Raw genomic sequence first — 72,089 nt, 5'->3', positions numbered from 1 at the left:
AAACATTTTGCTATTTTTTTTACCCAACTTATTGACACTTAGTGGATTACATAAGCACTGTGATTCATAAAAAAAAATCTGTAGTGAGTGATCTTGGTCAGGGGTGAGTTTCCTAAAATGTTTATAACTTCATAGCCTCGTACATTCTTATATTTATGAGTGTTTCCCAGAACTCTTGGTAACTAACATCGTACTTAAACTTGTAACCTAAGCACTGTAAAAAAATCTTTGTTTGCTTATGTTCTGTGAATATAAAAATTTATGTGGGCAAAGCATGAAACATAAAAATAGTTACTCCAAAAACAAAAAACGAGTTGTGCCATCAGCTGCTGCATTTTTACCATTCAACTTAATATTTTGTGTTCAGTGAATGAGCATTATGGTTCTCAGTCAACATGCCAAGTCCAAAGTAAAAAACTGTGTTGGGCGAGCAATAGTGGTAGTGGTGAAACTAATGCGCATGCTCAAGAGAGACAATTTTCTTGGCGCCTTCTGCACCAAAACTAAAATGAAGACCCAGCATTTCACCATTTATCTAGAGGACTTCAAACGTTCACTGAGTGAAGTTAATGTGGATCTTTACTAAGCTAACACAGCTAACTTGGTGGTGTTTGTTGAGTTTGAATTTTGAACTAGGTCGTATTTCAACATATTTTCCAAACGTATAGTTATCAAAACTAGAGCTAAGCCAACAAGTTGTTTTTCAGTGTTTCAGTTTGCTATGAGTTTAGTAATGTTAGTGTTAATACTGTTGTGGTTGGCAAGGACAAGCTACCGATTAACGGTTAATTAACCGTCACGCGTTAACTGTCCGTTTGGAATTTAACTACCTCGCGTCGGCAAACTGTTAGCATGTGGACTAACGTTAGCTACCTAGCTAGCTAGAACTGCGTAGTAATTAAGCATTTGCTGAAGCCCAATCGATTTCTAATTAAGTACTTTTTTTGATACTTTTTCCAACCACATACAGCTCCGCAGTCAGTTCTCCCGTTTCCCTGGATGTGTGTCGTATGCGTGTTAATGTCCCCCCTCCCTTAGAATCAGTGTGTTTTTGCCGTTAGCGTATTGCTAATAAATTAGCATTGAGCTAACGTTGGTGTCATGGCTCATTCTTGTCCTCCTGACTCGACGGCGTTTCATTTTTTATTACATTTATAAAGCAGCTCTCATATGCCTGTTTGGTAATATTTTATGTTTACTTTTTGACATGCAAATAAAATGCACAATTAATTATATTCTGTATATTTTGAATTTACTTCATAAAGCATAAAATGTATAGTTCAGACAACTTGGATACTAATGAATAATTACCTAAACTAAACAATTGTAGCTGGAACAACATAAAACATTTTGTTGGACTCACTAGGTGTATTTGGTTAATATATAACATTTTGTTGGCTCAACTTATTTTCTTTAATTAGACTGAATTCTGTAGTTGTCAGCAGAACTTAAAATTTGCAATTTGCAGAGCTTAAATTAGACCAACTAAAAAAATTAGGTACAACGGGTCACTAAGATTTTTTTAGTTGGTGAGACTTGAATTTTTTTACAGTGAGAGTACTATGACCCATTCAGTACTTAATTCGAAGCTCACATGCAATTCTACCTCAAATAGGGTAGAAGCCACAAATTTTCCTTTAAAAAACTTGAACATTTGCTAATATGAAATCATGGAAATTAATATTAAAATTAATATTTATTTTTAAAAACGTACGGGCATCTCTAACAGTACACTGTAAAAAATTTCTCACCAACTAAAAAAATCTTAGTGACCCATTGCACCTAATTTTTTTAGTTGGTCTAATTTAAGCTCTGCAAATTGCAAATTTTAAGTTCTGCTGACAACTACAGAATTCAGTCTAATTAAAGAAAATAAGTTGAGCCAACAAAATGTTATATATTAACCAAATACACCTAGTGAGTCCAACAAAATGTTTTATATTAACCAAATACACCTAGTGAGTCCAACAAAATGTTTTATGTTGTTCCAGCTACAATTGTTTAGTTCAGGTAATTATTCATTAGTATCCAAGTTGCCTGAACTATACATTTTATGCTTTATGAAGTAAATTAAAAATATACAGAATATAATTAAGTAATTGTGCATTTTATGTCAAAAAGTAAACATAAAATATTACCAAACAGGCATATGAGAGCTGCTTTATAAATGTAATAAAAATTGAAACGTCGTCGAGTCAGGAGAACAAGAATGAGCCATGACACCAACGTTAGCTCAATGCTATTTTATTAACGGCAAAGCACACTGGTTCTAAGGGAGGGGGGACACTAACACGCATACAACACACATCCAGGGAAACGGGAGAACTGACCGCGGAGCTGTAAGTGGTTGGAAAAAGTATCTAAAAAAGTACTTAATTGGAAATCGATTGGGCTTCAGCAAATGCTTAATTACTACGCAGATATAGCTAGCTAGGTAGCTAACGTTAGTCCGCATGCTAACAGTTTGCCGACGTGAGGTAGTTAAATTCCAAACGGACAGTTAACGCGTGACGGTTAATTAACCGTTAATCGGTAGCTTGTCCTTGCCAACCACAACAGTATTAACACTAACATTGTTGGGGGGGGGGGGGGGGGGGGGGGGGGGGAGACACGTTCAAAAATAACTGCCACTTTGTCTGCTTCTTCTGAGTGGAAAAACCTTGTTTTAGTGTGATTTGCACCCTCCGAACAAACGGTCGTAGTTCAGGACGCATTTAACTTATCGCTTCAGCAAAGAGATCATGTGAGAGAGGACCCCTTGCTGATGATTTTGATGTATTTTTGTGTGGTATGACACAAAAATGACTGATTTATGACAAGTTAAAAACACACAAAAATCTCAACAAAGCTGATTCTGATACATTTATATGGGGGCCAATGGGGCAGTTTTCTGTGTCTAGTGCCAAACAAATGCTCATAACTCTAAAAGTAATTGATCAAATGATTAGATATCTCGGCGAGCCAGAAAGGACAAGTTTCTCTCCCATTTAAAATTTTAATGGAGCTTCTAGGTCAAGGTGTAAGGATTTTACAGCAGTTTATCCACAAGAGTTTTGATAATTTTTCTTGCCAGCACACACTCTAACTGGCTGTTAAGATTTGAATTTCTGAACATTCCACCATTCATTTTAACAATGATCTATATTACTGGATTGGACATCACGTGACTTAGCATGCGCCGCACAGGCACCATTGCTATGCATTGAGGAACATCAATGGATGGACATAAAAATGAGATCTAGCAGACAGTTACGTAAGGAAAACCAAAGAGGGACTCAATGTTTTGCAATAAATTGTCAAAACTACGACAACAATATCAAAAGATCAAAGGGTATAACATTTCACAGGTCAGTAAAACAATTTTTATAAATAAAAAAAATAGCGGAGATGAGGGATGTTGACTGTCCATGCTAGCTTGATTTTGATAAAGCTATGTCGAGTAAACCCACTTAATAACAAATTATAATGTATTGTTATTAATATTGTTATGTTAGGATAATGTTGTAAATACGATGTTCATTAAAATTATCTCTAAATCTGTATTACTGGGACCGATGTTCAGTCCAGTTGGCATTATGTCCCATAGATACTCTCTCACACAACCTGAATAAATAATGAAACCAAATGAAAATTTAAGTCAATTGAATTTGTCATAATTATTTTTTAAATCAACAGGGGCGAGTTTCCCAAAACGTTTGTACGTAAGAATGAGGTTACGAAGTACTTAGCGCTAAGAACGTTTTTGGAAACTCACCCCAGGTTAATACAGGTTTTTTTTTTTAAATAAATGCCATTTTTCTACACAGATTTCCCAACAAACAAAGAAAATATGAGCTGTATTGTGGGTCAGAAAGTGTGGACGTCTGAGAGGACCGTCATCTACAGCAGGGATAGTGCTCACTGCCCACTGATATCAACCGTACACTGAAGAGGGCACATGTTAGAGAAGGAGCAGTGCCACAGATTTTTAACCTTCCAGACCATATTAATAATAATAAATATTTTATTAAAGTTGATGAAATTCTGTAGCCAATGAGAAGTGGCTGCAATAAATGATTTTGAAAATTGTATATTTTGTGTCATGTCAATTTATCTATGTATTTGTGGGAAACGGAATTGTGTAAGCTCTTTTCTGCTACTTGAAGGTAAAAAAAAATCTGACAAATTTTGTCATAAATTTCAGATTCAAACTCATTATTTTCTCTATGTCACAGTCACAGCTCCGGACCATTCCCTGTGGGCGTGCCGCTACGTTGTCTGCGTGTCGTTATGTCCATGTATGTACTTCCGTGGGTGTGGGTTGTTTGTGAGCGTGTTCGTAGTTGCACCTGTGCCTTGTCTCGAGATCACGAGGGTCTGTGTTAATCACCTATTTAATGTGCGTTCGCGCAGTGTCTTGTGCTCGTCTATGTTTAAAGTTTCGTGCCTGTGTGAGAAGTGTTGTCTGTTTGCACTCCGCACGGAGCTTCACGTGTGTGTTTGATCATAATAAACGTTGTTGTCTGCACTACTTGACGCTCGTCGTGCCTTCTCCGTCCAGCGTTACACTCTATCATAATTTCATAATTAATTTCACCCACATTTAGCCATGTAGTGCTCAAAGATGCTCCTCCACACTGATGCCATCTCATATTATACTTGAACATATATAAGAGGTATTGCACTTAAAGAATTTATGAAAACTACAGCTGTAACGGGTTTACAAATAAAGAGATAAACTCATAAATTTGATTTTCAATACCAGAATTGTGATCATAATTAAAATTAATCAAAATTATTTATTTACAACTTTTTACCATAATTATGATTGAATATCAAAAACATGACATACATGTGTTATTTAGTTTTAGCCAGGTGAAAGAAAAGGGCTTTATGCAGGGTTTTGTTAAAATTTTACCTAAATTGAAAACTTCCCAGACTGCTTATAAATTTATCTCTTGGGATAATACAAAGTTTTATCGGCAATATTCTCACCTTTAATTTAAGCCATATTTTATCAAAATCGGATAAGAAATAAGGGAGCTAGGACTGTTTTTGTGACAGATGGATGCACATCCCACATAGGAACTACACTGCTTTGCTGACATGACTCAACGCATAGTAATGGCGCCGAGGGCAGCGCATCGCTAGCTATAGCGGCAACAGGCGATGTCCAATCCAGTAATATAGATCAATGCATTTTAATAGGGATTTTTTCATTTTTATTATAGGGCTTGAAAAGCCCTATATTGTTATATCTTATATCATTCATTATTGGGAAACGCACCCCAGCAGAATAAAAGAATACATGTGTTTACAAAAAAAAACACATGTAAAAACAATATATTGTCCAGCCCTGATGAGAAGTGTCAGCAGCTCAGTAGACCTGCATACTTGAAGACCAACAGGAAGCGTCTGCAAACACTAGACTGCAAGACTCCACCACCATCACTACATTTTACAACTGAATGCTACAGATTACTTAATGCTAAATATCTAGACATAAATTAATTTGTGAGGTTTCGAACATTCATATTACATACCTACATGCATTTTACACTGCAAGCAAATTAAATAAATTAACAATATATTCAAAATTTAAGCAGTAAAGAATAAATTCTGCAGTCATCAACCTAGAAAATGTATCAGATGGTATGGTATTGAATAACAGTTACAGAAGAAAATTGTTTCTGAGATATACTTTATTAATTACAAAAGGCTCCCTGCTTGGTAAGGCAGACACTGTGTTGACAGGCACTACGCTCAGGACAGAGACCTCTGACTTTAAAATGAGAAACAATTATCATCTAAAGCAACGTTCTAACCCACTAAATATGAAGTGTGCCTCTTCTGATAAAATAAAGATGGGCACCTTCCGCTTCGCAGTGAGCTGCTTTTGGTAATGGTCTGAGGAGTCACCAGGTATCTCGCTCGCCCACAAGGTGCGTCCCACCACCAGATACGCCCAGCCCATGACCAGCAGAGGCAGGAAGTAGATAAGCACCACCACGCAGACATAGTACCTGTGTTACAACAGGTCAGAAAGGAGAGACAGGAGAGTGAGAGGAATATAACTAATCGCAGAGAGGAAGACTAATCACTAATCTGGTGTTCACATCTGGAGACTACATACCCATAACCCTTTGGCAGACAGAAGTGTATGTTCCTCATAAGAATATTCTTGAAAACGAGCCGTTGACCCTTCTCATTCATGAACTGTGTGCATGGAGGATTCATATACACTAGGGATGCACCGAAATGAAAATTCCTAGCCGAAACCGAAAATGAGGAAGCCAAGGCCGAAAGCCGAAACACCGAAATACATTATGCCAATTATTAGTAACATTGGATTTATGGCTAACCTCACTAAAATCAAGGCATTGCTATTCAAAGAATAAATCAACTACAAAATTTGATTTGAAAATATTTATTTAGCACTGACATTACAGTAATGCATATTATAAAATAAAATTAGTGGTGGGCCGTTAACGGCGATACCGCTGACAACGGCCGACCACTAATTAAATTAAACTCGCTTGCAGACCGTTTTTATCTGAGAGGATAAATATATGTATTTTATACGAGTTAAATTTAATTATAACTGACTGGCCTGAAAGATAAATATAAATTCTCTCATAAAAACGTGACGTGAGTTGCAACAACATTAAACAGCTCAGGTAAACACACTTCTGAGAAATGTCGTCTGCTCGGCAAAACATAACGGGGCTCAATGTGCTCTATTAGCCTACGAAATCCCTACGACAGAGAACGGCTGATCGTCTAAGGCAACGAGTTCCATAATTTTTGGTGTAATGTCCTTTGCCTTGGCGCCATCACTGGAAAACTTTTTTGCTAGCTTTATCCAAATAAACACGTGCAGGCGATTTTTGCTTGCGTCATCACAGCACATTGATTCGGCCGTGTTGTTTCGGTGATTAAAGTATTTCGGCCGAAAACCGAAAATGCAAATTTAAGCCATTTCGGTCGAAAATTTTCGGTGGCCGAATTTTCGGTGCATCCCTAATATACACCCAGTGGGTCTCTCTCCACTTGAAGATATCTTTCAGCATGTTAACTGAAGTGAAACAGTATTATCTGCATACACACTTGTTTATGAAGAAGATGAAGGCTCTCAGAATGGTGTCTTCATGACACTCAAGATTATCTCAAGTTGAAATTTTCAGTTTAATTTCAGTTTGAGTTTCAGCTCAAATTAATGAGAAGATGATATGAGTACTTTGCTCATTCATTTATGCTAAGACAAAGCTCAGAGGTCAACACCCTAAGTTATACAAATATAAGTTCAGTTTTACCATTTTACATCCATTCTATCTCATTGGTTCAGTTCACAATGATACATACATTCTCTCATGCTTATGCATATATGCATAGAGGTAGTGTGTTTATTAATCATGACTCCTTATCTCTCATACCAGAGCTTTACCCAGAACACTGCCCCATAGATTAGCATTATTTCAAACTAAACTTATAGAAGAAGGCAACTCACAGATGACTCCCTCAAGAGTGGGCCCGACAGTAACGGCCAGATGGACTGAGTAATGTAAGCTATTTCATGGAAAGAGACACATTACGGAAGGAGTGACAGACCACGCCAGAAAGAAGATCGATTGCATTAGATGGAAAATGGCTCAACTGTTTATGAAAATAACTTCTCTGTCCACAGACACCTTGCTCCAACACTGCCAAAGCACAGGCTGGACCAAGACAGCAAAGTGAATAAACTGAGGAAGGGCTCCAATAAAAGACAATGACATGAACTAACTCATGGTGTCTACATGAAGACCACCGGGCAGAGGAAATATTGCAGCCTAAGTGTTTCTTCAGTGACATGAACCTGTTCAACACCAGTTGAAGTCTTACTTTATGCAACAGTAGGAAAATCTTACCGTTTTAAAATATCCAGACATTTTAAAAAATGCAATTAGTTTTATTTTTGTCTCATGTCACAAAGACCATATATAAAAATTATTTGTTTGTTAAAAAATTCAAACTCAAGACCAACACTAATCATTAAACCTTTTTGGTGTCATTGAGCTGTATATTCTCTGTGTACCTTGACATAGAAAAAAGGTGACCGACATTCCTCAGTCTGACACATATCATTTTATATATGCTATGTTATGATGTATATTATATGAAGGATGTATAGCATACAACACAAAAATATATATATAATGACAAGTTAAAACTTTCATCTCCAGTGTCCCCAGTTCTGAACATAACACCTTTGTGTATCTGCCAGTCTTTAGACTGAAGACTGATTTGAGAGGATTCCTTCAACCAAAAACAACATGGCTGAGACGCACAAAGCTGCAGCCGTGTGCATGCTTACATCTTTTGGAAGTGCCAGACTCTGTAATTGGGCCAGTTGATGAAGCAGACATCACGTCCAGGAAGTTGTACCGTGCTGGAGTAGTAGTACTGAGGGAAGGCAAGGAGGAGAGCCAGCAGCCACACCACTGCGACCACCACCTTAGTCTCAGCCGAGCTCAGCCGCTGCTGCAGGGGGTGGACGATGGCCACATATCTGCAGCACAAGGCAGAGGCTTTTACCAACGCCCGAACAGTATTATCACAGCGTTTGGGCAGATGAACCCACTGTGAAGATGAAAAGGCAGGTCGGCTACATGCTCAACACACTATCAGCCCTGCATTGGCTCCCAGTTAAATTCCGTATTGACTTTAAAATTCTTTTATTAACTTATAAAGCATTGCACGGGCTTGCTCCTGAGTACCTTCAGGAACTTATTTCCTATTACGAACCCCCACGCCCACTAAGATCACAGGGTGCTGGTCTTTTATTAGTTCCAAAAATTAATAAGGTAACAGCAGGGGGAAGAGCCTTTTCTTGTAAGGCCCCCCAGCTTTGGAATAATCTTCCTAAATGCGTCCGGGACTCCGACACAGTCACAATCTTTAAGTCTAGGTTGAAAACCCACTTATTTAGTTTAGCGTTTGATAATTAATATCCCCCTTAGATAAAAGTACAGATCCAGGGGTTCATAGACAAAGGGTTTTATGGTAGACTGGGGCGCTGGTGCTGTCGTCCTGTCACTGCTCGTGGTCACTCAAGTTTGTTGACAGTGCAGTGGACGGATGCCATTGTCTCAGAATGCCCCCAAGCCTATGTTACCTTCTGGTTCTGCCTTTTTAGCTAGGCTGTAATAATTTAACTAAATGCCGGAGTTGCTGCCACACTCCGGAAATGTTTATAATTTTACCTGTCCTGTATACGTCCTCATACAGAGCTAATTTTCCCTGTTTCATTTCTCCACATGGCTGCCCGCCTGTTTGAGGAATAATGAGATGAGGAGACCAGCGATCCATCCTGAGCCAGCCACCTCCTGCCTAACCGGATGCATACATCATGATGGACATTACATATTTTTCATTTTCTTTCTCTTCTTTCTGTCTAAATTGTTGTTGTTGTTGTCATGGTGACCGGTGTCGGCCAGAGGAGGATGGGTTCCCCCCCTGAGTCTTGGTTCCTCTCAAGGTTTCTTCCTCATGCAAAAAACTAGGGAGTTTTTCCTTGCCACTGTCGCCTTTGGCTTGCTCACTGGGGGCTAGGACTCGGCACTTGTAAAGCTGCTTTGTGACAACAACTGTTGTAAAAAGCGCTATATAAATAAAATTTGATTGATTGATTGATTGATGTTTGCGATCCCATGTCTTGACCTGGAGGTAATCCATAGTGAGCATTACTTTTAAATGATGCCATGCTAAGATGTATTACAGATTGCCGGCTTCACACAGAAACCAGTAGGTAACAGTTTTTTCTTTGCAATTAAAGGTTAATAACACAGTGGATAATAAAACAGAGCATTGTCTCATCCTGTGGAAGATGTCCTACTGAGGTTCTGCCTGGTTTAAGACCATCTTAAACTGTGTTCCTGTCCACTATTTTTACTAAAACAAACAATTACGTTGTTTAGCCATTAGCTGTTTTTACACCAGTCTTCCAAAGCAAACTCATTCAAGCACAATTATTATTCAAACCAAACTAATTAAATCTACATAAGATTTCAAAATGTAATCAATACACGTCATATCTTCACAGATAGACTTACCTGTCCATGGCTATAGCCGTCATCGAATAAATGCTTGCAAAAACGGCGGCAATTGGAAAGAAGTTGTGAAAGCGGCAATACTCGAGTCCGAAATACCATTCGTTATGTACGGCGTACACAAAATTTATAGCGGTATTGAAAGCTGACATTGACGCCTCCGCGAAAGCAAGGTTGACCAGAAAATAGTTGGTCACAGTTCGCATTCGTTTGTGCGCCAAAATAATCCAAATCACAGTAATGTTTCCAACCACAGATACGATGACTATAGTGCTGTACGCGACCGCCCATAATACAATCTGCCACACAGGCTGAACAAACTGGTTTAAAAAAACATTTGTTTCGTTTGGAAAAGAGCTGTTAGTCCAGTTGCTGCTCACGTTATCCGTTGTCATGTAAAGAGGATCCATAGTTTAAGTTTTGTGTACGTAAAATGTTTTTAAAATTAGAAAACCTATCGGTTTATATTTGGTTATATCTAAAAACTCTGGAAAAAGTCCGTTAGGGTTTCTGTGCAGTCAGTTTGTAAGGCTGCTTACTCGCTCTGACGACTCCTTACTCGAGCGCGTGTAGGATACTGCACACACGTCATTTCACAAAATGGTTCTTTTCACCACCGGCGGGCTGTTGCAGCCTATCCTATAACAAAAACAATGAAACAGTCTGAGAACTGACACACTCAAAATGTTTGTCTTGTCTTACATATATTATCCTAAATAATCCGATAGGGTTCAATATGATGTTGGTCCACCCTTTGCAGCTAGAACAGCTTAAACTCTTCTGGGAAGGCTGTTCACAAGGATTAGGAGTGTGTTTTGGGGCATTTTTACCATTGTTCCAGAAGCGCATTTCTGAGGTCACATCTGCTCCGCAGCCCCGGTTCTGGAATGCTTTGCTTTGGGGGGGGGGGGGATAAAACATAATGAGGGGGCATGTTGATAGTCATGTTTTTGAAGCCAGAAATATATTCAATGCTTGATTTGTGCATGAATGATGACAGCCAAATTATTGATACTGGCTTAAAATTATGTATTAGATAAAGAGATAAAAATGCATGTTTTCGAACTTAAACTTAAAACCCAATGATAAAAAAAATACATGTTGATTATGTAAATGGAGAAAAAAGATTATCTAATTGCATTTCATTTCAATACACCCCCGTAATTAAATTGCCATTACTAATAGAACTCTATTTCTTGGAAAGGCTTTAATACAAATTTAAGTCAAAGCTGACAAATGTACCTACACACAGACTGAGAATATTCAAACGTGGAAATAGGAATGAGTGAGAATATTTATATTATTTGAAAATAATATAACACCTGCCATTTTAGTGTGGGAGGTTTCATGGCCAAGTTGGACCAGCCTGGTGGCCAATCTTCATTAATTGCACCAGTAAGAGCAGTGTGTGAAAGTTCAATTAGCAGGGTAAGAGCACAATGTTGCTCAAAATATTGCAATGAACACACCGATATGGGTGACATATCAAGAGTTCAAAACAGGACAAATTTTAGGTGCACGTCTTCATGACGCATCTGTAACCAAGGTAGCAAGTCTTTGTGATATATCAAGAGCCATGGTATCCAGGGTAATGTCAGCATACCACCAAGAAGGACAAACCACATCCAACAGGATTAACTGTGGACGCGAGAGGAAGCTGTCTGAAAGGGATGTTCGGGTCCTAACCCGGATTGTATCCAAAAAACATAAAACCACGGCTGCCCAAATCACGGCAGAATTAAATGTGCACCTCAACTCTCCTGTTTCCACCAAAACTGTCTGGTGGGAGCTCCACAGAGTAAATATACATAGCTAGGCTGCTATAGCCAAACCTTTGGTCACTCATGCCAATGCCAAACGTCGGTTTAAATGGTGCAAGGAGCACAAATCTTCAGCTGTGGGCAATGTGAAACATGTATTGCTCTCTGATGAGTCCACATGAGTTCTGTTTTCCCCACATGCGGGAGAGTTACGTGTGCAGAAGCCTCAAAGAAGCGTACCACCCAGACTGTTGCACAGAGTGAATCATGGGGGTGGATCAGTGATGGTTTGGGCTGCCATATCATGACATTCCCTTGGTCCAATACTTGTGCTAGATGGTAAGGTCACAGCCAAGGACAACCAAACCAATCTGGAGGACCATGTGCATCCAATAGGTTCAAACATTGAAACCTGAATGTTTCTCAGGATGACAGTGCACCAGGTGCTGTGCTCAGGTGCTGTTTATCAGGATGACAATGCACCAATACACACAGCAAAACTGGTGAAAGATTAGATTGATGAACATGAAAGTGAAGTTAAACATCTCCCATGGCCTGCACAGTCACCAGTGCCACTTTGGGGTGTTTTGGAGGAATGAGTCAGGAAACGTTTTCCTCCACCAGCATCACGTAGTGACCTGACCACTATCCTGTAAGAAGAATGTCTTAAAATCTCTCTGACCACTGTGCAGGACTTTTATATGTCATTCTCAAGACGAACTGATGCTGTATTGGCCGCAAAAGGAGGCCCTACACCATACTAATAAATTATTGTGGTCTAAAACCAGGTGTTTCAATTTTCATTGTCCAACCCCTGTACATTTACTGATATTGATATTGATACATTTGATTTATTCACCTTAGCTATACAAGTGACATGAGGTATGTTGTGTAGGCCTATTTATAATTGTCTGTTGTAACATGATTTAGGTGCTGTTTTCTTTCTTGCATCAACTTATTCACCCTCCTTTTTCCATCTCTGTCTGATCCTATTTGTTTGTAGGTGTCCAGCCAAATGAGTTATCAGAATTGACAGAGAGAAATGGAGATTCAATTTAACATGTCACCTGCTCCTCCCTAAAGTGGAATACAATTCCATGAAGGGAAGGGGGGAGCCCTCGAGTTACCCAAACTTATGAGGGGCTAATCTGATAATGGCAATGTATTTATGCCATGTTGATTTTACACAAAAATAGTCAGAAGTACAATTTTGCCTGACAATGCAAGAATAAATATTGAAGATCAAATGAATGAGTAAGTCCACAGACCTGCAGAGATCCCTCATGGTCACTGATGGGTAATTGAATTTCAAAGAAGGTGGAGTGGAGAGAAAGCTACGTTGCTGTGGAAGGCACGAGTGGAATTAGAAAAGAGATTTGCCCTCTCCCTGTGTGCAGGATGAAGTGGATAATTACCAGCTGACAGGCATGGAAGTAAAATCCTCTCCTTTGGACCTTATTGTCTTTGTGGGGTTTTATACGAATTCATTCACAAAGGTCGACAAACTCATGGATCTATTCTCTTATTACAACATGGAAAAACATAAATGATTAAATGTGCCAGCATAAATTAATAGGGCAGGCTGGCAGACAAACATACATGTCGTCTGTGGTGCTTTATTGCAAAGTGCATGAACATTATTTATAATCTTATGGTTACATGCATTTCATCCAAAGCTTAACTCAGATTGCAGAAATTCAATATGGAAGTGCAAAGCATGTTTTTTTTATCCCTGTAAACCCAAACCTGCCAAATATATTCCCCTAATTTTCCTGATATTCTAGTTTTTGACATTGTGGCCATTTTCCAGATTGGTAACCTTCATAGTCTAAATAAGACTCAGTTGTCAAATAAAAGTTGTCTCTGTGCATGACACTGACATGCATTAGTATGGCTTTGACATGTGAAGCTTCAATCATTGAGTGTTTCTCTTGAGACATTCTTGTCACTGCAATTCAGCTTTATTTAGTGCACCAAAGGTGGCGTTTTCATTTGGAACAGTTAGATAATCTGTAAGGTCTAAATGATTTTGTTTGTATATCTTTAATTTAGATTAGATTGTAATAGAAGATGGCGCCAGTGAGGTCGGCTGCCGTCACGACTGCTCCGCCAACTTTTTACTTATTTCTATTTATTTAGTTCTTTATTGTTTTTAATCTCTTCCTCTTCTCGCCATGGTTTGTATCAGATATGATAGAAGTACTCTTATTTCTATTAGTCTACAATCCACCCACCACATCAAGCTCCCCTGCCTAGCATCCTGCTAGCCAACGTCCAGTCTCTGGACAACAAGCTTGACGACCTCCGGGCAAGAAGCAAATTCCAGAGAGACATTCGAGACTGCAATCTCCTCTGCTTTACCGAGACATGGCTGAACCCAGCGGTACCGGATCATGCCATCGAGCCGGCCGAGTGCTTCTCGGTACACCGCACGGACAGAATGATGGAGTCGGGAAAAACAAGAGGAGGTGTGTGCATGATGGTTAACAGTAAGTGGTGTGATATCACTAATATTGTCCCTCTCGCACGCTCCTGCACACATAACATGGAACTTCTGGCACTCAAGGTTCGTCCTTTCTACCTCCCTCGCGAATTTACTTCAGTTATTGTGAGCACCGTTTATATTCCTCCTTGGGCGAATATGGGTCTTGGACACCGGACTGTCTGAACTCCACGATACACTCACACAATTCCAGAGTAAGCACCGGGACGCTGCGCTTATTGTGGTGGGGGATTTCAATAATGGTAACCTCAAGCGCGCAATACCAAACTTTTACCAGCATATTACCTGTCCCACCAGAGGAAAACGGACACTGGACCACTGTTACACTTTATTTAAGGACAGTTATAAGGCGAAATTACATCCACCACTGTGAAAGTCTGATCATGCCGCCATCTTCCTCCTGCCTAAATATAAACAGAGGCTGAAACAGGAACAACCAGTTCAGAGGGAGGTGACGCTCTGGACAGACCAATCAGTGGCTGCCTTCCAGGACGCTCTGTACAACGCAGACTGGGATATGTTCCGAGAGAGCACTGCTGATGACGTCAGCGAGTTTACGGAAGCGGTCGTGGGATTTTTTGGGAAACTGGTGGACGATACGGTGGAGAAAACCGTTGTGAAAACTTTTCCCAATCAGAAGCCCTGGGTAAATAAAACCATCTGCAACGCTTTGAACTCTCGCACCGCTGCTTATAACGCGGGACTCATCAGCGGTAACATGGAGGAATATAAAGCTGCGTCTTACGGAGTACGCCGAGCGGTGAAAGAAGCGAAGCGATGCTACGGGGAGAAAATAAAGACTCAATTCCAGCAGAGTGACTCTAGGACCCTGTGGCAGGGACTACGTATCATAACGGACTACAGAAGCCCCCCCTCCAGACTGGTTAGTGCGGACGCGACATTGGCAACCGTGCTGAATACTTTCTATGCACGCTTTGATGCTGCAGCCGGTAGCGCTGATAGCGCTTCCACCAGTGCTGCCAGTGTGACCAGCATGCCCACAACGCTCGTTGGAACGCAGACACCACCACTCATCATCAGAGAGAGTGATGTACGGAGAACCTTCAGGAAGGTGAACACCAGTAAAGCGGCAGAACCGGATGGGATCGCCGGGCGTGTCATTAAAATCTGCGCCGATCAGCTAGCACCAGTGTTCACTTCAATTTTTAATCTATCCCTGGCTCAGTGCATCGTACCTGCGTGCTTCAAACAGTCCATCATTGTTCCGGTCCCAAAGAACAACCAGCCAGCCTGCCTCAATGACTGTCGCCCAGTGGCCCTCACATCAGTCGTGATGAAGTGCTTTGAAAGGATCATCAGAGGCCTCATCTCCTCATCACTTCCGGACTCTATGGATCCATTACAGTTTGCTTACCGTCAGAACCGCTCTATAGACGACGCCATTGCATACCTCCTCCACACTGCACTTTCACACCTGGACGCCGGGAGGGGTAATTATGTTAAAATGCTATTTGTTGACTACAGCTCAGCATTTAACACGATTATCCCCTCCAAACTCATCATCAAGCTGGAGAACCTGGGACTTCATCCATCCTTGTGTCGTTGGATCTATAGCTTCTTCACAGACAGAACACAAGCGGTGCAGGTAGGTCATCACACCTCACCTACACTCACCCTTAGCACTGGCGCCCCTCAGGGCTGTGTCCTGAGCCCCCTGCTGTACTCACTGTACACATATGACTGTGTGGCCACTTCAAGCTCTACCACAATTGTCAAGTTTGCTGACGATACTGTCGTTGTGGGCCTGATCTCCAACAACGATGAGAGGGCCTACCTCGAGGAGATTAACCATCTGGAGGTCTGGTGCAAGGACAACAATCTCTTCCTCAACGTCAGCAAGACAAAGGAGCTGATAGTGGACTACAGCATAAAACAGGTGAGGAACTATCACCCCGTTATGATCGGTGGCACCGCAGTGGAAAGAGTAGGCAATTTCAAGTACCTCGGAGTTCACATCACTGAGGACCTGTCATGGTCTTGTCACACCAACATGCTGGCAAAGAAGGCCCGTCAGCGTCTCTACCATCTCAGACGATTACAGGACTTCAAACTACCAACCAAGGTGCTACGAAACTTCTACACCTGCACCATTGAATCAATCATAATGGGAAACATCACAACCTGGTTTGGAAACTGCACCAAGCAGGATAGGCAGGCTCTTCAGAGGGTGGTGCGTTCTGCTGAGCGCACAATCCGGACTGAGCTTCCTGACCTGCAGTCCATATACAAGAGACGGTGCTGGACAAGACCCAGGAAGATAGTAAAGGACCCTAGTCACCCCAGTAATGGACTGTTTTCCCTGTTACATTCCGGGAAGCGCTTTCGTGCCCCAAAAGTCAGGACAGAGAGGATGAGAAGAAGCTTTTTCCCACAAGCCATTCGAATCCTCAACGAACATGGTTTTTAATGCAACTGCACAAAAACAGTCACTTCACACACCTCGTCACCTTAAACTCGCCACTTTAAACCTTGAAACCTCGTCACTTTAAGTAATTTCACCTAAATGGCTCTTTTTTAACTGTATTATTATTATGACTTTTGTTTTTTTTTAATATTTCTAAATTCTATTTTTTGTCCATTTATCATAGTTTAATTTAAGGTGGAGCAGTCACCAAAGCATTTCACTGCCTGTCGTACTGTGTATGACCATGTATGTGACAAATAAACCTTTATTTGATTTGATATGTACATATTATCTACATTACCATGTAGACAAGTCCCAAATATGTAACTGCCACTGGGGTCATCTTGTAGCAATACAAAGTAATGAGGAGCAGGTGGCCTCTGATTGGTTCTTAATGTCCTTCTGGGCTTTGCTTCCTGTCACTAATTCTAACTAATTCTGGAGCCTATCCTATATTCAGTCCACTATAGCTCTCTGAGGGCCACCAGTTGTACAAACCTAGTGGCTAGCAAAATGTAATTTTATTGTTTTTAAATAAGAAATCAATATTGATAAAGAACCCAAAAGCAGGTATAGAATGTTTATAAAGTTATAAAGATCCTGAACACTGGTGGTTGTGCTCACTCGAAAAACATCTGCCAAAATCTCATAGAACTGATACCACAGTACATAAAGAATTCATCTATGATCTATTGTATCATCTACAATCATTGGTGACATTTTGACTTTCGGACATGCATCGCATGGAGCGGCAGAGTGGCCCACCTCACAGAGAGAATCCTGACTGATATTCCTGAGACTCATTCCTCTAACTCTATTAGCTCAGTTAGTGGAGACTCCAGAAATGTGTGAATGCTGCAGGGTCTCCAGCCACATAGCTGATGCCGGGGTTGGATGAGCCGTTGCCATGAGGGGTCGTGCTGATGCTGGCCCACCTGAGGCCCACCGCCTGCACCGAGGAGACTGAGGCTGCTTGGCCGGGGAACAGGAGCCTGGACTGTTGCTGTAGAACTTTGAAACCACCCTGCGACCACGGACTTGTGTTAACGGGCCACCCAATGGAGGATGGGTTCCCTTTTGAGTCTTGGTCCTCCCAAGGTTTCTTCCTAATCCCCACCCTATAGGGAGTTTTTCCTTGCCACTGTGGCCTTTGGCTTGCTCATTAGGAATCTGGACCCATACGATTGTAAAGCTGCTTTGTGACAACGTGTGTTGTGAAAAGCGCTATATAAATAAATTTGACTTGACTTGACTTGACATAGCTCAAGAGATGAGTTGGTCAAGGGTTAGATGTCAAGGTGTTCAGCAAGGCTTTGAAGAAGAATTGATCAATGCCTGATTTTCCATCCTGATGTCAGAAGTCTACTCAATCACAGTATTGTTTTCTTGTTTTAACCCAGTCTCTCTACCCTTCAGTGGATGATCAAGTACTCACCAGAAAAATAAACAGAAACAGCCGTCTTATTGTCAGTACTCACCCGGTGCGGAGATATGCATCCATGGAGGAGGTGAGGTGGTCCAGAGCTGTTCCCTCAGCTGTTCTGCAGTGTCCATTATTTAGGAAGACTTCTCTAATATCTCAGAGACACTGGTGAGCACTTAAGCAGCACACTTTAATAAACTGGGAAAAGACATAATAAAAAGAATTAATGTGTTCATGAAGTGATGAAAATGACAGCACAACACCACAAAGGGAACTGCAAGGCTTCCAAACAATGAAACAAAGATTTTAACGATGGAATAACACGGCACAGGTGCTGGCTGAGTGCCGGAGGCACACACACTGTGGACCTATAACAAACTCAGTAATTTATTGCTCTGTACATACTTCTTGATTTAACAAACAGATTAGAGGCCTCTTAAAGATTTTCTATTCTGCATACAGTTTGGAAAATAAGTATATGAACATCCTGCGACTTTGCAAGTTCCTCCACTTCGAAATCATGGAGCAGTCTTAAATTTTCATCTTGGGTGCATGTCCACTGTGAGAGAAATAATCTTTTTGCTTAAAAATCCAGAAATCACAATGTATGATTTTTTATCATTTGTTTGTTACTATGTCACGTATGGAGCCACTCCTTCTGTTAGTCCTGTCCATGTCTTCTGTTTAGGCATGTCTAGATCCGTTCCTCAGTCACTCCTGTCCATGTCTTACGTTCTTCCTCATGTTCTTGTCATGTCGGCCCCTCCCCTCTTGCTTTGCTCTCAGGTGTTTCTGGTTTAGGTTTGATCAGATTGATACTTATACTCCCTCTGTTTCAGTCCCTCTTTGTAAATCATTATATTAGTAATACCTGGTTTATAAGTTGTTGCTGTGTTTCCATGCCTGTTATCTCTCCCTCGTTCTTAGTTCTTGTATTTGTTATATTCTATGTCTTTTGTTTTCTGAGTTATCCTGTCTGGTTATTGGTTTGTTGTTTTGTTGTATCTTTGTTGGAGTGGCTGGAACAAGGCTGAATAGGGCATCTAGAGACCTGGCAGAAGAGGCGGAAAGAGCCAGCTTTTGGTTGTGGTTACAAAGGAAGGACAGGTCATGGGGGAAAGAGGGGTTCTAGGGGTGGCTGCAGGGGGCAGCAGGGAGACGTTACTGCCGTTGCTCCACCACCGTGAGATGTTCCGGGATTAATGGCCAGAGGAGGATGGGTTCCCCCCCTGAGTCTTGGTTCCTCTCAAGGTTTCTTCCTCATGCAAAAAAACTAGGGAGTTTTTCCTAGCCACTGTCGCCCTTGGCTTGCTCACTGGGGGCTAGGACTCGACACTTGTAAAGCTGCTTTGTGACAACAACTGTTGTAAAAAGCGCTATATAAATAAAATTTGATTTGATTTGAATGGGGCGAAACATCAATGAAGGGTGGCTCCCGGCTAATGACCCTGCAGTTACCCCGTTGGCACCATCGGAGGTGCGTCAGGCGGAAAAGCCATGCAGGTAGACCTTACCTGTGCTTCCAACTATGCCTCGTCGTTCTCGTACCCACCATGTCAGCACCCCAGTTAATAAACCCTGCTCTCGTCAGCACTTCTGTCCGCCTCTTAGCTCACCAACGTTAGATACTGCTGCAAAAATGTATTTGAACACCTGCCAATCAGCAAAAACTCTGGTCCACAAAGACCTGTTAGTGCGCCTCTAAAAAGTCCACCTCCACTCAATGTATTATTCTAAAATTGTAGACCTCCACAAGGCTGGAAAGGGCTACGGGGCAATTGCCAAGCAGCATGGTTAAAAAAGATCAACTGTTGGAGCAATTATTAGAAAATGGAAGAAGCTAAACATAACTGTCAATCTCCCTCAGAGTAGGGCTCCATGCAAGATCTCACCTCGTGGAGTAGCAATGATCCTAAGAAAGGTGAGGAATCAGCCCAGAACTACACGGGAGGAGCTGGTCAATGACCTGAAGAGAGCTGGCACCACTGTTTCCAAGGTTACTGTGGGTAATACGCTAAGACGTCATAGTTTAATGTCATGCATGGCACGGAAGGTTCCCCTGCTTAAATCAGCACACAAGTTTGGCCATGACCATTTGGATGATCCAGAGGAGTCATGGGAGAAAGTTGAGATGAGACCAAAATAGAACTTTTTGGTCTTAAATCCACTCCCATACCAAAAACACAATCCCTACTGTGAAAGCATGGGGATGGAGGCATCATGCTTTGGGGGTGTTTTTCTGCACATGGGACAGGATGACTGCACTGTATTAAGGAGAGGATGACCGGGGACATGCATTGCAAGATTTTGGGGAACAACCTCCTTCCCTCAGTTAGAGCATTGAAGATGGGTCGTGGCTGGGTCTTTCAACATGACAATGACCCAAAGCACACATCCAGGATAACCAAGAAGTGGCTTCGTAAAAAGCACATCAAGGTTCTGGAGTGGCCTAGCCAGTCTCCAGACCAAAACCCTATAGAAAATCTTTGGAGGGAGCTCAAACTCCTTGTTTCTCAGCGACAGCCCAGAAACCTGGCTGACCTGCAGAAGATTTGTGTAGAGCAGGGGTCTCCAACCTTTTTGAAACTGGGAGCTACTTCTTGGATACCAATTTTTGCGGAGGGCTACCCGAAAAGTTGTTGTTGGGGGGGGGGGGGGCTAGCAACCGCGGACAATCTATAATAGTGGCAAAAACATGACGTGGCGACTCATGACGTTTATTCAATATTGACGGCAGCCTAACTTTTTGATTGACAGTTAATTGAGCAATAGAGAGGCGGGCCAACAAACGAGAGGGAGTGTGTTATCGTGAATAGATGTGCCGTTACTTGACAACGCGTCCGCGGAGTGATACAGAGAATGAGAATACCGTGCTGTTATCACACATATCTGCAGGGTTAGAACACTTCTCAACCAGTCGGATTGTGAACTAACTGTTGTATAATTGGCGAATAATCATTTAGTGTTAGAAGGGGAGGGACAACTGTGAATTTTGATTGGACATAAATTTAAGTAGATTTCTCGATGGGACTAATTAGGTTTACAAATTTATATGTAATTCATTGGCCCTTTGGCGAGCTACTCAGAAAGGGGTGGCGAGCTACTGGTAGCTCGCGAGCGACGTGTTGAAGACCCCTGGTGTAGAGGAATGGGCCAAAATCCCTGCTGCAGTGTGCACACCCGGTGAAAATCTATAGGAACATTTGACCTCTGTAATTGCAAACAAAGGCTACTGTACCAAATAATATTGATTTTCACAGATGTTCAAATACTTATTTCTGCAGTAACACAAACAAATTATTTTAAAAGTCATACATTGTAATTTCTGGATTTTTTTTTTTTTGATTATGTCTCTCACAGTTGACGTGCACCTAAGATGAAAATTTCAGACCCCTCCATGAAGTGGGAGAACTTCAAATACTTTTTTTACCCTACTATATGTACATGGTACATGCCTCTTTTAGCAACACACAACGAACATCACAATGCTTTATGTAACAAATATCCCAGGATCATAGAGGGGGGAAAATGTAAAGGTATCAAAAAATGGAAACAAAAATAAAACTAATTTGGAACAGCCCAATCCTCTAAGTTCTCCTAGCTGTCACGTCCAGCTCCACCCTCCTCCCTGGTCCCGCCTAGTTTTCCCCGTTCCCTTGGTTTCCCCCCTGTCTGCCATGCCCCTGTCCTCAATATTCCCACCTGCGTCTTGTTTCACCTCCATGTTTTCTGTGTATTTAAATCCCTCCGTTCTATCCCTTGTCGTCGGTCATTGTACATGTGTCCTTCTTTGCTTTCCTGTTCGCTATAGATTCCAAGTTTTCCTTACGCCTGTTCATGTTCTTGGTTTCGTTTCTAGTCACCGTTGTTAGTTTATGTTTCTCTCCCCTTGGCACTTTCCTCCACTCCACTTAGTACTTGTGTATTCTTTATGTATGTTAGTTTCCCTATCGTTCATGGTTATCGGTTGTTTATTCTCTTGTTATCCGTTTAGGTATTTGTTCATGGCTTGGTGTTTGTGCCCCGCTGCCCCTTTAGTCGTTTCTCCCTTTGTGTTATGATTCTCCCCTTTAGATTTATGTGACTTGTTTAGTTGGAATGTTCTCATGTGTTATCTTTTCCTAGTCATCTTGCTTACCCATCTGACTGTATCTTCCCCTCTGTGTTTAGCGTAGTCCCTTTCTGCTTTCTGTGTTGTAGTTTAGTGTTTTGTTACTCCCTTTTTAATAAATATTCATCTATGTGCATTTGCTTCCCTCCTGCTGTTGAGAATCGTTACACTAGCTAGTCAAAGAGTGACCAATTAAAACATGTCTGAGCACATCATGTCTTTCCACCCATGTTTTTTTTCTATCTGAAGAAAGTTTTTAAAAAAAAACAAAGACTTGCAGTTGCAGACATAGATAGGTACTAGGCACTCTGTAAAAGAACCTTCAACAGAGACACACTTTAAACAAGCCAGGGAGGCTCTAGCAGCCTGAATCACCTGAGTCTATGAGAAAGAACACTGCAAAAGCAAAAAGAGAAGATGACCTCAAAGATGGATTGGTGTACACAGATACCAAAGATACCTCCTAATAGCCTAACAGGACTCCAGAACTTAATGCTAAAGCACAACCAGTTTAATCCAGCATATAACCACACACATGGATTAGATTAAAGTAAGTAAGTAAGTTTATTTATAAAGCACATTTTATATGACTGAGTGCTGTACAGAGGCTAAAAAAGTACAATATATGCCCAACTCATATAAAAAAAAATAAATAAATAAAGGCATATACTGCCATTATAAAATAAATCAGTATATAGATGGCATATACTGATTTATTACTGTGTGTGTGTTATGGACATCTAAGAAGTATCAATCCTAAACATCACAAATGAATTTAAAAAGGCTTACACAGCAGTAAACGGACTGTTAAAAGGGTACATCACCCAAAAATGTTAATATGGACACTACATAATGAAATCTTGCAGGGGCTCATTAGTATAACCCCATTCAAATAAAGTTAATTAGTCCCTGCTGAAATTAACTCATTATTAGTAACATTGTTATTGCTCAGTGAAGTATATTTTTTATACTCCTTCATACATTGTTGGAGGCCTAATGATTATATTTAAGACTTTCACGTTATATTTTGGTCCTTAATTAGACCCTTCAGAAAGTCGCGATGTTGCGATTTGCAACTTCAACGCAATTTCAAGCAAACCCCGCGAATTCAGGGCGGTTTTGCAACTTCAGCCAATCACCGCAACTTTCCTGCAAATTTGACCAATCACTGATGTCGTCTTGATGTGACGTCGACAAACTCCCGCCTTACTTCCGTATATACGTTCAAGAGGACCAGACTGAAAGCAGCATGAGCGACCAAAATAACGGCAAAAAGATCTGGAAAAGCAGTATCCCGGTACACTACATGAAAGCGGGGATAAACAGTTTTTTTTGTTTTCAGTGTTTTGTTGTTTCACAACGATGGGTTCATACATGTATTTCCAACAAGTTTAACATTTCTAGCACCAGCCCACCCACTCCAAGTGATTTTTCATAGTCTTTTAAGAGACGGAAAGTCCATTTCTGCCACCGAGCTGTTGCACTTCGAGGGATCATTTCAAGAAAGTGAGAGGGATCATTGTGCATTCTCTGTCCCAACACCTGTGTTTCAAGGGGCGGGGCATACAAAATCTTGAGAGGAACATAGAGCACATATGTCAAAGTTAAGGCCTGCGGGCCAGATCCGGCCCGCGAATTTATTATCTATGGCCCCCTGGATGATATTTAATTACTATTAGAACCGGCCTGCAGGCTACAGCTGCCCGATGGTGTTTTGCACGCACAAACACTACATTCCCCACAATGCAACGGTAGCCCACGAAGTCACTGTAGCGCACGCAAGCCGCGAGGGTCTGAGATAAAGTTTATAAGTTTAAACTTTAAACTGAGATAAAGTTTAAAGTCAGAGATAAAGTTTATTTATCTCTGATCCATATCTATGAGTTACTAGTTCGCTCTGGCGTCAACCACTGGCGATCGATCTTGATATAATACTTAATTTGTGTCCATTTTACAGGCCGCCTGGTAACAACTTACGTTCGCTAACACCGCCCTCCCCGTCAACAATTAATGTTCGCCACCCCCTCCAGGTTCAAATCTCACTCCAAGCGATCTTGAAAAGTTGGCAACCCTGAATAAATAGGTAAATAGATCATTAAAATGGACTACTAAATAGAGGAAACCATACAACATTTACTCCCTATTGCAATGTACTCACAAAAAAGCAAAAACACACCGCAACTTCCATCGCAATTTTTTTTAAAAACACCCGCAACATCAAACATTTTAGCCCGCAACAATCACAAAAAAAGCCCGCGAAATCCTGGTGGGACTGCTTAATGAGGTGCAAATGAACACAATGTATATGGGTAGTATTTCTGTTCTCAAACGACAATGCTAAAGACCTGGGACTGAATAATAAAATGATGGATAAGGTGTTGTTAATTGTACATAATTTTGTTGACTATTGTTCAGATAGCTAAAGGTGGGCCCTGGGAATCGGTCAATGGGCATCACTAAAAAGATACTGAGATAGTATAACATGGCAGATAATGGTATAACCCAGTGGTTCCCAAAGTGGGGGGCGCGCCCCACCTAGGAGCTATTGCAGGGGGGGCGCAGAGCTTGGAAGTAAAGCCTGGTTTAATTATACTTTCGCGAGTGACTGTAGCGCGTGACTCCGCCCACCTCGTGCGACCCTGCACGAACGGTGGAGGCGTCACTGCAGTGTTCTCCGAAACAATAGGTGCCAGTGGAGAATAAAAAACCCCTGCAAAACCGGTGAAAGAACATTTTTACCTGACGCTACACCAGGCATCAAAATAATATATATATATATATATACACACACACTATATATATATATATATATATATATATATATATATATATATATATATATATATATATATACATACATAGATCTATATAGATAGAAATATACATCTATGAATCTGCGCGAATGATGGAGGCATTTATACTAGCCGCGTCACATTCTTTGTAGTGTTCTCCAAAACGATATGTGGTAGTATAAAGAAACACCCCTCAAAAACAGGGGCAGGAACATTTACCTGAAGAATTTTAATGTTGCTTTGTGTTTCAGGTTTGAAAAGTGCTGGAATTTAGGCTAAAGTACTTTAAAAAGCTTGAAATTGTAACTACTTCGTTTCACAACAAATAGCTGTCTGACTGAACAGTTCTCTTGTATTACGTTAACAAATACGAGCCTCTTGTAATTCCAGGATGAAACATGAGAGAACGTGAAGAGGTTAAGATTGGGCATTTTGAAAATAAACCACCATTAAATAATGTGATAAAAAGTGAATTATTTCGAATCATTTCGAGTATATGAATAAATATTTAACTTAATTAAGTTTAACGTGCTGGGAAATATTGAAATGGACCTTGAAAGTGACGTAAAAGTGCTTGAATTCCACCTTATAAAGGTGTATGAACCCAGCAAACGTGACTTTGTTCATTGCGCTGAGGCGCGGCGCGCGCGAAGTTACAAAATTCGAGAGGTGCCCGACCTCGCGAATCGACAGCGCGCGAGGCCTCGCGAACGTGCGGAGCCACCGCGATTACGTCATTTTCGCCGCGCAAAAATATTCTTATCTACTAAAGGGGGGCACGGCAGAAAAAGTTTGGGAACCACTGGTATAACCTTGTGTAGAATTTTTGGCCCAGCTGACCAGACATCTCTCTACTGAGACATATATATTTATCTACATATCTAACATATCTACATATTTACATATCAACATTTCTGCATATCTACACATTTAGCATATCTAGGATATCTTAGTGATGGGCGGTATGACCAAAATTCTATATCACGGTATTTTTTTAAAATGATATCTGTTTCACGGTATTTGACAATTTTTCCCCCATGTATGATGTGCATTGATTATAAAAAGAATTACTGCAGTAGAGTGGTTGAGTACTAGGGCTGCGAATCTTTGGGAATCCCACAATTCGATTCAGAATTGATTCTTGGGTTCACGATTCAATTTTTTTCCCGATTCTTTCAGATCCCAACGATTCGATTCAAAAACGATTATTTTTAGGAATGTAAAGTGTTACCGGAGCGGACGTTTTCTGCATGGTCCTAGCGCTAGATTCGTCGCTATTTAAATATTTCTTTTTAACCGTTAAAACTGCAGAGGACCAAAACCGGCTTTTGAAAAAAATTACGTAATTACAAATTACGTCCGTGAGGTTAAATGTACTAAATGTTGGCTTACATTTCAAATATCATGTTTAGCTGAATAAACATGTTATCAACCCCTTTTAATGTACAGTATAGAAGTCTGCACGGGACTGCTTTTTTAATCCCGCTCCCGCTTGTTTTAGACCCGCTCCCGCCAAAAAATCGCTTGTTTTAATCCCGGTCCCGCCCGCACCTGCTTGTTTTAGTCCCGCTCCCACCTGCACCGGCCAAAAAATCGCTTGTTTTAATCCCGCACCCGCCTGCCACATACACATTTCTGTCGCCCCTGCCCGCAATCCTAATATGAATTGAATTAATTAGATTTAGTACTTGAAATTTTCATGTATTTATTAAAACAGCAATATAGCGATGGATCGCGCTGTCCCCTTTCTTACCACAGTCCAAACACATGCCGTCAGGTGACATACACCAACACTTTCTGATATCAATCACAACAAGCCGATTTCCCTCTCCAATTACAATGGAATATGACTTCCATACATCAGACTTTCCTGTAGTTGGCTTAATTGTGGTGTATTCGCCTGTTTTAATTGAATTTTCCACAGCTGAAACTGGTTGACCGTCTACAGCAGGGGTCGGCAACCTATGGCACGCCGAGGCATAGTCACTGGCACGCGACACGCTGGACGAGCATCAGCAAAAATATATATAATTTAATATAAATTATTATATTAATGAATTATACTTTCGCGAGTGACCGTAGCGCGCGACTCCGCACACACACCTCGTGCGAACGGCGGAGGCGTTTATACTTGGCGATCGATTGCGATATAATACTTAATGTGTCAGCCTCAAACAACATATTGCAATAATGTTATCATGTTGACAACATGTCTGTTTGAGGCTGACACTCAGAACACTACATTAAACTAATAAAACTGTAGTAAAGTAAATAAAATTGGTAGGCTTAGGCTAGCTGCCAGAACTGGCCACTACTCAAAAATTGTATTATACAAAAATACTGCTCTTTCTGTAAAAACAACAAATTGCTTCGTACAAGAATTAGGCTTAGGCTAGCTGCCTATTTCTGAGAACATGCCACTTCCAGAAACAAAATTACATGTTTTTCCTTAACAAATCACAAAAATATAAATTATATGAAAGTGCTTCCAAAAATAAAAGTGCTGTTACATTATTAAAATGGGTAGGCTTACGTTAGCTGCCAGAACTTCCACTTCACAGATGAAAAAAAAAAAATTATATATATATATATATATATATATATATATATATATATATATTTATTTATTTTCTAAAACGTATTTTCTAAAAGCCGCATATATCTACTGAACTGAACACATTTAACTGAACTGATCAGTTTCTGAACGGTGCCTGTAGCATTTTATATGCGACAGATTTGGCTTGTGTGTTGTGGCGAATTCCGACTCCCCTCGTTTATCCGCATAAAGACGCTACAGATTATATTGTTGATTTACGTTTCTATTAGGGGTGGGCATAGATTAATTTTTTAAATCTAGATTAATCTCACTGAACTCTTTAAATTAATCTAGATTAATCTATATTAAAATGGCTCATATGCGTGCTACCCAAGTAATGACTGAAAAGTCCATTTTTGAGATAGGGTTTCTTAATACTGTAAGAAAAAAGAAAATTGAAGGCTAACAACTTGATGTGTCAATTTAGTGTTTTTCAGGGAGACTGTGGGAAAGCAGGAGTAAGGAGGCCTTAATGGCCTTGAGGAGAACAGAAGGGGCCTATTCAGTGCATGATGTGTAGCAAGCAGTTTTTAGATAACCAGGCACACAGGCTGGGAGAAAAGGAGCAGGTGAATTTCCATGGAGAGCAGCCAGGATTGGGGAGTTATCGAAACTTAACAAATCGAAACTTATGGACAGAGTATGAAAGAAAGGACATCGCCCAGCACGGGAGGCTTTTCGCTTGGACACTGCTGAGATCCACTTGGGTTAGGTAGATTCCTAGGCAAACTAGCACCAGTGCACTGAAGAGTTTGTACCACGTATACTTTTATTATATTGCATTTAATTATATTCTATATAAATCATTTTAAAAGAACTTTTGTTGTCAAGACTTTGCTTGGACCACTCAGTCAAGAACCAGTCGGTTCATCGGGGCGGTGTTGGGGCCCGTCTGGGTCGGAGAAGAAAATTCCCAACAATACAGAGGGTGCATTAGACCAGGGGCTCATCTCCTGTTTCCAAAATGCATCAATGACTGCTTGAGAATGCTGTTCTACTTTGATACTTGAAGAAAAACATGCTCAATAAAATGTAGGCTACTTGTGTTCAATGGTTTATTCAGCTAAACATGATATTTGAAATGTAAGCCAATATTTAGTACATTTAACCTCATGGACATAATTTGATTAAAAAGAAATATTTAAACAGCGACAAATCTAGTGACGGACCATGCAGAAAACGACCGCTCCGAGCTCCGCTCCGGTAACACTTTACGTTCCTAAAAATTAATTTTCCATGAAGTAAACCTGGCGACTTCGTGGCGGCACCCATGTAAACACACGTATGATTTGTAATTCACAGGTTTGAAAACACGTTCTCGCCCCTACTGTGCAATTTGGTTAGGAATACAGCCGAGCTAAACTATCAAGTTGAAAGTCATCATAGTTTGCTTACCCATTTTGACCCAGTTCCCAACCCAACTTTAAGAATAGATTAACGGCGATAATTTTTATATCGCCCGATAAGAATATCAAATTAACGAACGCCATTAACGGCCCACCACTAGTTTCTATGCATAAACAAGAGCTAGACTTTAATTATCCATCACAGCAAACGACATTATCTATGTCCAAAGCCACACTGGCTCAAGGGTGTTAATTATTTTAAATAAAATACACACCGGCTATACCGAAGTTCACCTCTGACCACGACTTCGCAATATTACAGCAGTATTATGTCTAAATATCTAGTTAGGCTGGATGGAAAAAGTCCAAAATTCGAAAAAAAGCCCCAAATATCGCAAAAAGATTTTTACGCTAGGAGGTGTAAAAATTCAGAAAAACTGGATGGAAAAGGGGTTTTCGCATAAACGATGACGCATCATGCCTCAAGTCATGTGGTTCTGTACATGATCGCGATGTAAAGATGGCAAATGCATACAAAAACAGTTCTGGAGAGAGCAAAAATTGAATTTACCTTCTCCATGTATAGAAAAGAAAAAGAAAAAAAATGTTTCAAAACCTCAACGTGCAAAAATGCGTAACTGCCAGATGGATGTAAAAACCACTATTGTTTGGCGTCCTCTCACGTGATCTAAAGTTTATTCGCATAACTGTAATGAATGGAAACAAGCTTCGCATTTTTTTCTGCAGAAACTTGGAAATTGTGCATTACTTTTTCGAAAGGTTTGGATGGAAACCCGGCTACTGTAACTCCCGAATATCATCTGTAGCGTCTTTATGCGTGTGCAAACGATCAAGCCCATTCTAACCCGGGCCGGGTTGACGGTAAAATCTAAAGTGTTTCCAAATGGTTGCTTTCAAAGACCGCGGAGCCGTTTGGACTTCATACTTTAGCGGCGCAACAACAAATACCATACACTAGTGTTGTCAAAAAAAAATCGATATATCGATACGTATCGATACTGAACATTCTGAAACGGTACAATACTCATTTCCCTTAAGTATCGATTCTTTTTACATAAAATGCGCTTTCGTTTGACCCACCCAAGCTGCCGTAATGCACAGGACAGTTTGTAATGCTAATATGGCAGCTAAAGCAAACGCAGTGCTGTTGGATTCGAAGCAGATACAGATGGAAAACCGAAGGACATGAACAAGCCTGTTTGCAAGCGGTGCTTTTGGAACATTTCAACGAAGGGCGCTAAAGCCTGGTTGAGTGACCATAGCGCTCGACTCCGCGCGCACCTCGCGCGAACCTCTGCGAGCGGTGGAGGCTTTATACTTTCCGCTTTGCAGTGTTGTCCGAAACTATATGTGGTAGTATAAAAGAAACACCCCTCAAAACAGGGGAATGAACACTTACCTGACGAATTTTAATGCTGCTTTTTGTTTCAGTGTGTTTCAGGTTTGAAAAGTGCTGCAATTTAGGCTAAAGTACTTGAAATTGTTGAAATTGTAACTACTTCGTTTCACAACAAATATCTGTCTGACTGAACAGTTTTCTTGTATTACATTAACAAATACGAGCATCTTGTAATTCCAGGATGAAACATGAGAGAACGTGAAGACGTTAAGGGCGTTTTGAAAATAAACAACCATTAAATAATGTGATAAAAAAGCGAATAATTTGTTAACACAAAATAACTGTTCAGTCAGACAGATATTTGTTGTGAGATGAAGTTACAATTTCAAGCATTTTCAAACACAAAGCATTCATTTGTTTGTTTATAACAAAAATAAAAAGGCTTTAAAACAGAAATTAGCACCGTATCTGACTTTGGTATCGAAAATGGTATCGAATTTCAATATTTTTTTAAGTATCGTATCGAAGTTGTAATTCTTAGTATCGTGACAAGCCTACCGTACACTACACATCCCGATGTAGCTTTACTAGCATGCCTGCACATAGTCAAAACAAGGAAACAGCTTTGACTAGCACTACGGTGGCTGAGAAGGCACACACGCACCCAAAATAAAAATCGATTTAAAAAAAATGAGAATCGATTCTGAATCGTTCAATGTTAGAAACGCGATTCGAGCTCTAATCGATTTTTTCCTGCACCCCTATTGAGTACCCTATTCCACTGTTAGAAAAATGTCTCTACGTAAGTATTACATGCAATACAAATTTGCATGGCCCCACATGATCAGTTTTTAAATTGTAGCACTAAAGTAGTGAATGAATCATATAGCATGACAGTTGCAGTAAAAATACAAAACCTTTAATTTAAAACATTTTTCAGACAACATCAAAACTGTAGGTTTATACAACTTATGTGAACCAGCTACATGTAATATTATAAATTGCACACCAATTTGTTAATAACAAATACATTTGTCAATGGTTGTATTGTACTGAAAAGTCCCAAATATCTTACCTTTAATTAAATAACATAATATTTAAACAAATAAATAACAGTGGTCAAATACTGGAGAGACGGTACCATCTCTTTTAATGTGATAAAAAGCGATTTATTTTGAATCATTTCAACCATATGTGTATTTGTATAAATATGTAACTTAAGCTGGAAAATATTGAAAATGGTCCTTGAAAGTGCCGTACAAGTGCTTGAATTCCACCTTGTAAAGGTGTATGAACCCTGCAAACATAACTTAGCGCAAAACACAGCACTGAAGAGTTACAAAAATCGAGAGGTGCACAAGCTCAACACACGAGAGCGGAACTACCACGATTGTGTCATTTTTGCCGCGCGAACCCTCATGCCGGTCGTGACGCGTCAAGTATAAACAGCTTTATGGGTGGTGCAGCAGATTGCTCATTACCACCAGCCACGACAACTTTTGCTTGAGAGCATTTGCAGTAAGTGACTGGTCCACGTCCGATCTTTAAAACCCTATGTACTTCCTGACAACAGACACGGCTCCTTTCTTTGGCAAAAGTTCCTTTGGGGCATCATCTTTTACTTCAACGTTTGGTAGAATTTGTGGTTCAGAACATCCCTCGTTCTCAGCAAGCTAGATTTGCACTCTGTTGCAGGTGTGCGCAGCAATAAAAAGCGTCCCTTGAAAAACAATCAACGACCGTGCTGCGTTCCGGACACGTGAAGGCCAGTGTTAATTTGAGTAGGGTCTGGCCGTAAATCTCACCTCTGGCGCTTACCTCATCTGTGGGTCCCAGAGAGGAGGTCCTGTTTTATCTTGATCGCCAGCTACTGGCGTGGGGTGGTATTGCACTGGAATATAACGGGTGTAGTTATATTCCAGTGAGTGTCTAGTGTTCAACTTTTAACAAAGGTTACTTGACAGCTGGCCAATTGGACTGACTTGTTGATATTGATTTAAATTACATACCGGGAGAAAAACTTGATGCTTTTCATCCACTCCCAAAATTAATCTTCCTTAAATTGTACTACCTGCACACTAGACTCAGTTCCCTCAAAGTTATTAAAAGAAGTATTACCAGCTGTAACTGAACCTCTTCTAACTATAGTTAACTCATCCATTACAATAGGTCACATGCCCAAATCATGTAAATTAGCAATTATCAAACCTCTGATCAAGAAACCAAATCTTGATCCGACTGTGCTATCTAATTATAGACCCATTTCAAACACATCATTTATATCTAAGTAGGGTTGCAGCGGTAACCGGTTTCACGGTATACCACGGTATTAAAATGCACGGTTATCATATCGTGTGCGTTTGCTTATTACCGGTAAAAAGCAAGCCAGCGGAGAAACTGACCCGCGCATGCGCAACTCCGCTCCGGTTCAGCTACTCCGCACACAGCGGTGAGAATGGCAGAAAGTGCATCAGACTTAACACATTATTTAACAAAAAAAAGCTAAACTAAAATCAGCGGCGAAAATGACGTAATCGCGGTGGCTCCGCCCGGACATACTTGGTCTCGCGCGCTGTCGATTCGCGAGGTCGTGCACCTCTCGAATTTTGTAACTTTGCGCGCGCTGCGCCTCAGCGCAATGAACAAAGTCATGTTTGCAGGGTTCATACACCTTTATAAGGTGGAATTAAAGTACTTGTACGTAACTTTAAAGGTCCGTTTCAATATTTCCCAGCACCTTAAACTTAATTAAGTTAAGTATTTATAAATTTACTCGAAATAATTCGCTTATTTAATCACATTATTTAATGGTTGTTTATTTCCAAAACGCCCAATCTTAACGTCTTCACGTTCTCTCATGTTTCGTCCTGGAATTACAAGAGGCTCGTATTTGTTAACGTAAGACAAAAGAACTGTGCGGAGTCGCGAGCTACGGTCACTAGTGAAAGTATAAACCTAGCTTTTTAAGGTCCTTTCTTTCACTGGATGTGAAAGACGCCATTAATTTACATGCGTTCATTTTCAAATTCTAACGTGCCTGTTTTTGATATGTTAAAACCAGACTCGGTGTGAAAGCCTTAAAATAGAAATCTCTATTGTGAGGATCATGTCAGAAATAAATCCTCTCTTCCTGCAGTATCTGGTTATATTCTAACTTGGAAGTACAACGGACGTTTACAACAGTTGTTGATCAGACAGCGACCCCGGCTGAGTTTATCAGATATTAAATAATTTAAACTTAAATAATTGTACTGAAATCCATGATTTAGGTTTATCTAATTTTGCAGTATTTATATAAACATGTGTACAGCTTATTTTTTTAAAGGACACATTTTGTATACAATAGTTCCAGGTTTCTACAATAAATAGTTAATTGAACAAAAATAACTTGTTGTAATTTCTTTAAGGGTCAGTGTATCTTTTAATAATATACAAACTAACTGTGATACCGTGATAACCGTGATACCGCGGTATTTTCTGAGACGGTTATCATACCGTGAAAATCTCATACCGTTGCAACCCTATATCTAAGATCATAGAAAAAGCTGTTGGCCAGCAATTATGCCTATATCTGCATAGGAATAACATATTTGAGAAGTTCCAATCTGGTTTTAGGCCCCATCACAGTACTGAAACAGCATTAGTTAAAGTAACAAATGATCTCCTCCTTGCATCAGATCAAGGCTATGTATCACTGCTAGTGCTTCTTGATCTTAGTGCAGCTTTCGACACAATTGATCATAGGATCTTGCTAGAAAGGTTAGAACGCTGGGTTGGAGTCTCAGGCACAGCCCTTTCATGGTTTCAGTCTTACTTAACAAATCGCTATCAGTTTGTAGAGCTCAATAATATTTCATCCAAACGTACAATGGTTAAATATGGGGTCCCGCAAGGCTCCATCTTAGGACCACTATTATTTACATTATATATGCTACCATTGGGCACAGTTATAAACAAACATGGTGTCAATTTTCACTGCTATGCGGATGACACTCAACTTTACATATCAGCCAAACCCGATGACAAACTCAGTTTAGGAAAAATTGAGGCCTGTGTAAGAGATATTAAATGCTGGATGTCTCTAAACTTCCTACAATTAAATGAGGACAAAACAGAAGTTCTCCTTGTGGGCCCTAAGGCCGCAAGACAGAAAATTCCAAATTTAATGCTTAATCTTGCAGACTATCCCATTACACCTGGTACAGTAGCCAAAAACCTAGGCGTCATACTCGACTCCGACCTATCATTTGATAAATATATAGATAATACTACTAGGATAGCTTTTCTACATCTCCGCAACATTGCTAAATTAAGAAATGCATTATCACAGGATGATGCAGAAAAATTGGTGCACGCCTTTGTTAGCTCTAGACTAGACTACTGCAATTCACTACTGTCAGGATGTTCAAATAGGAATCTAAATAAACTTCAAATAGTTCAAAATGCCGCAGCTAGAGTTCTGACCAGAACTAGAAAATTTCAGCATATTAGACCAGTCCTATCAGCCCTGCATTGGCTCCCAGTTAAATTTCGTATTGATTTTAAAATTCTATTATTAGCATATAAAGCACTACACGGGCTTGCTCCTGAATACCTTCAGGAACTTATTTCCTACTATGAACCCCCACGTCAACTAAGATCACAGGGTGCTGGTCTGTTATTAGTTCCACAAATTAACAAGGTAACAGCAGGGGGAAGAGCCTTTTCTTATAAGGCCCCCCAGCTTTGGAATAATCTTCCTAAATGTGTCCGGGACTCTGACACAGTCACAATCTTTAAATCTAGGTTGAAAACCCACTTATTTAGTCTAGCGTTTGATAATTATTATCCCCCTTAGATAAAGGTACAGATCCAGGGGTTCATAGACGAAGGGTTTTATGGTAGACTGGGGTGCTGGTGCTGTCATCCTGTCACTGCTCGTGGTCACTCAAGTTTGTTGACAGTGCAGTGGACGGATGCCATTGTCTCAGAATGCCCCCAAGCCTATGTTACCTTCTGGTTCTGCCTTTTTTAGCTAGGCTGTAATAATTTAACTTGGTGCCGGAGTTGCTGCCACACTCCAGAAATGTTTATAATTTTACCTGTCCTGTATATGTCCTCATACAGAGCTAATTTTCCCTGTTTCATTTCTCCACATGGCTGCCCGCCTGCTTGAGGAATAATGAGATGAGGAGAGACAAGCGATCCATCCTGGGCCGGCCACCTCCTGCCTAACCGGATGCCTACACCATGATGGACATTATTACATCTTTTATATTCTGTCTAAATGGACATTATTGCATCTTTTACATTCTGTCTATATTGTTGTTGTTGTCATGGTGACCGGTGTCGGCCAGAGGAGGATGGGTTCCCCCCCTGAGTCTTGGTTCCTCTAAAGGTTTCTTCCTCATGCAAAAAATTAGGGAGTTTTTCCTTGCCACTGTCGCCTTTGGCTTGCTCACTGGGGGCTAGGACTCGGCACTTGTAAAGCTGCTTTGTGACAACAACTGTTGTAAAAAGCGCTATATAAATAAAATTTGATTGATTGACTAATAATTGATAAGTGAAAGTGAAAATATGTTTTTTGTTCTCTTGTTTTGTACACTGCGTGTGCGTTCGTGTGTGTGTGTGTCTGTGCATGCTTTTTGTGACTCTTGGTAGTCTTGAAGTTCGTTTTGCATCCTGCATGGCCACATTAATGCATTTTATTGTTCATTCTGAATGCTGGCTTTTACTGTTTTCTCTTGAGCATGAAGCTGTTTAATTTTTAATTAGCTTGATTTGAACAAGCAGATATCACAATAGTTTTATCCATTAAATTTGAGTTCTTCACAAACAATTCAGTGTAAGCTTTTATTTGTTTTATTGCCTTTGAAATCTTTGTTTTGATTCTAAATATTTTTTATAAATAATTCACTAATGAAGTTTGCTTTTATTATTTCCCTGGTCTTTATTGCTTAATACGTTACTGAGTTAAATTTGGGTTTCTTGCATAACATAGGCATTAAACAAATTTGACAGTTCTGTAAAAGTGTAGTTGTCTGAAAAAGATCTTTCACTGCTGCTTAAATTAAAATTAAAATCTATTTGTGATTTTCTCCATAGGATGTGTTTAACGTGCTTAAATGCCACTGTCAAAAATAGATACCATCTTTCTACTCAGTTCAGTTTAAAATGTGTAGTATTATTTTTCCTTTTTTGTTACTATTTATTTATTTTTACAATGAAATATATATATATATATATATATATATATATATATATATATATATATATATATATATATATATATATGAGTGAAAGCAAGAATGACAAACTGGCTATTCCTACACATGGTTATATAATACAGTTATATGAAAACATTTGCAAATAAATATTTATATATAAATATTAATTATAATATTATTCATATTATATATAATAAATTAAACTCCGTTTGGCAAGAGGTGTCCAAACTTTTGCATAAGACTATATGTGATGTTTGCTAAAAATAAATATATAATATAATTTGGGCCGATAACGCCAATAACCGCTGACAACTAATTAAATTTAACATTTAATATATGTATACAGATAAAAAACGGTCTGCAAGAGAGTTAAAGTAGTAGTCGGCCGTTATCGGTGTTAACGCCGTTAACGGTCCACCACTAAATTGCTCCCTATCACAGAAATATTGTACTATTTACCATATTTACAATTTACCATTATATTTACAATATAGTGCACTATTTCTGTAGTATGGGGCGAATGCAGAGGAGTGATCTCGTGATCTGCCATGCTTAATTTCTTATGCAATCACGTGACAGTCGTCATTTCCTGGTCTCAGGGATGAGATCGGTCTCAGAGAGGAGGTGGCCTGAGAGGAGAAATTTACGGCCAGACGGCATTTTTTTATTTAGTTTTAGTCTTTCGACTAAAATGTCATTTAGTTTTAGTCATAATTTAGTCATTGGATTTGTTTTTAGTCTTAGTCTAGTTTCAGTCGACTAATTATCAAAAGAATTTAGTTGACTAAAATATAAATGGTGTAATGGTCATTATATACACTTGCACAAAATGAAACATTAACCAGTTACAGAATATTATTGTTTGTATGTGCAATATATGCAAACAAATTTCCAAACAACTTTATTGACCTGAACTTGTAGTTATTGACCATAACAATAACAAAACATTGATTACCAGTAGGCCCGCTCTACCTGAAAACATGGAGTTTGTTATGAACAATGCATATTACATTCTATATAAAACTGGGTTCCATAAAAACATAAAAACAGCCCGCAGATGTCGTTTCATTTGTCGTATTTTTCCCGACATCATTGTCCCACATGGTTTACACACCGTCTTGTTTTTCTCAAAGTCAAAGGAGAAATGTGTCCATATATCGCCTCTTATCTTTCTCCCTGCTGACATTGTCGAGTTAACTTCAAGTTGAATTTCATGAGTGACCACAGTTCACAGGCTGGTATGGTGTTCCCGGGTTGTGTGTGATGTGAAGACGTTAGTTCTGATTGGACGGTTACCCGGTTTGTCCTGCCTCTCTGTGTACGCTTAAGTAGTTACGGTTGGATCTCTACTTAACTAACCTTTCTCAAAAGCTAAATCAGATCTCATTGAATGTCATCGCTGGCCAATATTTTCGTCTCGTTTTCATTCGTTGACGAAAAAGTCCATTATTTTCGTCATCGTTTTTCCCTTCGTATATTTTTTATTTAGTTATCGTCTCGTTTTCATCATGAAAAAAAGGTTTGTTGACGAAAACTATGACGAAAATTATTCGTCAACGAAATTAACACTGGTGAAGGCTATTTAAACCGGTGTGGCCTGTATATGAAAAATTCTTATGATAATGAAAATAAACACCAGTTTTTGGTGCGAACGGGTATACCGCCCAGCACTAGGATATCTACACACACTATATTGCCAAAAGTATTTGCTCACCTATGAGCTTAAGTGACATCCCATTCCTAATACATAGGGTTCAATATGATGTTGGTCCACCCTTTGCATTTAGAACAGCTTCAACTCTTCTGGTAAGGCTGTCCACAAGGTTTAGGAGTGTGTTTATAGGGATTTTGAACATTCTTCCAGAAACACATTTGTGAGGTCACATACTAATGTTGGACGACAAGGCCTGACTCTCCGCTCTAATTCATCCCAAAGGTATTCTATCAGGTTGAGGTCAGGTCTCTGTGCAGGCCAGTCAAGATCATCCACACCAGACTCTGCCATCTATGCCAGACTATGCCATGTCTTTATGGACCTTGCTTTGTGCATTGGTGCACAGTCATGTTGGAAGAGGAAGGGGCCAGCTCCAAACTGTTCCCACAAAGTTGGGAGCATGGAATCATCCAAAATGTCTTGGTATGCCGACACATTCAGAGTTCCTTTTACTAGAACTATGAGGCCAAGCCCCACTCCTGAAAAACAACCCTACACCATAATCCCCCCTCCACCAAACTTTACACTTGGCACAATAAGGTCAGACAAGTACCGTTCTCCTGGCAATCACCAAACCCAGACTCGTCCATCAGATTGCCAGTTGGAGAAGTGCAATTCGTCACTCCAGACCATGAACCTCCACTGCGCTAGATTCCAGTGGCGGCATGCTTTACACCACTGCATCCGATGCTTTGCATTGCACTTGGCGATGTATGGCTTGAATGCAGTTAGTTGACCATGGAAACCTATTCCATGAAGCTCTCTGTGCACTGTTCTTGAGCTAATCTGAAGGCCACATAAAGTTTTGATGTCTGTAGTGATTACCTTTGCAGAAAGTTGGCGACCTCCTCACACTATGCACTTCAATATCTGCTGACCCCGCTCTGTCAGTTTACGTGGCCTACCATTTCATGGCTGTCATTCCCAAACACTTCCATTTTCTTATAAAACAGCTGACAGTTGACTGTGGAAAATTTAGGAGTGATGACATTTTATGACAGGATGTGACCTATGCAGCAAATCCAATCAGTTTCACCTTGGAATTCACTGAGCTCTTGAGAGTGAGTCGTTCTTTCACAAACGTTTGTAAAAACAGTCTGCGTGCCTAGGTGCCTAATTTTATATACCTGTGGCCATGGAAGTGATTGGAACACTTGATTCCGATCATTTGGCTGGGTGAGTGAATACTTTTGGCAATATAGTGTACCTATATTTTTACATATGTACATATCTAGCATTCGGTTCAATTTACTCATCTCAAAGCTCATCTTAAACACATGAGGATGCCTCTTCTTTTTCTTCAAATAGAAATGACACCTCAAATGTTATCAGCTGTGTAACTGTGACTGGACCAGTTGGTGATCGGTTTTATCTGTCAAAAGCCATTTTCATGGCTTGAAAGGAAGCTTTTGTTAAAAATAGCAGTTAATAACGCTCTGCGTGTACGCTGAAACTGTGTTTATAGCACCACCTGGTGGGGATTTGTGATGCATATTTCCTCTGTCATTGACCAGGGGAAGTGTTGTATGAGAGCTTCTGCTCACTGTTGCTAGAGGTGTACCATGAAGCACTGGAATTTTTCAGTTTTACTCATCTTTGGGATTTCTCTTCAAGTGAACTGAAAAGTACACACCTTAGGTAAGTCTTAGGTACACACTATCATGTCTTGGCAAGATTCCAACTTATTTAACTTTTAAGACTGAAATATGGATATTACAGTCTCAGTTTTCTGGAAATTCCAGCAGTCCAAACTGAAATGTGAAAGAAAGTTGCATTTGTCACGGACTGTATAGAATGAATTAGAGGTTAAACTTCAATACACAGTATCCCCCGCATGAGTTTAAAATTATGGTAAAATATACTGAGATTACACTATCTGTGTGTAATTGTTTTTTAATTTTAATGTCCATCTCATTGTTGAAGTTCTTTGTTGCGGATATTCTTGAGATCTATTTATCTTAGTGGAACTAACCTGGTTAAATGAAGGTTATTATATAAATATGATTACTGAATTGACAATAGTCAACAGGTTCAGATTAAATATCACTAGACATCCCCGGGCCTAAGAGTGCTGCTTCAATGACTAATCAATTAGTCCAAATATTGTGTAATGTGACGATAATAGTTTGTGTGCGTGTGCGCAGAGTGGCATACACTGTAAAAAATAAAACCTTGGCTAAACATAATAAAATTAAAATCATCATTTGTGACGACAACAATCAACATGGCTGCCTGATCCAGCTGCTCTGCCTCATTTTCCTCAATATTCTGGAAAAAAGAATAAGCCATAGAGACAGCTAGAAGCAGAATACCTAAATCCTGTATCCTTACATTACAACTACTTGTACACAACATTTTACTGAAGAGATGACATTTTATCTTGATAGTTACCCTAGAGAAATGGTCAAGGATCTTCACACAAACAAAATAATTGTAATTTCCAGGTTGAATGGCGTGATACTAACAATAATGTAAGACTGTATAGGCTAACCACATATACACATCATATTCAAAGGCAAGTAGAACTTTTCTGTGCAGTTTCAGCAACAACAGTCCGTCAGCTAGCTAGCTATACTAGCCGAGTAACCTAGCTTTCCCTCTACATGGCTGTGGGACGTATTTTGATCACACAAAGCTTACCCAACATGTTTCCTTGGTGGACCAGAGGACAGTCTGTTGCTTGGTGTAGGGAACACCGAGGTAGATTTTTAGCTAACTAGCTAGTAAGCTACAGATTCGATTTACAATTCTGGCGCCAAGGGCACTATTGGTTAACGTCCGGTAGCCACCTGTACCAGTGTTGCTAATAATTTTTCATTAGGTTAATTTAGCCAGAGCCATATAGAGATGGCTCTGAATTTAGCTAAATGTAAGTGTGCCTTAGGTAATTAGTTATCTAGTCTAACAAGAGTTTACGCCAAAAAATAGGCTGGCCAAGAGCAGGTAATGTCACTTAAACTAACATTATCAATATAGCTAGCTACAAGTTTTATGTATTTTATTTACCAGCCTAAGTGTTCTCCTCCGTGTTGTCTGCTCAGCATTTCCACCTGAGGCTTGAACCCCCTCTGGCTGTTGCAGTTTCCGCGGGAAGGTCCTTCTTGGTTTTTTGATTGGTGGAAATGTGGAAATTAGCGATCAGATTCATTAGTGCAGGGCTAATCAGCTATATTTTTCAATATTTTTTAAATTTGGCAGATAGCTCTGACCTGTGGTCCGTGGGGGTGCAACGTAACACTCGTGACGGAGTGTTTTCTCAATAGCCCTGAAATAAATGCTCCGGTTTTTAATTAATTGTCCCGTCAAAATAAAAAAATATTTTAAATAATTTTTTCTGGGTCCGGATGGGATGGCATTTGGGTCCGTATCCAGACCGAGGTCCGTTGGTTGCGGACCACGGTAATAGAAATTTGCTGAGTTAATCGGGAATGAGATTGGGTCCGGACTGGACTGCGTTCGGGTCCGGATCTGGACCGCGGTCCGCCTGTTAGTGACCTCTGCATTAGTGTGTACTGAGACGTTTTAAAGAATGCGCACGCGTAAGTGTTTCTCATTCAAAAAATATGAGTTAATGAAATGAATAATTCCGAATTTAAATCCAGCTGACTTTTTTATACAGTATCAGTGTAAAATAGCAAGTTCAAACTGTAGGTATACATTAATTACTTGCATTCAAGCATTTAATCTAATATTTGTTAACTACTAGAGCAGGGGTACTGAAATAGAAATGATGAGGGGCTACATTTTTTTTTCTATGACTGAAGGGGCCATTTACGGGGGCGGTTGAACATATTTGGGTATCTGCTATCTGTTTATTGTTGCCATGGAGGCAATCCCCAGCCTCGTCTTGAGATCGCGGTGCGCGATTTCAAAATAAGAGCGGATAAAGCGATTGAAAAAAATAATAATTAAAAAAAAACTTTTCAAAACAGAAATAGATGGCCCGCTGGCCGCTATTTGAGTATGGGGGTACTAGAGTGAAAAAAAAACACTTTAAATGAACAATACCACGATTTACAGTGTATAAATATAGAATGCAGGGAATGCATGTTCACAACTCAGGTTCTAGGCCTTAGACTATGAACCGTTCAAGCATCCTTTTTTATAATCATGTTATATTTTAAACAACCACAGAAGATTAATCCACCACAGAATTTACAGATTTAGGTAATTATACATATCCACCGGAGACCGGGTATACATTGTACACATTGTATACATATACATTGTAACATGGGGGAGAGTTGTAACACCATCAGTTCCACCCATCACGGATAAGATAGGAGTCATATGATCATTCCAGTATTTACATAATTCCTCCCTGATCCCACATGGTGAATATCAAGGCTGTAAACAGGCACATGCCGATTCCATCTAGAAAAAACAGATTTTGAGGTGAGAAAGTACATTTCTGAATCAAGACTATATTTTGTTTAGTACTTATACTATTGCAGATAAAACCATATGAATTATATTACATTAAACTGTTTCTCAGGTAAATTGTGATGCATTTTTCCCCTGTTAATTTAATATCACCTTGCTAATACAGCTAGTTAAACAATGGCTGACAGAGGTGGGGTGGGTTGTAATACAGCTTTAAAACATGTTACAGCCATCACCTTACATACAACTAAGAAAACTTTCTTGATTTTTAATAATTTTAAAGAAAGACTGAAAGTGCAATTATTTTGTAAAGTTCAACATATGTGCAGTCTTTTGTCCAGAGTCATGAGTTACCCCAGTTCAGTATTTGAGAACACCGAGGCACTTTGAAACATAACATTAACACTCCTGAGAACAAAACCAAACGGAGACTGCAGTAATGCATTTGATTAGTCCATTTCTCTCCCCTGCAATCGGACAGACATTTCTGTACAGATGTCTGCATTCAGAGTGAAGGACGCTGGTCTGATGGTACTGAGTACTCAAGGAGAGTAAGAGCTCATATCAAAGTCTTTACCTCAGTGTTCTTTGCAGCACAATTATATCTCCATTTTCTCTTAAATATTTTGCATGTATTAAGTTTGTTATTAATGGCACCAGATGTGTATTTTTTAATTTTGGATTGCCTCAAACATTTTGCACCCATTTTTTAATATTTATTTTATTTCTGTGATCGTAGCACATGTATTTCTGCAGCGCATACTTTGCAGAGATCTAACTTGACACCTGTAGGCTTTATTGTCTACTCGGCATGAATGAACTGTATCAGTTGATCACTTACGCTGGCACCAACACAAACTGTGACAATAGAGAGAGTCTGACTGAGTACAACAGCAGTGTCACTCCCTAGTTGTGTCTTTTACATCATATATCTGTGTAATCTCCTATGAAAACAAGGAGAACATTTACATTTAGGCACATTTATTAATAAAGTAAGACCAGAGTTACAGAATTCTCTAACTTCTGTCTCTTTCATTCTCTCTCTTCACAGAGTGGAATACGAAGATCACAGCAGCAGACGAAGTGGTCATAGGAGACACGATGATGATGACGGGGTGCTATCAAAGTCAAAGTCTAATTTATTTATATAGCGCTCTTTACAACATTTGTTGTCACAAAGCAGCTTTACAAATGCATGGGTGCAGATCCCTAAAGAGCAAGCCAGGGGTGACAGTGGCAAGGAAAAACTCCCTTCCCGTGGGGAAGAATCCTTGGGAGGATCAAGATTCAATATGAACTCTCAAAACAGAATCTTCCTTTAACTGCAGCTAGTAGCAGTCTATATTTAGTTAAACCTACCTCGCACTGACTACCTTAAATATACCTTACACTGAGTATTTTAGTGCCCATTGGATTGAGCTTTACAAATACATCCCAACTATAGAAAATCTATTTTAAAATCTGTTTCAGGACATGTGTGTGTAATGTGAGTTAGGTACGGTTAAAATGGCCTGAACTTGTTTATGAATAGCCAACATGTTCAATACATATGATTTTTATCGATTGCTGGGACATAACCCCACCTGTCTTCGATCACCTCATAGTATTGGTCAGGTTACGTTGGAGTTCTGTTTCGAGGGGCTGTAGGCAGAAGCATTCATGACACAGTTGTACATCACAGTATGGCCACTACTGTGGGAAATGTGATAGACATTACAGCCGTCATGAACACCACGAAGATGAGGAGCAGTATGACGTAGACAATGGTGGACATGTCTCAAATGAGCAACTCTCAGACTCCACCAGTGAGTTAAGGGTTCACAGAAGTGGCATCCATATGCAGTAATCACATACTCACATGTGATATCTCCGTACATTTATTGCCATTAAATTATACTGATAATACGCTTGAGACACTGACTTTGAATTTTACTACAATGTGTCATGCAGCCTAGCTCCTTAGATGCTCCTTTGGCACCTTTCGTTGTAGAAGTAGATGCCTCCCAGGTCGACATAGGAGCTGTACTATCACAACAACTACCCAACTCTTTCATGCTCCCAGTAGCCTACTTTTCACACAAACTCACTCCTGCTGAGCGATTGTGGCATAGGTGAGAGAGAGCTGGTAGCCATCAAACTAGCGTTACAGGAAAGGTGACACTGGCTAGAGGGACCAACCATCCATTCTTGGTTATCACTGATCACAGAAATCTTGAATACATATGCAATACTAGGACATTATCTGCCAGACAAGCATATTGGTTGCATTTCTTTTATAAGTTTAATTTTTCTATTACCAATCAACCATGTACAAGAAACATTAAGGGGTATGCACTAGCTAGAACTTACCAAGATGAGAAGGAGACTGTCTTACCCGAAAGATTAATTGTGAGATTGAAAAATAAATTGATACATTGCTAGCCAACACTGAAATACTTGCCCACCTGGAAAGCGATATGTACCCCATCCTGCCGTGACTGTATCTTGACATTGTCACACATATTTCTGACTACAGGTCATCTGGGAGAAACGCACACCCTGCAACTCATCTCAGGATGCATTAGTGGGAGACAATAGCAGCAGATGTTCACTGGTGTGTTTCATTATGTTCTATATGTTCACAATGCAAACACTTAAGACTCTCCCAGCAGGCAAGCTCCACCCTCTCCCTCAGTACCCAAGACACTGTGGACACACCTGGCCCTGGAGTTTTTAATGGATCTACCAGAATCCCAAGGACACACCACTGTGCTCACACTGATTGATTGGTTCTTCTGAGGAGTATGGCATAAGACTTGTTCAAAGTAATTAGATACTGTATAACACAACTGGCTAAAAACCTACAGAGTCTTTGCGTAAAATAATTCATCCAGAAACACTGCCATTGTGTTGTGGCCCACTTTCGTTGTGTTGTGACTGGATTTGCAGTGTTTCTGAATTTGCACCGCGCTTCAGAAATGTAGCATACGTGTTGTCATTTTGATGAATTTGCTTTGTGTATTTGCAGCATGTTTTTCTTTTGCTGTGCATTGGGCTTCCAGGGCCACCATACAAATGGATCAAGCACAGTGAACGGAATCACCCAGATTTTGCAGAAGTACAAAACCAGGACAGATTGACAATGGGGACCAAATCCTAACTATGCAATGGGAGATCATGTTTCGCTGTCTACCAGACAATTCCAGCTATAGGGAGAATGGCATAAACTCAAGCCCAGATTCATCAGACCTTTCAGAATCACTAAATTTTGAATTGACCTTTCAGCTTGATCTTCCACCTCACTACTGCACATCCAGGTCTTTCCACATGTCTCTCCTCAAACTCAAAGTCATTTCAGGTCCCCTAGATAAGGCCACAACCAACATTGTCCCACCACTGACTATGATGGCACACCCATATTGTCTGGAAAATCTTGAATTCCAAAGAAGAGGTTTGAACATGTATTACTTGGCAGACTGGAAGGGCTATGTCCCAGAGGAACAACGCTGGATTCCTGCCAGGAACATACTAGACAAGGGCCTGATCTCAGACTTACACCAACACTACCAAGACTGCCCTGCTCCCCACCCCAGAGGGTGTCATGGAGGCTCCCAACCTCACCATCTGGAGCATCCTGGAAGGTCGCAGGGGGCGGAATACTGTCACGCAGCATAGCTTCAGAGACTCCAATTCCCAAAATCTCTAGCACCACCTATCCTGTTCCTCCTCCCCTGATTGTCTTTACACTTGTTCCTCTTTGCCTATACTTCCATATTACTAAGGAATCTGCGTCAATGACTAATTGCAGAAAGTATAGCAATTGTGTTGTATCTGATCTCCTTCATGGTTCCACCTGTTTTCTTACTCTTTGGATTTTACCTTAGTGTACTTTTGCCTCTGATTGTTCCTCTGTAGTTTTGATCTGTTTTTGACACTGATTGTAGATTCTGTTTTTATCCCTTTGCTACTGATCTGGTTTTGACCCTTGGACTGTCTCGCCTCTGTTAAAAAACCTTCACCGTTTGAAGTCTGCACGCGTCTGCATTGTGCTATGCTCCAGCCATCGCACAATGGAGCAATTGTAATTTGAACCTGTGGACCTGGAAGTTGTAAGGTGGAAGTGTAAATGATGGCTTAAACCACCGTGGTGGTGCATTACTACAATATGAAGAAGGCAGCTAGGTAGTTTTACTGGACTGCCATACAACATGTAGCATTTTTCACAGTACTGTCTATAAATGATACGATCTTTCAGGCTTAGTTATCAAAAAGAATCATAGAAAATTCAAGTTGAAGGCAGTCTCCTGCCTTTTAATGTAGCCCCATCCCATGATATTCTTGGCAGTGTCTTATAAATTATTGACATGGTAACATGATCCTTCATATTACATTGCCATTTGAATTTGATGCACCTAGCCACACTGAAGACGTGTTTTGTTCCTCACTGAAAGCTCCTTAAATGGTCTTTGGCTGGTGTGTTATGAGGTGACATTCTACACACCAGTGCTGGATTCAGGTGTGATTTACCTGGTTAAGGTCTGTGTTTTTGTTTGTATGATTCTCCTGTTTTTGTCTAGTAGATAATCAGTGATGGATTATTTGCATGTTGTCATATTCAGTACATACTTGAAACAGTTATGCATGAACAAGTATGTCAGCCCTGTGGGAGTCAGTATAATTAGGCCCCAACAATCAAATTATGACCAAATGTTAATAATTTTAGATAAGGTTAGAAAGAAAACACATTATAATAGCGGTATGTATGAATGTATGTGATAATTTTTTTACATTCGCATGGTTATTCATGACTTCCAATTTTAGTGCACTATGAATATGAGGTGACACTTTGATTACCATTCATCAACATGCAGAAAATCTGAGAATACATGAATCAACTTACCTTTATGGATTAAACTCTTCTTTAAAAAGCTACATGCTTGCAAAGTCCCATCTTCACGGTTAGTATAATAATTTAGTAATTCAAAACAACTTGCCCGGAAGAGTGTGTAAGTGTGTAAGAGTGTGTAAGTGTATCTTGGCTGCATGAACAGTATGTATTGTATTTAGAATTGTAGAGGTTCTTTGCACTGTGGGATCAACAAGTCTACAAAAATACAAACTCCACCTCCGAATCATACCAAAGGAAAACTTCTGCTCTCTGGAGGTAGAAGAGGAGAACTCACTACAAGTGGAGGAGGAGAGCTCTTGTTCAGTCTTTCATGCATAGGGCTCTAGTCTGCTCTGGATTGTAGCTTTGCTAACGCTCCGGCTGACAGCAAAAAACAGCAGTGTGAAGAAAACTGAGTGGAAGGCAAGAGAGCACAATATAATCATCAAGAAATGCCAAAATGGTGTAGAAGATATTAAAGGCACAAAGAAGTGGTAGACGAAAGAAGATAAAGTTTCTAAAGGAGAATAATTAAGAAGGACAAAGGAGGAAAAGAACGAGAGATCTGTGACCAGGCACATGTGCCAAATATCCCTGAAATATTCCTGAGCACGTTCTTGAACATTTATCAAATAACACAAGGATGGATCAGGGAAGTTCTGACTCAGTATCTGCATCACAAAGTGTTCTTGACTCTGTTTCTCCCTTCTCCTCTAGTCTGGACTCTTGCACTACTCTACCGGGCATCTTCGAAGGTAAACCCATGGCATTTGATGGTAGTAGTAACAAATCTACTTAACTCCTGTTTTCATCTCAGGCTGGTACATATTTACCCTTAAAGGATTGTATACTACTGTGCCCAAAGTGTTTTGACAGGGTAGAGTCTGCTTCTCTTCATTTAGACTTTTAAAAATTGTTTGGTTTTTGAGATTGTTGTTGTTGGTAGCATTAAAATAATTCCTTAGTCCATCTTTTCATAGTCTATAATAATGTCCTTTACATGTTCATATGAGGTTCCTTACAGATGACGCGATCTCTGCTTTGAATTCAGTTGAAGTGTGCTTTAAGCATAGCAAGCTCAATCAGCCAAATGTCTGCCCTTTGAAGTGCTGAATCATTCATTTTATCCTCTTGTTTGAATGACAAACAGCTAAAAGTATGTCGCGACCATATAATTGTATTTCTTAACTGAGCACAGTAAACTTTCATTCATTGTTTTAAATAACTCAAAATAGAAAACAAAGCAACAAGGTAATTGATGACTGAAAAGTGTAAAGGCTTTTAAAAAATGCTAAAAGTGGCATACCACAGTCAGATACACCCGTGCTTATGCTGTGGGATCAGTCGGATTACAAAGAGCCAGCACCTAGAGAAAAACACTGTGTGTGTGAATGTGTGTGTGTGTGTGTGTGCGTGTGTGTGTGTGTGTGTGTGTGTGTGTGTGTGTGTGTGTGTGTGTGTGTGTGTGTGCGCAGTGATTATCCTTTGAGCCCTCTGTGCAGGCAGCCAGGGTACTGAGGAGCAGTCTTACACTTACCCAGAGTGCTGTAGCCCATCCATGGAGACTTTTACTGTGAACACTGATTTGCTATATGAAGTTGGTGTTACTTGTGATTCTTATAGTCAACATTAATTATGTGTGTTTGACTTTGAGTTTAGCACAGCTACATAGAGTCTGAAATTAGATTTAAACAGTTCCTTCAGTGGTAGAAGAGGAGAATATATAATTATATGATTTTTTTAGTAAACAAAGAAACTAATAAATGAACACAAAATCATATTCATTCATGTTTATTTTTCTTTTATCGTGTTATAATTTCAAAGTCACCCTGGGACAGGTTGCAGTGTATAGATTGCTCAGTATACACCAAGGTCTAGTTTTTTGGCACCTATGAACAACAAGCTTTGTGTCGGTTTAGCAGCTAGAGTGTTCACTGCTGAAGTAACAGAGATATGCAAGAACAGGCTGAAAGCACTGGAATGACTGAAGTCCTGCATTTCCTAGCTGGAGCTCAAAGTTGAAGCAAAACAAATGAAATACTAAATATGCTGACAGCTATTAAATTTAAGAAACTTTTGACTGAATGAAAAAGTGAAACTGAATGAATGATATTTTTTATATTTAGCACTTTATGGTTTGCTAATACATACTAATATGTTGGTTCTTTTGTCTTAGGAATTTTGGATTGAACATGTCATCACTTTGATCTGTGTTGATCAGGTGTTGATCTGTATTAAACCCTGTGACGTGTGTGTGTGTGTGTGTGTGTGTGTGTGTGTGTGTGTGTGTGTGTGCACCAGTCTCTTCCACTGCAGAGAGACTGCGTTGCATCCTTAGAGAGGAAGATGGCCGCACACCGACACTGTTCACTGAGATGGACACACTGCAACAAGAAGGTGGTGAACTGGAGTGGAGGGAATCGGCCAGGTGATACGTTCTCTTATAACACACCGAGTACAACTAGCCATATCTACACATGCACACACACACAGTGCGCCTAACCATTTCTACATATGCACACACACACAGTGCGCCTAACCATTTCTACACACATTTAGAAACATGTACATATTAACATAATTTTTCTCCTTATAAATTGTGCAAATTGAATGCATTGGTTCATCATTTCAGATGTCCATATACAAAAACCAGTGTATGAGTGTACAGTTGTGAGCTGAACAGACCTGAGTAAACCTTTATTTTGATTACCTTACAAGGGTTTTCCCTGGTGCACAGTTAGGGAATAAGAACGCACATTGTGTGTTCATTTCAGTTGTGATTCTGCTGTGTGGAGATCAACATTGCTCCTTCTACAAATAATCAAACACAATCTTTATTATACTGTTGAAAGCTTTTCTGTCCCCTCAGGTGGGTGAAATTTGAGGAGAAGGTGGAGGAGGGTGGAGAGAGGTGGAGCAAGCCCCATGTTTCCACGCTGTCACTGCACAGTCTGTTTGAGCTACGGACCTGCTTGCAGACTAGTAGCATCCTGCTGGATCTGGAGGGCTACTCGCTGCCTCAGATCGTCGGTGGGTTTTACCATCCAGCAAAAGAGGATGCCCAGCCTCAGGACACTGAGGCACTGAGAGAAATGCCTTTCTTAAATATTACCATTGAGCATCTGTATCTTTCTTGTGTCCAGATGAAATAGTAGAGAAGCAGATTCAGGATGGCTTGATCACTGCAGAGCTCAGAGAGAAGATCAGTTTTGTCCTGCTGAGGAAACATCGACACCAGACCAAGAAGCCCATCCATCGCTCGCTGGCTGATATCGGAAGACCCAACCTTTCAAACAGAGGTCTCGTTTGGACATGGATTTTGTTAGTTGTCATGATGAGGCTGTGGAGTCACTACAGCAGCTACTGCAGCCTCCTCTCTGTCCTACCTCTCAGACAATCATTAAAAACAGGCAATTAACAAATAATCAAAGCAATATTCTAATGATCACTCTCAAACTTTCTTCCAATTAATTGGTTCTTTTTAATTATTTTAGATTTCTTCATAGTTTGTATTGATTCTTTCGTGTCACCTCATTTTGTCTGTCCCTGTCATTCCTGCTGGTTAGTCTCTCTGTCTCTTTCCATAAACCTCTCTTGCTCCCCCTTTCTTCCCCTCCTCTCCCCATGTCTTTCTCTCTGACCCCTGGTCTGTATCAGACTGCCCTCCATGTAGTAGCCCAAGCTGTGTGTCCAACTTCCACCATTCCACTGAAGACCTGCGAGGTCACCAGAGTAGGAACCTGAGGGAGCTTTGTGAGTCTATGCTTCTGCCATGACCTGGTGCCCATGACTACCAACATCTCATTTTCTGTTCTACAGGTCCAGCTCTGCCTTTTTACTATGATTGATCTTTCAGCAACACACAGAATGTCTAATGACCAAGAATGGCTGTTATGAGCATGCATTTAGAGCTGATGATTTGTTTACCTGTTTGTATGTTTGAGATATAATGATTATTGTGATAATGCCAGATTTGAATCATATAACATATTGTGACTGATAAGCTAGTTAGTTGTTGTCATGGACACTGAATAAATCTTGTGCTGTTATAATCAGGATAGATTATGTAATTATCTCATAATTATGTAATTATCTGTATTTCAGATCATGATCAGAGTCGTAGTATGAATGACATCTCAGTCACTCTGAACACTGACCAGGTATGGGATATTTTTTCTAGGAACAAAAAAATATGAAAACCATACTTGTGTATTCTGTGTGTTTATGTTGATAAAAGGGAGTGTTCATTAGGAGGGAATAAGCAAGAGGTCTCAATCTCTGATGAATCTGGCCTCAGTTGGTACAAGCTGGAGAGTTTGTGGTAATTTGGACATGTTGGGGACTGCAGCCTAGCCCTTCACAGGACCATGAAGATGGCACGGGCTATAGATCATTACGGCAGGGGACATGCAGGAAGTGGAACATTCCAGGTTAAGGGAGTGAGAGGACATGAAATCACAGGGTCTCTTCCAATATCCGCCACATCATATAGACAGCACATCAACACCAAGAGAAGGGTGCTTAATTCTTTATTTTCCTATGTTTTATTTCTTAGATTGTTCCCATAATTAAATAATCTGGAATAGATACAACATATTGAAGTCAGTTCATGTGACATTCTGGACGCAGCATGTTTGTGGGGATCAGACGGCTACAGTGCACACTGCTGGAGTTCAGAGTAGTAGTTATCACCTCCCAGTATGAGCCTGAGTACAGTTTAATGACTTTCTGCCCCTTAGAGTGACACACACCACTCACTCTGATGTTTTCACTCCCTCTCTGCATGTGACACACACCACTCACTCTCACTCACTCCCTCTCTGCATGTGACACACACCACTCACTCTGATGTTTTCACTCCCTCTCTGCATGTGACACACACCACTCACTCTGATGTTTTCACTCCCTCTCTGCATGTGACACACACCACTCACTCTCACTCACTCCCTCTCTGCATGTGACACACCCATTCACTCTGACGTTTCCACTCCCTGTCTGCATGTGAGACACACCACTCACTCTGACGTTTCCAATCAATCTCTGCATATGCCGCTCGGCCTGATCACATTTCATCAGCTTCAGCGGCATTCTTTGAGTCAGAGTGGTATAAGACAAACAGCAGTTAATCTCATAGTGAAATGTTGGAGAAAGGATTTTCAAAATCACAGATTTCCTCTTATTAATTTATTATTATTATTATTATTATTATTATTATTATTATTATTATTATTATTATTATTATTATTATTATTATTATTATTATTTATTATTATTATTTATTATTTATTAGTTATTTATTCAGCAGGTTTGGGCAGTCAAGTTGCTAGACCACATACCACTGCATTAATGTGTGAAACCAAAATAGGGATAAATTCAAATTCAAATTTCCTCACTAACTTATTAACATATTGAAACTAATGTAATTATCTCATTTACTCCAGGGAACCTAAATTCATGATTGACCATCATCTAATCAGAAAACAATCTTATGGTCACTGGTGACCTTTCAATGTCTACATGTACTTCACCAGACAGTCTGGTGACGTGCTGCATGTTCATTGCATAGGTAATGCATAGGCCCTGTTAAATTGATCTGTAGATTTATGAAACAAATGTTTTTGTAAAATCTCTCTTTATAGCAGTACAGTACATAACCATAGGCTGAGTTAAGCAGCTGTTGGAGCAACCACACACAGGCACAGCAGTAACTCCACCAGGCTTTAGGATGAGATGTATTCTTTGAATGAATTTTCTTTTCCCCCTATTTTGCATTTCTATTACGTATTTTATGGTCATAACCTTTACTAATATCTCTATGTTTATTTGACTTGCATTCTTGTCTTCACATTTTAAGAGGGATACCTGTTGGACAACTAATGTTTTTGTAAACATCACATTGCTCCTACACTTTTATGGAATTTTCGGTGTCAGGCATTGCACGGTTTCCTTTCACAAATACAGGAAATTACTTTTTTGTTATCAAAGCTGCTTTTCTCAGCCAACACTCTGAGCTCTAATCCATCTGTGATTTGTTTGCTTCTCAGTGTATTAGAAATGTCTGGTTTTCCCAAATGTGCATTTCTTATGTTAAGAATCAAAATTACTTGCTGCGCTTTTACAGACAGATCTTATGTCTCGGTGTGGATTTATTTGAACTGAATCCAAGGGTCTGAGGAAAAGATATAAGAATCCAGATCTGCAGCTCCCTGCTGATTCCCAGAAACTGGAATTATCTGACAAATATCTACCACTATTATTTGTCCCAGATCTACACTAAAACACAAAACATCTAAACACAAAAGTACTATTTGAATACAATATTCTTTAAAGAAAAACCTCTGGACACAAAAATTGCTATTCCATCATTCATTCAGAAACAGAATGATCAAACTGACTTTGTACTTATTTTAAAGTGGTCTTCTGTAATACTTGGTGATATAGGAGAAATGTTCTTTTTTTACTGGATATAGAGGGCACAGTAAGTCTAGTGTACCGGTGGCACACAAAGTAACAGTCTCCCTTCCCAATAACCATGGTTTGATATTACTACGCAAGCCAACCAATGTAATTAACATTTCAGTATAACTATAGCATTTCTACGTATCCTATGTCCATCCCACTCTCACCTATATGTGAGCATGTATGTTGACAGGGTAGCAAAGGGCCACAAAAGAGGCAAGTCAGGGCCAGAGAGTGAGACTGAGAGAAGGGAGCTTTTTTATATTTCCGTCAGAAAGAAACTCTGAAACCAGCATTAGGAGCTTAAGAGGCGATTTTAACCTAAGCACTAACCATTCCACAGACACATGCTCTGTGGGGACATACAAACTGTGATTGTATGTGTATATCCGTATGTACCTAAATAAACCCTCAGTGGTCATAATACCAATGTTGTGCTATTATTTTATTAATAATACTCTTAAGGAGGTTGTTCAGCACTGCCGATTCACCTCAGTGTTCTGTACTAATTACAGAACCACTTACTTTGCAGTGTACAATTGTCAGCGCTGGCTCCAGGGCTGCTTTGGGCCTGTAGGTGGGGCCTGGAGGTGGAGGTGGGCCTAGAGGTGGAGGCTCTAGGCTTGGGCCTGGAGGTGGGGGAAGCTCGCGAGTCAGCTCTTGTTGGTGCAAATAGCAGGGATGACCTGCACCTGTCTTTCTTTCTACTTTCTACTTCTCACCGCTGAGTTGTTTGTAGCCTCTTACTATGCATTTGCAGCCAGCCTTCTCATTTGGTACAGAGTTGCGCGGATTTTCATGGTTTCACTTCTGCGCCGCTCCCTGGCCTATCTCAAGCTTTCCTTCGCTGTTTTTTTCCGCTATCCATTTTCGTTGGTTGTTTTGGGAAGAGTATTTTGCGCTTTGCTTGCTTTAGAGAGCCAGATACTTCCCTTGGCATCTTTGTTTGTCTCTTTGTTTTATTTTTATTTTTTGTTGTTTTTTTTTTGTTTTACGCATTGCGATTTTTGGCGTCTTTTCTGTTGGTCGCTCCTGTTTTTCCCGTACCTCGTCTTTTCACTCTTCTCCTGCATCGTTTTGGCAGAGGACCCTGAGGAGTGTAGGTTTTTTTTCTGGCAGCAGAGAGCGGTTGGGGATCCAGCACTCTGATGACAGTTTATCAAGAGGGGCTTAGCGAAGAGCTTAAGGATGAGTTAGCTCTACGAGAGTCATCCTCCGACATTGAAGCTCTTATCAAACTTTCAGTGAGGTTAGATAACCAACTTCGTAAGCATAGACAGCAGCGGCAGCCCCAGCACCTATTGGCACTGCTGGGACCCTTCCGCTGTGTGACTTAGATAACAACGGCGAGAGTGCGGCGGTGAACAGCCTATACAATTAGGGACCCCCATCTGTCGCAACAAGAAAAGCAGGCTTGGATACAAAAAAGCCGGTGCCTGTATTGTGGTGAGGCGGGGCTTAAGAGTACCGGGTGCCCTAACATTCAGGGAAAAGAGCAGGCCCGGCAGGAGGTGGGGAGGCTCTGGCGAGTCTTGCTAGTCCTTCCCGGCTATGTGGTCTGACGCTCTTTGTGACTCTGTCATGGCGAGGGGTGTCAGACAACAGGTTGCTAGCATTTGTTGATTCGGGGGCTGCTGGCAACTTCATTGACGCTTCCCTGGCCTCCACACTAGGGTTCCCGCTGGTGTGCATGGACACACCTTTCTCGGTGGCTGCAGTGGACGAATGAGCCCTCACGTCAGGAATGGTATCTAGTCAGACTATTCCTCTAGACATGATGATAGGGAAACATGTTGAAACTATCACATTGTATGTGATTAGTGCTTCCAAGACCTGGTTGATCCTCGGTTTTTCCTGGCTCCTACATCATAACCCGGACATCAACTGGCTCAAACTGTTGGTCAGGCATTGGGGTTCGGTATGCCAGGGGTCCTGTCTGACGGCAAGCCCTCCAAGCTCTGTCTATAGGACCGCAGGAGCCACTTGACTTAAAGTCAGTTCCCACGGAATAATACTGGTTACAAGAGGTCTTTAGTAAACGAAAAGAGGTGTTTTTACCTCCTTACTGTCCCTTTGACATCGCTATCGACCTCCTATCCGACACAAGCCACCCCAGGGGTCGGCTCTTCTTGCTTTCAACTCCTGAGCAAAAGACCACCCTGGGGCTCATCCAGCCTTTAACCTCACCTGTTGGTACGGGGTTGTTTTTTGTGGGGAAGGAAGATGGGGGGTTGAGGCCGTGCATTGATTACAGGGGGCTCAATAAGATAACAGTTAAAGACAGCCACCCATTGCCGCTTATGCCTACTGCATTTGAGGCTCTGCAGCAACCTACTATTTTCACCAAATATGACCTGTGCAGTGCCTACAACTTGATTCGGATGCGAGAGGGGGATGAGAGGAAGACCGCCTTCATCACCCCCTCAGGTCATTACGAATATTTGATGATGACGTTTGGACTCATGAATGCACCATGCTGTGTTCCAGCATTACATAACGTAAATGAGGTTTTGAGCGAAGCCCTGTATCAGTATGCTTTCATCTACCTTGACGACATACGGATTTATAGACGGCCCCGTTAGGAGCATGTCGCTCGCTCACTCCAGTTGCTTCTGGAGAACCACCTCTATGATAAGCTAGAGAAATCCACCTTTCATACTGAGGATCTCATTCCTAGGGTTTCTTGTGTCTAAAGGTAAGCTGTCCATGGATCTGGCAAAAAAAAAAACTGGCCCATTGGCCCATACCGACCTCTGTCCGACCTTCTCTGAATTTTCAAGTGGCTTCACTTATGCGTTGAGTCTTTTCTGTTGTTCGCTCCAGTCTTTCCTGTACCACATATGGTGTATTTTTTCTATTCACTCTTCTCCCACATCATTTTGGCAGAGGTTTTCATTTCTTGTTTCTTTTGTGGTTTGGCAAGTGGGTTCACCCTGTTTATGTTAAAAGCCCGCGATGTTTAGACTGTCACTCTAATCACATCAATACAATAATAAGGTCTAATGTAGTCCTTGGACCAGCCTCATTGGTGTACTAAATGCCTAATAGAGATTATAAACTACTTGATTTTACTAAGAAACTATGTGTTCTTACTTCTGAAGTTATAATGGTTTACTTCACTATAATTTTGATCGCCAGCTCAAGAACAAGTTCATGAAGAAAATCCCCAAAGACGCAGAGGCATCTAATGTGCTGATTGGGGAGGTGGACTTCCTGGACAAGCCCTTTGTGGCCTTGGTCCGTCTTGCTCAAGCCACTACATTAGGTGGCCTGACTGAAGTTCCTGTGCCAACCAGGTGACAAGCTCATTGCAGCTTTCTCAATTTTACGAGTCTGTATTCCAGTCACGAGCATTGTGCCTTTCAGCACTATATGTTGTCTCAGTACTGTACATTTCAGCACTATATGTTGTCTCAGTACTGTACATTTCAGCACTATATGTTGTCTCAGTACTGTACATTTCAGCACTATATGTTGTCTCAGTACTGTACATTTCAGCACTATATGTTGTCTCAGTACTGTACATTTCAGCACTATATGTTGTCTCAGAGCTGCTCTTTCCCCAGGTTTCTCTTTGTGCTGCTGGGTCCTCATGGTAAAGCCAAGTCTTACAGTGAGATTGGCCGTGCCATTGCCACTCTCATGGTTGATGATGTAAGCATGAGCAGAGCTATTATGTCCCTAGATGTAATCAGATATTGTTATAGAGACATGTATGCTAATATGTCTCATTTATATAATGTTGGTGATAAAATATTGTCTTATAATAATATAATCCTATTAAAAAAATCTCCAGTACCGTTTTAGTCATTGTCAAACTATGAGTAATATGAGTAATAATTTAATGACAGCCCAAAACCATATTTTCTTGTAATGAAGTTTCCCACATTTGGTCTCTCCAGCTCTTCAGTAGTGTGGCATATAAGGCCAGAGATCGTGAGGACTTTATTGCTGGAATTGATGAGTTTCTGAAGGAGGTGATGGTGCTTCCACCAGGAGAATGGGACCCAAAGATCAGAATTGAACCCCCAAAGAATGTGCCTTCAGCAGAGATGAGGTATGGGTGTGTGAACATGTGGGAAGCATGTATGAACCATGGTCACATTTGTCATGATGCCTTCTGGACAATAGGTATGAATGACTACACTCTGGCTTAGAAGCTGTATTGTTAAAGGACTTGAGCTAATAAACTTACTTCATGCTCTTTGTGCAGGAAGTCAGTGTTTTCATTAAATGAGTTAGGGCAGGCAAATGGAAGTGTGGGAGGAGGATTAGCAGTGGATAAAGATGAAGAACTGCCAGCCACTCAGCTTATGGGAGAAGAACTGACCTTCACAGGGAGGTAGGCTATGAAACCTTTCGACTCCGGCGCTTCGGTGCATTTGTGTGGAGAATGAGTTGTAACATTTGCAGTGGCTCTGTTCACAACTTTCAGTTTGACATTGTGTGTGTGATGTAGGTTCTGTGGTGGCCTTTGGCTTGACGTGAAGCGGAAGCTACCATGGCTCCTGAGTGACTTCTACGACGCCTTTCATATCCAGTCCATCTCAGCAGTGCTCTTCATCTACCTGGGTTGCGTCACCAATGCCATCACTTTTGGAGGACTCCTAGGAGACGCTACTGACAACTACCAAGTAATATTCTTTAGTAATGTGCAGTAAGACACTCTGGCACATCCTCCTCACCTCAGATCCTCTGAATAGGGCAGAACAGTCCTGAAGGTAACAGGGAAAGTAGACAGGAAAACAAACCAGTTTAAAGATTAAATATAACTCAGTAAATCAGGTGCAGTGCATTAGGGGTGTTGTTATCATGCACCTCTTCACTTCTCCAGACTGGCGCACTGCTCAAAGTCCAAGATGGATGCTGTGAGTACAAGTCACTGCATCCCCACTGGAGGGTAAAGGTGCCTTAGGGACATTCCACTCTCTCCTGACACAGCAATGATAGACATCCAAGGGTTTGGGTTCTGTATACATGAGTGTATAACTGAGGATTAAGTGTTCCTTCAGATGTTTTAACCAATTCTACGATGAGGGATAGGGTTGCCTTTAGAAATACATCAATAATCTTCAAAACTACTATCAGGTCATCATGTTCCCTGAACCATTTGAAAGCCATGTATTTGTTTCCATTTGTGGGCTCATCTGAGCATGTAAGTGTGAGGCTGATAGATAGGCCCAGTTTCTATAAGTGGCACACAGCTAGCTTCAAATGAACATTATTGTAAAACAATAATAGTTACATGTCATGATTGGGGAAATAAATCACCCAGTAAGCTTCATTAGAGTCCATTTTCATTCATTCTAGGGTTAAGTTTAGGGTTTGCATAAACCGTCGTGAAACATTGTGTGAGTAGTGATTTGAGAAGATGTGTCCATTCACTACATGTTCTGAATGAAGGGCATGTTAACAATTCAGAGAAATATTCAGAGAAAAGAAGTATTCAGAGAAAAGAAGGGGACATTTTGAATGTTACACACTTGAAGGTGAAGTCTGGAGCATCTTTTAGAACACAGTGACACTTGACTTGAACATTCCTCCTGGGTCCTCCAGGGTGTGATGGAGAGCTTCCTGGGCACTGGTCTGGCCGGAACAGTCTTCTGCATGTTTGGTGGTCAACCCCTTATCATCATAAGCTCCACAGGACCTATACTGGTGTTCGAAAAGCTGCTGTTTGAGTTTTGCAAGTAAGTGCAAAAGAGCATTGACCTTAAATCACACGGCGGCTTTGAATTTGCTCTGTTTAAGGAAAGTGATTTGAATTTTAGTTGAAAAATGAAATATATTTGACTTTTATAAATTTTCCCAGTTTTGACATGCGTTACGCTCAGCATTTCTTCTCCTGATGAAGATCCGACTTTAATTAGGTTTACGAGTGTCCTGCTGAGCTCAGTTGTCTTGGCCACATTGCCTTTACCCTCTCAGAAGTTACAGCATGGACTACTTGGAGCTGCGTCTGTGGATCGGTCTGCACACCTGCTTTCAGTGTCTGATTCTGGTGGCGACGGATGCCAGCTACGTGATCAAGTACATTACGCGCTTCACGGAGGAGGGCTTCTCCAGCCTCATCTCCTTCATCTTCATCTCTGATGCCATCAAGAAGATGGTGGAGGCCTTCCACAACTACCCCATCAACACAAACTTCAGGCCTGACTCCATCACAGCCTACAAGTGTGAATGCCTAGCCCCAGGGCAAGGTGGGCCTCAAAGTGGAAATGTCTTGGTTACATTTCATTGGCCATTTGGTGCGGACAAAGGAATGTGATTAGTGTTGGGTTTGGTCACCTTGCTTATTTGTATTTGCTGTTGTTGCACAAATGCTCAATTCGGTCATCTCACTCACATGTCATAGAGTTTCTCTATATAGTACTGAGAATAGAGACGGTGTCTTAGCTCACATTCTCACATCTTTTTGTATTCTGTATTATTCCTTTTTTCTGAACTCAGGGGTTCTCAATTCTTCATCTTCAGTAGTCTCAGACAATCTGACTGGTTCTGCATTGGTAAGACAACTGGTTCTGCTAACAGGACAACGGTGTTCATTGAATTATTGTTTTTTTGTTGTTAGTAGAGCAGAAAGTCAAATTTATTTATATATCACTTTTTACAACATACATTGTCACAAAGTAGCTTTATAAACACATGGGTACAGATCCCTAATGAGCAAACGAGTGGCAACAGTAGCAAGGAAAAACTCACTAGGTTGGATTTAGGAAGAAACCTTAGGAGGAGTCATATCGATCTTATTTTAAATGAAAAGAACTTAGCTAATAATTAAAATATTTGAAATGTCTTATCTTTGTTTAGATCATATATTTAGATTGCATCATGTGTTTAGATTGTATATAGGCCTATATATATATAACCTCTACCATCTGCAGTACAATGATCATATATTTAGATTGCATCATATGTTTAGATTGTATATAGGCCTATATATATATAACCTCTACCATCTGCAGTACAATGATCATATATTTAGATTGCATCATGTGTTTAGATTGTATATAGGCCTATATATATATAACCTCTACCATCTGCAGTACAATGATCATATATTTAGATTGCATCATGTGTTTAGATTGTATATAGGCCTATATATATATATAACCTCTACCATCTGCAGTACAATGATCATATATTTAGATTGCATCATGTGTTTAGATTGTATATAGGCCTATATATATATATATAACCTCTACCATCTGCAGTACAATGATCATATATTTAGATTGCATCATATGTTTAGATTGTATATAGGCCTATATATATATAACCTCTACCATCTGCAGTACAATGATCATATATTTAGATTGCATCGTATGTTTAGATTGTATATAGGCCTATATATATATAACCTCTACCATCTGCAGTACAATGATCATATATTTAGATTGCATCATATGTTTAGATTGTATATAGGCCTATATATATATAACCTCTACCATCTGCAGTACAATGCCACAGGTGTGGAGTGGAGCCAGATGAACAGGAAGGACTGCTTAAAGAATGGTGGCACCTTGGCAGGCAGTTCCTGCAGCTACATCCCTGATCTGGCTCTTATGTCCCTCATCCTGTTCTTTGGGACATACTCCATGACCATTTCGCTCAAGAAATTCAGATTTAGCTCATACTTCCCCACCAAGGTCAGACTAAATTTGTTTTGTTTGATCTATAATTGCTTTTTGTACTGGGCTATTTTTAATATAATATTGACAATAATAATGATTGCTGTTCTTAAGTGTTGTTTTTTTATTAGTGTTATTGTTGCAGTGTTTATATGTATACTTTTTATTATTGTATTGTATTATTAGTGATGAATTCTTGCACTGGCATAAAAACCAGGTTGTGATATTAACCGTGGCAGCCATGAGGCTCGTCCCTTTTCCTACTTTTTATATACACATATTTTTTGTTGAGTCTCTTTTGACCCCTGTTCCCATCTTCCCATCTTCCTCCATATCCCCCTTCCCCAGTTGCGCAACCTCTTTGCGGATTTTGCCACTGTCATCTCCATACTGGTCTTCTGTGGCCTGGACCACCTCGTTTCCCTGGACACTCCCAAACTGCATGTCCCCACTGACATCAAGGTTGCCCAACTCTCCTTCTCTGTCATAATCGTGTCCTCAGAAAGAAGACATTTTCTTCATATTTATACTACCTATCTGTTTCATAATGAACTTGAAATCTAATTATTTTGCATAATCAACTGTGGACTAGCACAGCTCTCTACAACAGTGTGAGTCCTGCCTGCTGCTCTTCTGCCTCTAACATGGGGTTAAGCTGTCTCCATGTACATGTATATATATGTGTTTGTCTTTCTCATTCTTACCTGTAAATGTGTATCTTCAGAAACTCATTTGTGATTTTGAAATCTTCACATCAATCATGACATTTGTTGGTCTTGATATGTTAACTGGGCTTGAAACACCTAAGCTTATTGTGCCCTCAGAGCTTAAGGTATGCACATGGTTAGTTATTCTTATTCTATTCCATGTCCTCAAGTGTTCCTTCGTATTACAATACTTCTTCTTCTTTCGGCAATTCCCATTTAGGGGTCGCCACAGCGGATCAAACTCCTCCATCTGGCCCTGTCCTGAGTGTCCTCCACTGACACACCAGCCACTCTCATATCCTCTACCACTGCATCCATAAACCTCCTCTTAGGTCTACCTCTACTCCTCTTGCCTGAAAGTTCCATCCTCAAGACCCTCCTACCAATATACCTCTCCTCCCTCCTCTGTACATGTCCAAACCATCTCAATCTCGCTTCTAACTCTATCTCCAAAACATGCTACATGTGCTAATCCTCTAATAAACTCATTTCTGATCCTATCCTTCCTCGTCACTCCAAATGTGAATCTCAACATCTTCATCTCAGACACCTCCATCTCCCTCACCTGTCTCTTTGTCAGTGCCATTGTCTCCAGTCCATACGACATAGCAGGTCTCACTACTGTCCTATAGATCTTTCCTTTCATTCTAGCTGACACCCTTCTATCACAGATCACTTCGTATTACAATACACTAGTTTTATTTGCTGTAAAAATATAAAGACCAGATTGCTAAGTCTGTTCTGGATCTTTGGTCTCACCGGGTCTTATCTACTTTGCCCTCTCTCTGTGTCACTGTAGCCGACCCGGCCAGATCGCGGCTGGTTGATCTCGCCCTTTGGGAAGAGCCCCTGGTGGTTGTATTTGGTCAGCTTCTTGCCAGCACTTCTGCTCACAATCCTTATCTTCATGGATCAACACATCACAGCTGTCATCGTCAACCGCAAAGAGAACAAACTCAAGGTTCAGAGGAGTGAATTAAAGAATAAAAGTTTTTTCTCTTAAACATCTAATTAGAGAACAAATGTGGTATTTGTAGACAAAAAGCAACCTGAAATATTACTATTATTTTATATTTGACCTGACAAAACTAGATTTTGTTGTTCTCCTTTTTGTATCGTATCCATTTTTTTTCTTCCACATGCTGCACTTGAGCAGAAAGGGTCTGGGTACCATCTGGACCTGTTCTGGGTGGGGCTGCTCATGGCCGCCTGCTCCTTCTTTGGGCTGCCGTGGTATGTTGCAGCCACGGTCATTTCCATTGCTCACATCGACTCTCTTAAGATGGAAAGTGAGAGCACTGCCCCAGGGGAGCAGCCTCAGTTCCTCGGTGTGCGGTGAGGGCCCCTTCCAGTAATCTTAAGTAATTTATCCTGTAAAATTGGCTGTATATATATTCTTGTATTTATGTGAGAAACAATAGTTGCTCTGCCTTTCCCAGGGAGCAGAGGTTAACAGGTATCTTGGTTTTTGTACTGACTGGAGCATCCATTTTCCTCGCTCCCATACTGCAGGTGAGCCTTGGCATCAGGATACCAACACACAGAAGTGTGTGGGGTATGACACCAGTAGTTGCACTCAGACAGAAGTGTGTGGGGTATGACACTGGTAGTAGCACTCAGACAGAAGTGTGTGGGGTATGACACTGGTAGTTGCACTCAGACAGAAGTGTGTGGGGTATGACACTGGTAGTAGCACTCAGACAGAAGTGTGTGGGGTATGACACTGGTAGTTGCACTCAGACAGAAGTGTGTGGGGTATGACACTGGTAGTAGCACTCAGACAGAAGTGTGTGGGGTATGACACTGGTAGTAGCACTCAGACAGAAGTGTGTGGGGTATGACACTAGTAGTTGCACTCAGACAGAAGTGTGTGGGGTATGACACTGGTAGTAGCACTCAGACAGAAGTGTGTGGGGTATGACACTGGTAGTAGCACTCAGACAGAAGTGTGTGGGGTATGACACTAGTAGTAGCACTCAGACAGATGTGTGTGGGGTATGACACTAGTAGTAGCACTCAGACAGAAGTGTGTGGGGTATGACACTGGTAGTAGCACTCAGACATAAGTGTGTGGGGTATGACACTGGTAGTAGCACTCAGACAGATGTGTGTGGGGTATGACACTAGTAGTAGCACTCAGACAGAAGTGTGGGGTATGACACTGGTAGTAGCACTCAGACAGAAGTGTGTGGGGTATGACACTAGTAGTAGCACTCAGACAGAAGTGTGTGGGGTATGACACTGGTAGTAGCACTCAGACACAAGTGTGTGGGGTATGACACTGGTAGTAGCACTCAGACAGAAGTGTGTGGGGTATGACACTGGTAGTAGCACTCAGACACAAGTGTGTGGGGTATGACACTGGTAGTAGCACTCAGACAGAAGTGTGGGGTATGACACTGGTAGTAGCACTCAGACACAAGTGTGTGGGGTATGACACTGGTAGTAGCACTCAGACAGAAGTGTGTGGGGTATGACACTGGTAGTAGCACTCAGACAGAAGTGTGGGGTATGACACTGGTAGTAGCACTCAGACACAAGTGTGTGGGGTATGACACTGGTAGTAGCACTCAGACAGAAGTGTGTGGGGTATGACACTGGTAGTAGCACTCAGACAGAAGTGTGTGGGGTATGACACTGGTAGTAGCACTCAGACAGAAGTGTGTGGGGTATGACACTGGTAGTAGCACTCAGACAGAAGTGTGTGGGGTATGACACTGGTAGTAGCACTCAGAAGCGTTTAAGTAAATGACCACTGCGATGCTTTTTTTTTTTGCATCTGGTCCATTGCAAGATATAATCTCATAAAACCCTATTAGAGCAATACACAGCACATACTATGTCCTTGCCTGGGCTTCAAGATAATTCTTATCCATAACTGAAGGGCTCAGGATTGATTAGAATAATTTAAACAAAAACAAAACTGTGAAGGAAGCAAATGTGTCTGAAAACAATTCTCAATCCCAGCTTTGAATTCAGTGCCCAAATCTCATGCATTGATTTTTACAATTGGGAATGTCAATGATCCATAGACATTAAGCTCAACAAGCATGTAAAATAACATGTCCATTTTGTAACCCTACATACAACCCCTTTGTTGCTTCATAATGTCAATATTATTAACCAGTTTCCTGCTGTCTCCCAGTTCATCCCCATGCCAGTACTCTATGGAGTGTTCCTGTATATGGGAGTAGCCTCTCTCAGTGGCATGCAGGTACACACACACACACACACACAGGTCTCACATAAATTATTTGCTCACATGCATTTGTTCATATACGTGTTATGTCTTTTGCTCACTCATATCATGTAGTTCTGGGAGAGGGTCAAGCTGTTCCTGATGCCGGCCAAGCACCAGCCAGACTTTGTTTTCCTTCGACATGTTCCTCTGCGTCGTGTGCACCTCTTCACCATCGTACAGATCACCTGTCTGGCTGTGCTCTGGACCCTCAAGTCCACTGTGGCTGCCATTGTCTTCCCTATCATGGTAAGATTCCAGCTGTTCACCTCCATCTGGAGCTGTTAGAGCAAGGTGTTAGCAACACCAAGGTTGTGGGTATGATTCCCAGGGAGGTCATACATATTGGTCATAAATATGAGCAATTGGCAAAATGCAACGAAAGAGTTTAACTTTCAAAATCCATAACATTCTGAATCAAATTAGTGTATTTCCTCAAAGCTGGGGGGGTGGGACTGAGCTGAGCTTTGAGGGGTGTGATTTTGCATTTTCAGAGCCCTTGACCACTTAATATGTCAGGGCTCTATTCCGCTTGCAGATTCTTGGACTGATTGTGGTCAGGAAGATGCTTGACCTGGTCTTCTCACAGCATGACCTGGCCTGGTTGGATGACGTCCTCCCCGACAAAGACAAGAAGAAGAAAGAAGATGAGAGAAAGAAGAAAAAGAAAACCAAGGGCAAAGATTGTGACGATGATGAAGAGGTTGGCAGATACCTTGTCCTGAACACACGTACACGAATGCTCTCACCCTCTTTCGCAGCCTAAAAGTGTGGTTGGTGTATGTTTTGCAATTGATTATTAATATATTAATATACAATATAAGTACTATTCATTTGTAGTGTTAATATTTAAAAATGTACTATTAGATGTAGAAATAATTTATTTTTAATTTATTAATACACTAATATTTCTCCTTTCGCTCCACAGTGTTGCTGAAAAGGCTCTTGTATAACATTTACTACAGTCTGTGTGTGCCACTACGTCTGACCAGCCCACTGCTTTGTCATTTGCCCTGGGGTTTCCAAGGCTGATGTATTTACTCTGATAAGGCCTGTTTTGCTGGATTGGCTTTCCTGTTGTTCGTTGCTTGTGTTGCAGTTGCGCTGTGTGTTATTCCCTAATCTGGGGTGTGATGACTCTGTGTGGGTACTTTGTGGTGACCATGTGTGGGTACTGTGTCTCCGCCAGTCGACATGTCCCAGCAAGAGTTCTCACTTGGTGAAGATCCCCATGGAACCAGTGCACCCACCAGTGGATCCACCAGTGCACTCACCAGTGCACCCACCATCCTACCCTGACCCCACTAACACAGGTCTCCCTGCACCAAACTGTGAGGAAATTTTAAAGCTTCTTCCACTATCACCATCCCACATTACCATGTGTACCCAGTGACAACATATAACCAAGTCTGATGAACAAGTCTGATGTATACACAACATACAACCAAGTCTGATGTATATACAGCATTCGACCCAATCTGATGTATACACAGCATACAACCATGTCTGATGTACAAAACTGATGTATACACCACATACATCAAAGGCTGATGTATATACAGCATTTTTCAAACTTGTTTGGTGAGTGATGGTGCTTGAAAATGAGTTTTTGATTAGCCACCATTTGATTTCATTTCAAGCCTTTTGGAAGCAACTAAATAAGCCTGAACCAAATGTAAAATAATATAATCTGAATATGAACATAAAGTGGCCACATTGCATTATTGCTGTTGTGCCTCTAACGTTGGGCAATAACACTGAATATTGCAATTCCTCAAAAATGCATTTTTGTGATCAGTTATTTGGAAATGTATAGTGTAAACCAGGGGTGCCCACAAGTTTTCAGATTGGCTACCATGTATGTCAATCTAAATACAACCGTCAGTGCAGATGGATGATAGCCTGTCATTCATCCTCTACTTTTTAATATCATGCGATCTACCCACACTTGATCGCGATCGACGTAATGGGCACCCCTGGTCTAAAGCTACTATAGTTTCATTCTGTAGTTACTGACATATATGTCCTATCATATATGCTTCATTCTTTCTTTTCATTCATCTTTGACCTGACTTCCCATATTGTGTGTGTGTGTGTGTGTGTGTGTGTGTGTGTGTGTGTGTGTGTGTGTGTGTGTGTGTGTGTGTGTGGGTGTGTGTGTGTGTGTGTGTGTGTGTGTGGGTGTGTGTGTGTGGACACAAAGAAGAATCACTCTTATTCTCCCTGCACGTCCCCTGAGTAGGACTTGAATCATAGGTACTGATCAATTTACATCCCGTACAGTGAGCTGATGGTGCCACATGGTAACTATACAGCAGGGGTAATCAATTAAATCTTTCCGCGGTCCATTTTTGGCAGATAGCTCAGACCTTAGGTCCGGGTTCGCGGTGGCGAACGAAAGCAGTTGAGCGGGGGGGGGGGTTGAACGTAACACTCGTCTGAAAATAAATTCTCCGTTTTAAAATATAGTCTCCCGTTAAAATTTTTTGGCATTTGGGTCCGTATCCAGTTAATCAGGAATGTGATTGGGTCCGGACAGGACGGCGTTCGGGTCCGGATCCGGACCGCGGTCCGCCATTTGGTGATACCTGCTATACAGCCAAAAAATGTATGGAATTAATATCAACATTGTTTTTGTCACGCTCTGCTTCCGTAAACAATTTCACACTATAAAGTGTTACATTTATACCATTTGGCAGACACTATTATCCATAGCAAATTTATTTGTATGACAGTGTGTATGCTCAAAAGTATGACTGTATCTGTTGCTATCCCATAGTGTTGGGGTGTGATTGACATTGAGGGACAGTGCGTGTGGATTTCTGGGATTTGTAGTGTTGGTTATAGGTGCATCTCTTCCTTAGAGTGGCTGTGAGCTTCATAAGCTTCAGGTGTTTTTGTGTTTATTTTTCTGTGCTGTAATCCCTGAATGTGGAGTAACTCCATCTAAACATGAAGGGTGGCTACTCACAATCTTCCTGCATTTTTTATTATGTTTTTCTTTGGTCAGAAAGGAGGGGCATGTCACCCCGAACCGGACACTAATAGTGAGAAGAAACAGAATGTCCCTCTTTTTCATACATGCTAACCATTTTGCTTTCACTGTTTGTGTCAGCAGTATAGGGTATTCTACACACCTGCAGTTAAATTTACATTTATAGGATTTGGCAGACGCCCTTATCCAGAGCGACTTATATTTTTATCTCATTTTTATACAAGTGAGCAATTGAAGGTTCAGGGCCTTGCTCAGGGGCACCTCAGTCATGGCCTCAGGTCTGGGAATCAAACCCACGACCCTCCGGTCACAAGACCAGTTCCCTAACCACCAGGCCACGACTGCCCAGTTGAATGCTAGTTGAATGAAAAAAAAACTAGCCATAAGTTCAAAAAAGGGTATTTGTTCTTAAGAGCTAACGTGACTCAGGCTGAATTCCAATAAATAACATAAATGTTAGCACAGTATTGTGGGATCAAATAAACACTAGATTGGTGACTTTGTGGAGGTTTGTATGTAAGAAACAGAACAGTATGAGAGATTGTGGTCTGCTACTAACCACTCGGTGCTGCCAGTGTTTTGGAAGAAATATATAGGTACATTCATACAGGACAAAATAGTCCTGGGTATCTAGGGGTATCTAGGGGATAAATACAATGATATGAGTCTCAGTTTGACTACAGATTGCAAATTTACAGTGGTGTGTTAAAAGATGCAGCTACTTATTTTTTTGTTTAGCAGAAGCATTATTCTATCTCAAATTATTAGTCTCAAAGTAAATTCTGCAGACTGATTCCTTGTGATTCTGGTTCTTTCCTTCTTACATGTTCTGAGGTGAAATGACAATGAACCTTGAAACATGCACATATATTGCAGCTATTAGTTTTAAGGAATTCACTTCTTTTTCATTTACCAGTATGATTTTGTGTAAAATCATATTTGGATTCCATATTTGGAAACAAAATTGGATGCTCCAACACAGATGGATCCTTTAACCTTGTTGAGAGCTTTGTATAGGTGAAGTGGTACCTGACTGTGCTCCATTTTGCTGTATAGTGGCACACTAAATTAGTGTTAATTTTAAGTGCACCCAATAACTGAATATATCCACCATTACAAATCTACCCCAAAAAAATTGTGACCACTATATAATTTGCTTGTTACCTTTTTTGAGCACACATACTAAATGCCCAGTGCCTCAAACACCAAGTCACATGATAGCTTGACTCTTCTCTCCATTCCATTGCTGAAAATCCTAAAATGCTTCTAATTCACGAGCGTCCACATACTGCTTCATTATCAAAGCATCATATTATCTGTACCCACCATTTGCCTCAAAGAATGCAGACAATGCAGTCACAGTCAAGGCAAATAATTATATGTAGCAGTAGAAATTATATGTGTACTGCAACTGGTGCCTCTGGTGAAACCACCCAATGAACCAACCAACCAATAACAAAAGAAACTCAGGGTTTCTGGGAAATGTGAATTTCCTCTTCCAAGAGATCACGTAGATTCACTATTTCTTCATGCTACATGTTTTTGTCTGTTGCACAAACAACCTCCACTGGCCTATCACCATGTGTCTATGTGCGACATGCTTAACTGTCATTCTTCCACACACTCATCACTGCTTCACAAAGTAATCCTGTGCATCTGTGTGGGTGCAATCTCTGGTCACAGTTCTTTCTCTGGTCCAGTGTCACTCTGCATGTGAAGATCTCCTTCCTACCTTCTCCGATTCAGCCTCCACTCCTTCAGTTTTCACTCTTCATACCAGCATTCAGACGGAGCCTGAATATGAGGAGACTTTCCCAGCAATGTAACAATGGCACTGACAAGAGCAGAGGCCACACTTTAAACCAGCATATAAACTGAAACAGTAATCTATGTTATCGGTTGACAGTGCCCTTTAAACACTAGACCTACTAAATGGGCAAGACAGGTGCTTCTGGCAGACATCCAGAAGTGAATGGCGTTAAATGTAGCATTCTCTGTAAGTAAGATGTCTAATACATTTAGACACTTAAAATATTCATCTAAGCCTGATTTTGCTTGGTTTGTTTTAGTTCGTTTGTTTTTACATAATAAATACAGAAGTTAAGTATTGAAATGTTATCGCTTCTCAGTAGTCCTTCTCAGTAGTCCTTTGAATACATTTAAATGAAAGAACCTAAATGTATAGGCTACTGACTGACCTAAAATGACATTTTATGTTTAATATGCATTGTGTTTAACCGCTGTGTAATTACAAGCAAAATGTTTTCTCTAGTGGCTTAATAATACTACTGATACATGTCTATGCATGAGCATATATGTATGAATTTGAAATGAATTTGTAAAGACATGTTAATGCATGTTAAAAATAAAGACATTTAAAATATATATAAATGTGTCTGGTTCTGAATGTGCTGTGCAGAGCTACTTTAAGGTGGGGTTATGAACATTCGTACCGCTTTAGCAATGCCCTACCGTAACACACAGCATGTGAAGTATGACGTATGTGTCACGGTCACAGCTCCGGACCCTTCCCTGTGGGCGTGTCGTTATGTCGTCTGCGTGCAGTTATGTCCATGTTTGTAGTTCCATGGGTGTGGGTTGTCTGTGAGCGTGTTCGTAGTTGCACCTGTGCCTTGTCTCGAGATCACGAGGGTTTGTGTTAATCACCTATTTAATGTGCAATCGCGCAGTGTCTTGTGCTCGTCTTTGTCTAAAGTTTCATGCCAGTGTGAGTGTTGTTGTTCTGTGCTTGCACTTTCGCATTGAAGCTGCGTGTTTTGTGTTAGTAAAAGTCTGTGTTTGCACCGATTCCGTTGTCTTCGTGTCTGCTCCTCCGCACGTCACAGAAAGACGAGCCAACAAAGATGCCAGGATACACGTCGGCACGCAAGAAGGGGAAGAAGAAGACCAAGCGCCATCACGCCTCTTCCCCTGCACGTCGTCGCGACGTGCAGGTCCCAGTCGAGGGGATGCAGCAGGACCGCGTGTGCGCCAACCTGCTGCGCCAAGCCCAGGCGGCTGAGACCGAGGCGGAGGCAGAGTGCTTCCAGCTGGCCGCATGGAGGGTGTGGAGCGAGCTGCACTGCCCTCCGACCCTGGCATACTCCGAGGAGGAGAACAGCGCACCGATCCTGGTATTCCCTGAGGAGTCCAGTGATCCCATAGTGGTGGGTGTAGGCGCCTTTGCTCTCACTCCCCCCGAATATGAGTTTGGGAGCGAAGACTGCGGAGAGGAGGAGAGTCTCCCTCCCTCCGTGTGTTCGGACGAGGAGAGCGAGGGCAAAGCCAGCTGCCCTCCCCCCACGTCTGCAGCTCCCCAGACGTCAGAAGAGGAGAAGGTCGGTCCCCCGTCATCAGTGTGCTCCGCGCCACTGGTGTACTATGGGGAGGGCGAGAAGGAAACTAGCCCCACTCCGATGCCAACAGGCACCCCGAAACGGCGGAGGATGAGGTCAGTCCTCCCCCATCTGTGTACTCGGAGTCCACAGTGTATTGCGGGGAGGGGG

General features: G+C 40.8%; 2 protein-coding genes and 2 long non-coding RNA genes across 8 annotated transcripts in view; 3 read left to right on the top strand and 1 right to left on the bottom strand.

Annotated features, from left to right (window-relative positions):
• Window positions 1-18,485, bottom strand: part of tacr1b (tachykinin receptor 1b) — a 29,471-nt gene extending 10,986 nt beyond the window's left edge. For 2 of the 3 annotated variants that reach the window (XM_076986520.1, XM_076986518.1), the window contains exons 1-5: window positions 18,234-18,485; window positions 10,898-10,962; window positions 10,071-10,706; window positions 8,333-8,527; window positions 5,852-6,002 (exon numbers count right to left, since the gene is read on the bottom strand). In XM_076986520.1, coding sequence (XP_076842635.1) covers window positions 5,852-6,002; window positions 8,333-8,527; window positions 10,071-10,477 — 753 coding nt within the window. In that variant the 5' untranslated portion in view covers window positions 10,478-10,706; window positions 10,898-10,962; window positions 18,234-18,485. Of the gene's footprint in view, window positions 1-5,851; window positions 6,003-8,332; window positions 8,528-10,070; window positions 10,843-10,897; window positions 10,963-18,233 lie in introns of those variants that run through there. The other variant, XM_076986519.1, reaches the window with a different exon arrangement.
• LOC143487540 (uncharacterized) lies at window positions 7,713-9,651 on the top strand. Its single transcript, XR_013124289.1, has 2 exons — window positions 7,713-7,871; window positions 8,243-9,651. It is a non-coding gene; the product is annotated as an uncharacterized LOC143487540 (long non-coding RNA).
• A 22,680-nt stretch (window positions 18,486-41,165) lies between the features above and the next one.
• LOC143487539 (uncharacterized) lies at window positions 41,166-45,279 on the top strand. Its single transcript, XR_013124288.1, has 3 exons — window positions 41,166-41,246; window positions 43,738-44,491; window positions 45,202-45,279. It is a non-coding gene; the product is annotated as an uncharacterized LOC143487539 (long non-coding RNA).
• A 2,596-nt stretch (window positions 45,280-47,875) lies between these two features.
• Window positions 47,876-70,946, top strand: slc4a5b (solute carrier family 4 member 5b). Of its 3 annotated transcripts, XM_076986514.1 has the most exons (23): window positions 47,876-48,308; window positions 49,855-49,981; window positions 50,423-50,583; window positions 50,697-50,852; window positions 51,211-51,306; window positions 51,658-51,713; window positions 57,151-57,308; window positions 57,579-57,666; window positions 57,915-58,069; window positions 58,226-58,354; window positions 58,472-58,646; window positions 59,569-59,702; window positions 59,941-60,212; window positions 60,463-60,518; window positions 61,470-61,661; window positions 61,992-62,105; window positions 63,150-63,311; window positions 63,507-63,685; window positions 63,790-63,862; window positions 65,496-65,564; window positions 65,664-65,837; window positions 66,127-66,291; window positions 66,517-70,946. In XM_076986514.1, the coding sequence occupies exons 1-23, from the start codon at window positions 48,197-48,199 to the stop codon at window positions 66,523-66,525; spliced, it is 3,012 nt and encodes a 1,003-aa protein (XP_076842629.1). In that variant the 5' UTR covers window positions 47,876-48,196; the 3' UTR covers window positions 66,526-70,946. The 3 variants fall into 3 exon arrangements, with proteins under 3 accessions (XP_076842629.1, XP_076842632.1, XP_076842631.1); XM_076986516.1 differs by lacking the exons at window positions 47,876-48,308; window positions 51,211-51,306; XM_076986517.1 differs by lacking the exons at window positions 51,211-51,306; window positions 63,790-63,862; window positions 65,496-65,564; ... (1 more) ...; window positions 66,127-66,291; window positions 66,517-70,946 and having other exon boundaries at window positions 63,507-63,689.
• The last annotated feature ends 1,143 nt before the right edge of the window (window positions 70,947-72,089 follow it).

The sequence above is a fragment of the Brachyhypopomus gauderio genome, unplaced genomic scaffold, assembly GCF_052324685.1.
Source record: "Brachyhypopomus gauderio isolate BG-103 unplaced genomic scaffold, BGAUD_0.2 sc47, whole genome shotgun sequence".
Lineage (NCBI taxonomy): Eukaryota > Metazoa > Chordata > Actinopteri > Gymnotiformes > Hypopomidae > Brachyhypopomus > Brachyhypopomus gauderio.
This window is presented reverse-complemented; position numbering and strand designations above follow the sequence as displayed.

Bases quoted from the DNA above. Each gene is read 5' to 3' on its own strand.
- slc4a5b (XM_076986514.1), top strand. From the start codon at position 48,197: ATGGATCAGGGAAGTTCTGACTCAGTATCTGCATCACAAAGTGTTCTT. The intron at 48,309-49,854 runs GTAAACCCATGG...TGTGTGCACCAG, and splicing joins TCTACCGGGCATCTTCGAAG to TCTCTTCCACTGCAGAGAGA. The intron at 65,565-65,663 runs GTACACACACAC...CATATCATGTAG, and splicing joins CCTCTCTCAGTGGCATGCAG to TTCTGGGAGAGGGTCAAGCT.